Source organism: Zingiber officinale, chromosome 2A (genome assembly GCF_018446385.1).
Source record: "Zingiber officinale cultivar Zhangliang chromosome 2A, Zo_v1.1, whole genome shotgun sequence".
Classification (NCBI taxonomy): Eukaryota; Viridiplantae; Streptophyta; class Magnoliopsida; order Zingiberales; family Zingiberaceae; genus Zingiber; species Zingiber officinale.
The window spans coordinates 111,789,255-111,861,343 of NC_055988.1; the positions used below are offsets into that span (position 1 = coordinate 111,789,255).

The 72,089-nt window shown below is 37.9% G+C and overlaps 2 protein-coding genes across 4 annotated transcripts; one reads left to right on the forward strand and one right to left on the reverse strand.

The window, feature by feature from the left end:
- Positions 1-14,279: 14,279 nt before the first annotated feature.
- LOC122041941 (putative GTP diphosphokinase RSH1, chloroplastic) lies at positions 14,280-39,419 on the forward strand. Of its 3 annotated transcripts, none has more exons than XM_042601836.1 (24): positions 14,280-14,553; positions 14,649-14,845; positions 17,629-17,820; positions 19,809-19,841; positions 23,746-23,838; positions 23,965-24,096; positions 24,171-24,272; positions 24,350-24,427; positions 24,512-24,583; positions 26,149-26,256; positions 26,380-26,477; positions 29,471-29,531; positions 29,637-29,699; positions 29,779-29,835; positions 29,937-30,038; positions 30,175-30,330; positions 32,304-32,435; positions 32,519-32,605; positions 32,671-32,742; positions 37,919-38,005; positions 38,083-38,521; positions 38,708-38,769; positions 38,844-38,912; positions 38,981-39,419. In XM_042601836.1, the coding sequence occupies exons 1-24, from the start codon at positions 14,529-14,531 to the stop codon at positions 39,077-39,079; spliced, it is 2,616 nt and encodes an 871-aa protein (XP_042457770.1). In that variant the 5' UTR covers positions 14,280-14,528; the 3' UTR covers positions 39,080-39,419. The 3 variants fall into 3 exon arrangements, with proteins under 3 accessions (XP_042457770.1, XP_042457769.1, XP_042457771.1); XM_042601835.1 differs by having other exon boundaries at positions 14,281-14,553; positions 19,776-19,841; XM_042601837.1 differs by lacking the exon at positions 14,280-14,553 and having other exon boundaries at positions 14,729-14,845; positions 17,605-17,820; positions 19,776-19,841.
- A 3,600-nt stretch (positions 39,420-43,019) lies between these two features.
- LOC122043906 lies at positions 43,020-43,685 on the reverse strand. Its single transcript, XM_042604470.1, has one exon. It carries the CDS (start codon positions 43,683-43,685, stop codon positions 43,020-43,022), a length of 666 nt encoding a protein of 221 aa, XP_042460404.1.
- Between the last annotated feature and the right edge of the window lie 28,404 nt (positions 43,686-72,089).

Here is a 72,089-nt window from a genome sequence, read left to right on the forward strand (position 1 = left end):
GTTGCCCTTCTATGAGAGAAAAGAATCAAACTGAACTTGTGCTAGTGCGACACAACAACTTTTACAAGTTAATATTATTCCTTTCATTATGTATACAAACTTGGTAAGAAATTATTTAAAATATTTTTTATCTTTAATTATCTCTAATCCTAAGATATTATTAAGATATATTCTACAAGTACAAGAACTAACTGTTATACGTTGTAGCAGCTACTTCGACAGTTATTAACTGAAACATCATTTTCGATTGAATAATTTTAAGCTGCGACACATTGTAGTAGCTTATGTACATTAGTTGCACGGAAGGATTCAAGGCCCCGACGGTTGGTTATCCTTGTCATTACTATTTGTCTTATCCTTTCACAGGTTTGATGAGTTGTATTAAGTTTTTTGATGACCCATTTTTATGGTATCGAAAAGATATTAGACAGCATGACTTATCTTTATCAAGAGTTAATGTTGTTAGAACCAAATTTCCTATAAATCGTCTATCAACCCGACTCTCTCTTTCACACTGCATTTCCTTTCGTCCTCTTATACAGTGATTTTATTATAGCTCTTCAAGGATCATGTCTTGCTTTAGCAGGAAGACGAAACCCACTCTGGGTGGTGTTAAAGAATCCCCTATCAATGAGGATTCAAGCTCTACATCTTCTCCCTTTAAAAGGCCATCTCTATTAGTAAACTCATCTGCTTCTCGGTTTGTTTTATCCATTCTTCAAGCTACTATATATATAGCTTTCATTCCTTTAATTCAAGATTTTTCTAAATTAAGCTGAATAGGTATCTCAGTTTAGCCATGGATCATCATGTTGTTTGTGGCTATATTAAGATTTTCACCGAACAACAGAACCAGGCAAGGAAGGAGTTGGATGCTACCCTTTTACGAGAGAAAAAGAATCAATTTGAACTTGTGCAGCTACGACGACAACTGTCCCAAGTTAATGTAGTATTAGAGGATGTTATAAATCAAATGACTGAGTGAAATATCACTCTTTATGAAGTTCAGCCTAACATCTCCCTATCGATGCTGCCCTTTTTTATGAGATAAAAAGAATCAAACTGAACTTGTCCAAGTGTGACAACAACTATTCCAAGTTAATGTAGTATTAGAGAATGTTATAAATCAAATGATTATAGCATTAGTTTTTGTATTAACTTTTTGGCTTAAGATCTTCTTGTTTGTCCTATGTTATTATCTTTGTTTAGAATATTATTAGTATTCCCTTCATGTATATCAACCCAACTAAAGTCTCCAACTCTTTAATTTTTTACGCTCAACAAGAGGTTACTCTGCATATTCGAGCAATAATAGATCATATCAATCTCATTTTTTTTATTTAAATTAACTAAATGACCTTCTACACATTATATCAGCTAATGTATAAATTGATAGAAACTGCTACACATTATATCAGCTAGTCGTCATATGCTGCTATAACATGTAGCAGCTTCTCAAGCGTACCTACTACATGATGTGGCAGTTACTGCGGATTAGCTGCTACATGTTGTAGCAGCTATTTCAGAGACATGAGCTGTTATAACGTGTAGCAGCTACTGTAGATACAGCTAACAAACCATAATCTATATTAATAATTCAACGGTCACTTATATAAAGTGAAATTAATGAATTTATGAAGACACATCAATTAATTAATGGCGACCTAGTAAATATGGTCCATTGATCCGTGACATCCATAGAATAACCACTTATAACTGTCAGAAATCATATGACTAGTCATACCTATCATATATCATGACCCGTGAATACTGGTAAAATAAAGAGTTGGCAGAAGCCCAGCTGTGGACTCGTGAATACAATTATTACCAGATTGAATAGAATAATGCCTCTGTTTTCCTATATAACAGAGGGAGGCTCCTTTCATGGCATCCAAAGGGAAATGAAACGAGTAGCTTATTAATCGATTGGTGTCATTTTCTCAACACCACTTTCGTCATTTCTTTCATGGTATCCACTGTAAATCATGAAGTGTATCTTACTCCCAAAGCGGGAAACATAAAGTGGTCATGTTGCCCTCCACGATCTAGTGTAAGCTTCCATATTCGTAAAGGAATATCTTCAATGCAAACACCATCATCTAGCCTCGATCAATGTACGTGAATGAGGTTAGGTCGCTCATGGAGTGGTCTAAGTTTGCCCAAAATCCCGTGTGCACGATGAAGAGCCTCAAGAATACCCTAAGGAATAAGTGGATTAGGGAGAAGATGCTCGCCTCGACAAACTTCTCCTAGCCATGACCAAAGGATGTGAGGGAGATGGAAAATAATAGATATTGTTTGGTGTTCAGAATAAGATCTACGTTGAACAAGGATGATCGCTCAAAGAGAACACTGTGGACAAAGCTCAACCAATATGATATTGGCATTGTATAATATGAGAACAATGTGAGTGCTCATAGGGGTTCAGAACACTATGTTCAATATTAAACTGACAATGTAATTGAAATGTAATTTTAGTGACAATATTTTGTCAAGTTGGTATAATCGTATTATATAACTGTTGTAAAAACTGGTTAAATCCATTGTATATCATATGTAAATGTATAGTCAAGCTGGCTAATGCATGTTAATATTTTATAGTAGCTAGTCGGCACTAGCTACTACGCCTTGTTTTCTAACTCCCGAGTAGCTGCCACATCTTGTAGTAGCTACTGCCAACTAGCTGTTTTTATTATTCTGTTGTCATATCATGGTGTAGTAAATTAAAGTGGACTCATGAGTAACATCTACACAAGTTAATGTCCATGTTGTAGCAGCTAGTGTATGGTAGCTGCTACATTATTTCCAGATCAGACATTAAATATAATGGGAGGAGTCGCTAATATTTAATTTGAATAAAGTTGATGTTGTTGTAACTGCTACAACATGAACTTCATGTTGTAGCAGCTACCTATCCATAGCTGCTACAACACAGAGGGAAGCTTTATGCAATACATCTCAGATTATTAATAGAATAATCGTGTAACAATCGAAGTAGAAGGAGAAAGTCTACCAAGCTTGGTTATTTTAGGATAAAGGTGGTGGTGTAAATAAATATGAAGAGAAAGCCTTAAAAATAGAAAAGGAAAGAAAATATTTGTGATTTCTCTATTATAATAGTTTAAAATTAATGAATTTATAGTGACATGTCAATTAATTACTGACGACCTACCACATCTGGTTCATTGATTCGTGACATCCATGGAATGACCACTCATATCTATCATTTATGACAGCTATAACTAGTCATACCTGTCATAAATCATTATTCATGAAGAATTCAAAATCCTGCTTTGTCAGAAGCCCAGTTGTGGATACGTGAATACAACCATTCCCAGATTGAATAGTAAGCGCCTATGTTTTCCTATATAATAGAGGACGGGAGGCTCCTTTCATGACATCCAAAGGCAAATGAGTAGCTTATAAAGGGATTGGCGGTATTTTTCTGACACCACCTTCCTCATTTCTTTCATGGCATCTAGTGTACATCTTCAAGTATATCTTGCTCTCAAAGTGGGAATGACAAAGCGGTCATGTTGCCTTCCATGGTCTAGTATAAGCTTCCATATTCATAAAGGAATATCTTTAATGTGAACACCATCGTCTAGCCCCGATCAACATACGTGGATGAGGTTAGGCTGCTCATGGAGTGGTCTAAGCTTGCCCAAAATCTCGTGTGTTCGACGAAGAGTCTCAGGAATGCCTTGAAGAATTCTCATGGATTAGGGAGACGATACTCACCTCGATAAACTTCTCCCAGCCACGACCAAAGGACATGAGGGAGATGAAAATTAATAAAAGAACAATGTGAGCGCAGTCATGGGGGTTCAGAACACTGTGGTCACTGTGTTCAATATTACATTTACGATGTAATAGAAATGTAATATTTGATTGACAATATTACACTTACGATGTAATCTCTCTATATTGACAATAAATGTTTTTTTCCTATTTTATTTCTTAGGTATATTGTGATATCATGATGTGGTAAATTAAAGTGGACTCATGAGTCATGATCAAACTCACGAACAATGAACATGAGATCCACGTTGTAGCAGCTAGTGTGTGGTAGCTGCTACACCCTTGTAGCAACTAAAACATCATTTCCAGATAACACTTTAAATTCAATGGGAGAGGTCGATGAAATTTAATTAAAATTAAGTTAATGTTGTAGCAGTTATGGGTCGATAACTACTACAATATATGACTTAATGTTGTAGCAGCTATCTATCCGTAGTTGTTATAACACAGATGGAGGTATTATATAAGACATCTCATATTATTAATAGAATAATAGCATATAAATTGGAGTAGAATGAGAAATTCTACCTATCCTGGTTATTTTAGGAAAAATGTGATGGTTTGAATAAATCTTACCTCGTATAAAAGATCAAAAGAGGAAGCCATAAGAATATAAAAGGAATGAAAAAGTTTGTGATTTCTCTATTATAATACTTAATCTCTCATTATAGCCAAGGGAGCATATACATACGCCGCTCTACATACAAAATATCACTTTTTGGCTCTTTTTGGCTATTATCGACAGTATCACAGAACTTTGTCATATCGATCTGTAATAACCAACATGGTTGTCAAATTCATCTGTATTAACTATTAATTGCTCGTCGAGAGTTTGGTAAACCTAGTTTCATAACACAAAGGTTATGTTGCTAGAACCTGCAACAACAAAGATAATTATAAGTCAAAATTTATCAAGATCCAGTAATAAAGTCATCTGCTACAACGTGTAGCAGCTTCTCAAGAGTAGCTTCTACACTTTGTAAGTAGCAGCAGTTAGTACATATTAGCTGCTACAAATTGTAGCAGCTTCTCAAGAGTAAATGCTACAATGTGTAGCAACTTCTAAAGATTAGCTACTACACTCTATAGCAGTTAGTACGGATTAGCTGCTACACATTGTAGCAGCTACTTTAAAGATATGATCTGCTACAAAGTGTAGTAGCTACTGCTGATGCAGCTAACAAATCTTAATCTCTATTAATAATTCAATGGTCACTTATATAATTTGAAATTATTTAATTTATGGAGACCCTCAGATCCATTAATTAATTAATAGCAGAAAGAGGGATGGTGATGAAAGCAAGTTCAATGGAAAAATGAATTTGGTATAACAAAAAAGTTAGGCTTTATGTAATACATCTAAGATTATTAATAGAATAACAGCGTAAGATTCAGAGTAGAAGGAAAACTATCTGTAATAAGTAATAACTGCTCACTGAGAGTTTGGTCAACCTAACCTCATAGCTCAAAGGGAAAGTTGTTAGAACCTACAACAACACAAATAATTATAAGTCGGAATTTATCAGGATACAATGATATAGTTAATTAAAATTTTAAAAGTACCAGCTATAGATGTCAAATCTTCTTCATATGATCCATCATCGTTGGTATTATCTTTCTCTGTAGCAGTTGATCTAGCAATCGACTCGTCATCAAATTTACTATTAATGGATATAAATCATTGATTCAGGAATAAAATTATACTACAAATGCATAATTAGTGGACACATACGCTTTCTACAATAATGGACAGTTGTGCTTGTCGTGTGAGACACCTCAGTGACCACATCCATGACATAGCCTGGACTTTGAGATTGACATCTCTTTTGAAGATTTCAATCTTTTCACACACCCCTTTTCCCTTACTAAAGAAGGATCAACAATAGAAGGGACCCCATCGATGGCCTTCTTCCTTTGACTTTGATTGTCACATTTTCTGCTAATATTCATCTCTTGAATTTTACTGTATATACAATCGAATTGTTCATCCAAGAAGTGTGTCCCCTCATCAGTCAAAGATGTATAATCGATCACTACTGAAACTTTATAAGATAACCTCGAGTGTCTTGACATCAAGTTCGCATCTGGACTGCTGATGAAAGTTTGCTCACCAAAAGCATAGATTGCCCCAACCTTCACATTTCTTGTCCATCTATTGAGTATATACTTATCAAGAAGTAGAAACACTTGGTTGATATGGAAAAAAAAAACTAACATATGCCTACATGGAATGCCCTCGAACTCTATATGTTTTTCATGAGTGAAGATCCTTGGTTTTACGGATGAACCACTTTGAAAATTTATAACATGATAACCCACTAATTCACCACCTATAGATGTTTGTTGCACATAATAACCATGACTCACACTCATTTCACTTTGAAAATCCAACTATTTTTTTTATGTACACCTTAACCATTTAAGTTTTCATAGGCCAGTTTGTCTTAATCTTTAGCTACTCGATCATATCATATGGTCGACAACTAACTCATTGCATCTTTGGTGTCACAATGCCCTATTAAAATGCATGATAAAATCCATTAATGAGTTCTTATTTGAGACATACTTCTTGAAAAATGAATGTGAGCTTTCAGATTGCTAACTACTTGACATTCCAGCAGAAAAAACATGACTAAAATATAATGGGACCCACCTTTATCGTAATTCATACATCAATGATAACCAATCATTTTCTCCAAGTTAAAAAACTTGATAACTTCTTCCCATGCCTTCTCAAATTCATCAGGGGTTGAGGAGTTCACAATGGCATTTTTTATAGTTTGATAGTAGTTGTGAAAAGTCAAAGGGAGTAATTTATCTGGAAATTTATTGAGTATGTGCCACAAATAATATCGATGCACTATTTGAGGGAAAATTTGCCCAATGACCTTTGTCAAGGCTGGATTCTAATTAGTTATGATCATGGGTGGTGGATCTTTAGGCATCACTTCTATGAACTTCTTAAGCAACCAAACAAAAGACTCAGTTTTCTCATCACTTAGGAAGCCACAACTAAACACAATACTCTGACGATGATGATTAACTCCTACGAAGGGTGCAAAAATCAACACATATTTGTTGGTATTATATGTGGTATTAAATACAACTACATCACCAAAGATGCTGTATGCCCTCCATGATACATGATCCGCCCAAAAATACCTAGCGAATTTTTTAGTTGAATCAGTCTCATAATCATGGAAAAAGGTTGAATTCTTCTCTTTCTCAGTTGCAAATAACTCAATCAGTGTTTCGGTATCAATACCTTTTTGTTCATCCCTTAGCTCTTTTCTTAAAGTTTCTAATATCTCTTTTTGTGCAACCTAGATGCTCAAGCCCTCCATAATCTATCTCCAATATTCAAATTTGTTGACAAGTTGGCACATTAGCCTCCAAAAATTATTGCATTAATACTTTCTTGGCTACAGAAATACGACAATGTGAGCGTAGCAAATGCATCTTTGAAGGAGTAGAGAGTGAATGATTATGACTTTCCATGAATTTTGTGACAATCCAATTTGGCCTAGTCTGTTCTTTAACAAGTGAAAGCTTTGACCTACATCCAGTCCTTACTTCGTCACGTGCTCTTTCTTTTATATTATCAACTTGTGCTTCTTTTTTTTGTTTATCATCTGTATGTCCTTCTTTAAAGTATACAAATTATTTCCATCCAACTTCATTTGTCCTCGTATTTTTCTTGTTGTTGCCTAATCTTACACTAAATCTAGTTTCGCGTGCATATTGGTTATAGAACGAATATACCTCCTCCAATGATGCAAATTCCATCCTAATTCGTGGTTTTCGATCTTCAGCAACTTGGAGATTGTATAACTGATTAGCATCACAGTTTTCTTCTATTGCTAGAGAATGACATATTTAGCTCAAAACAAATTTAAAAATTTTAATCATACATGAAGATTAATTAGGAGAAAATATAATATAGAGGAAATATTTAAATGCTCATAGAGGTAACTACGCTATTCTAGAAGGAGATTCAAAATCATATAAACCCTTAAAGTCTAAACCATAATTCCTAGGTGAAGAATCAAATTAAAATAACTTACAACAGGGACGAAGATTCGAAGGTGAAAACTAAGTGTCGTAGTGAGGTTGATAAATGAAGCAACGGTGGCTACTCCCGAACTTAGTATGGGTTAATAGTGGTCATGGTCGTGGAAGAACTAACAAAAGGGTAATTAGTCTATCACTTTCATGTTTTAGCAATTACGGGGGGAGTAATATATACATGGTGTAGAAGCAACTGCTGATTAGCTGCTACAATGTGCAGCAGTAGCTGCTACAAGTTGTAGCAGCAACAACCAACTAGCTACTACAACATGTAGCAGTTACTACCGATAAGATGCTACACATTGTAATCCATCTTTTTTTTAGCCCTCACCCCTATATCATCTACTACCAATAAGCTGCTACATGTTGTAGCAGCTACTGTCGATTAGTTACTACAATGTGTCACAATTACTCTATAGTAGCTACTTTATGTTGTAGCTGCTATAAAGTGTAGCAGCTACTGCCGATTAACTGTTACAATATTATAGTAGCTACTATCAATTAAAAAATAATTTTAAATATTTTTTTACCAAGTTGATATATATAACAAAAATATTTTTAGGGGTAATATCTTCTAGAAAATGTAAATGTTACAAAAACAACTTACCAAGTGGCAGCTACATGTTATAACACCTACATAGACAGTTAGCTGCTACAAGGTGTAGCAGTTAACTGTTGAAGTAGCTACCACTAGCAGCTAACTGTCCAAGTGGCTATAGGTGTTTGTAGCAGCAACAACTGACTCACTACTACACCGTGCACTAACCAGCTTGATAATACATTTACAGGTGATTTATAATAGATTAATCCAACTTTTATTTATCCCTTATAGCAGCTATTGTCGATTGGTTGTTACACATTGTATCAGTTACAGCTGATTAACTGTTACAACATGTAGCAGCAACTCAATATTAGCTGCTACACCATGTAGTAGCTTGACAAGATATTTACAGTAGTATTACAAAACATTAACACCTTCTAGGCAAAATTTATAGGGTAACTTAAATTGTAATCAATTTTACAATAATTTTACACCGCCACCTTGTCAGTAATCCAATGTTTACTAGTAAAAATTTTATGACCAACATGAAAACTATAATCTCATTCCAGCTTATCCAAATTTTGTTGGTCTTTGGTACATTAAACTCTCGGCGTATCACATAACAAAAAATGCACAATCTAACCTAAAAGATAGAGTTGATTTCACACTATTAATTATCTAATTGCAACCAAGGATATGGAGATGTATAAAAAATATGGATAAACATATACTTACGATTTTACTTGTGTTGGACCCGAGATTATAGATTCGTCAAAGTCTCTAGACATTACGGAATGTAGCCCTAGATACCACATATCATAGTAAGATGAGTCCATATTTAAAAAAAAATCCACCTACATTAGGATAAAGTTTGTAACCAAAACAAATCATGTGTATTCCAATACATAATGATTTCTTCAACATGGTAGATACTTACAGAACTTTAAAACTTAGATGTGTAGAGTTCTGAGGCTTCTAGGGAGTTATAATGCATATAGTGAGCTTCTTGGAGGTCTATGATCAATAGGTGTCAGTGATCATCTGCATTATTTAATGGACAGAATATATATCTGATTGGCTTGTCATTGTCAGTGCTTGCTGATAGACTAAATGCCTCATAAGACACCATTTCAAACAAATCATGTGTATGCACACAAATATTGTTAGAGGAATATATGAAGAATAAAAAACTTGGTGGTAGAAATTGGTGTTATACTCACAACAAAATCAGCAGCACAAAATATAGATGACCAATATGGTATGCCAGAGGTTTTTGGCTTCCTCTGAAATGATTGCAAAATATACATTTATGCAATCCTCATCTGTGCTTATAGTCCAATCAAAAACACACAGGAAAGATGTCATATCCAATGAAATCATTCAATTGGACCATATTACCTTTGTCGTAGCCTTACATAAACAAAAAATTAAACATGTCCATAAATTATATTTTACAACAATAGTGCCTATTGCTGCTACAATTATAGCAGTTATGGAAATTAAATGTGTTATAACCACTTCTAAATAAGTCATGGTTAATTTTATTCAACAATATGAAATGTTTATTTGACTATACAATAAAAAGATAACTCTAATATAATTTATCCTTGTGTTCACAATAGAAGTATTCACATTATTCATGATATATTTGCATTACAGTAAGTGTATAACTCAATAAACATTTGACTCACTTTAGTTGACTCAGTTTCAACAATGTCTATATCACCATATCATCTTTATTTTTCTTAAAATATGACTTCACTTGCTGAACAAATACATAGAGACAAGTTTTCTGCGTGAGTAATTATATGTGATATAGGAATAAAAGAAAAAATATTTAACCAACCTAAATCGTACCTTCATGATTTTGGATTTTTGTTTGACAAGCACATACAAGAGTTTAGATGATGAAGATATGGCAGCTACGTCGATAGATGAGACATGTGCTTCTTGAACTTTAACAGGAAGTTCAATATTTTTCTCTCCTTCGCCCTTGGCCATCTCTGTCTCATGCTTATCTTGGAAAGTAACTTCTTTTAATTCTTTTGGCTAGGGGCACTCCCTTAATCTCTTTTATAGGTGGGGGTGTAATTCTCTTTGTAGCACTCCTCTTTGACCTTGTTATTGGCCGATTGGCAGGTAATGCCACTATATCCTTAGCAAGCAACTGACTTTGAAGATCTTTGATTTTTCTCTCTTACTCTGCTATAATTTTATCTTTTATATGTATAATTCTGTCCTTTTCATCAATTGTTTTATCCTTGAAAGCTATTAAAGTTTTTGAATCATTGGCACAAATTTTATTCTGAGCAATTAACTCATTAATTCTGGCCTTCGGTCCTTGCCCTCAACCACATACTCCACATGATCAATTTCACCCTCTCTTGCTTAACAATTTATACAAGCCTCTTTCTCCTAAATATATTCTACAGTAAATTGCTCAAGAACTTATTCAGGATTTTCCTGAGCTTCGGCTGCTTGTTCAAGAAATTGCTCAGGAACTTGTTCGGCATTTTCCTAAGTTTCGACTGCCTATTTAGGAAATTGCTCAGGAACTTGTTTATGATTTGCCTCAGAAACTAATTGTATAAACCCCTTAGTAATTTATTGATCTATATGCTCTAGAACATCTTCTAGGGATTCGTTTGAGAGCAGATGTGTCTCTAGATTTGAAGGACTTAAATCAATAATTATTTTAGCAGCAGATAATTCTGTGATCCTAGACTTTATTGTCTCTACACGGGAGTTTGATCACTTCCATCTGCATATTCTTGGAAGAGCATGTTGTCTATAAGGATCCATTATTCTAGCATGTTCACACATCTACACCTGTAATACAATAAAAATGGTTAAATATGAAATTTTCTGCACAAATTATATAAATCTATCATTAAATTGAAGAATTTACAACGAGGAGATATGCGAACCCTTTGAGCATGGGAGCTTGGTTTCCCTCAAGACCCTCTAGCTTCGGCCTTTGTGAAAGCATCACACCAATGACCGCCAACTATGGGCTTATATAGTCTTATATAGCTTTACACCAATTATATCTACCTAAATTAGCAAAATCATCTACATAATCTATTAGTGATTATACTGGTAATCTAGATATACTACTACTAGTAGTAAATAAAATATAAACACAAAGAAATACAATATTAAAAATTGGCAAAAGAGAGTATCAGTTCTAGCAGATGAAGGTTGTTTGTTGAGGTTGACCATCTTGTTCTCTAGTTCTTTTAGTGTACACTCCATATTACTGAAGTGTTGAATAAATAGTAGGGTGGTGGTTGCATGCTACTATAAATTTACTTCATCGCCTTGGTCTGGGAGTCCTAGAATCAATGAAACATCTTTCCTAGTGAAGTTAATCTCCTTATTATGAAAGATGAAACATCTGGCTTAAATGTCCCAATTGTCAAACATATTTTATATAAGGCTTCGGATATTTACAATTTCAGGCATGACTACTGCCCAAGCAAATGAAATTCCATTTATTAACTCCATCTGTCGATCATTTATGTGTAGTGGTGATAAAAAATCCTTGAAGTGAGGGTAATTACTTTTCCAATGCACTTTCTTATGATATGCATGTGAAGCAGAAGTTCTCTGGCTCGCCATTTAATTATGTCAAACAAATACATACGATCTTAGTGATGCTCAATTGGCTTCATTACAATGCAGTTAGTTTTCACCCATAATATGATACTGTTATTTTTTAACCATAATATGATACATTACAATGTCTATAATTTCTCCTAGGTAGTACAATACAATTAGTAGCTGCTACAACATAGGTACTGATCATGGTGTAGTAGTAATTAGGGTCAAGTAGCTGCTATAATAATGAGAAGCCAATCAGGACTGTAGGGTTTAAATCATTAGGGTTTAACTACGTTATAGCAGCCTATGCAACAGTAGCTGCTACAACAAAGATAAACTTTTTTTAAACTCTCTATTCGCTCAAAGTAAATTTTTAATCCAAAGACATGTAATCATTAAACACCATTGTAGCAGCTAGGAGACGAATCAAAATCCTAAAAATTCAGACCCCTAAACAAAAAGAGAAGAATCAAAACTTTAAACCCTAACACAATACTTACGATCGAGGTGAAGATTTGGATGAGAAACAAGTCGTCGCGGTGAGATTGATTAACAAAGACACCGTGGGCCACCAATCTACTATCAATGAAATTCTTTTGAAATATTTATCACACGACGAGTTTCGGAGGTAAAACTTTGGTCGATGAGGTAAAAAGGTAATTGCAAAATATATTTTTACACAATAATTGTAAAAAGATAATTGATAAGAAAAGGTTGTTTGAAGATTAGAAGTAGCTACTACACAGTGTATTAACCATTGTGGAGTAGCTGCTATAATGTGTAGCAGCCAATCTGCAGTAATTGCTACACATTCTAGTAGCTACTCTTGAGAAGCTACTACATGTTATAGCAGCTTCTAACGACTAGTTGCTACAATGCGTTGCAGTAGCTGCTACAACGTGCTACAGTAGTTGCTATAACATGTAGCAGCTTCTAACTATTTATATATTAACTAATATAACGTGTATAAGCTCATTTAATTGATTTAAATAAAAAACTAAGATTGATATGATCTATTATTGCTTGAAAATGCAGAGTAACATCTTGTTGAGAGTAAACGAAGAAAGAGCTATTACAACGTTGTAGCAGCTAACATTCCAAGTTAGCTGTTACAAGGTGTAGCAGCTACTTCCACAGTGATAGCTGCTACAACGTTGTAGCAACTATCATTCCAAATAGCTACTACAACATTATAGCATCTAATCATCGATTTAGTTACTTCCACTCTAGAACGTAATTGTTATAACGTTATAGTAGCTACTTCCACTCTGGAACGTAATTGCTACAATGTTGTAGTAGCTATCACTGTGGAAGTAGCTGCTACAATGTTGTAGCAGCTAACATTCCAAGTTAGCTGCAATAAGGTATAGCAGTTAATTGTCGAAATAGCTACTACAATGTGTAGCAGCAAAGCAAAGACGCAGCAGCAGCAAAAATAATTTTAAATAATTTTTTATCAAGTTGATATACATAACAAAAATATTTTTAGTAGTAATATCTGCTAGAAAATATAGCTACTCCAAAAACATTTTACCAAGTGGCTGCTACACGTTGTAGCACCTACATGGAAAGTTAACTGCTATAAGGTGTAGCAATTAACTATCAAAGTAACTGCTACAACTTGTAGCAGCTAATTGTCCAATGTGGCTACAGGCGTTTGTAGCAGGCGTCAGCCTTGCATGTTATAGAATAAATCCTTTCTTCCTTCTAATATTCCTTTAGGATCACGGTCGGGAGTTACAACTTACAATTAAATGAATTACCATGCATTGGTTATGAAATGTAGATGAAATTGTTGTTTGACAAGTTGCCTGCAAATTATATAAGCAAAAAACTGGTATAATAGTAGCTAGGGCTTGTGCTTGGAAAGACTTACAATCGAGAATGGAGAAAGGGGGCTTTTACACCGGCTGCAGGCCTTTGCGTTTGACGCGCAGTTTGGGGAGCTTCAGTTAGCTGCGACGAAAGACGACAGTGAAGGAAAAGGCGAGAGGGAGCGAAAGAGCGACGAGAGAAATTTTGAATTTGGGAAAATTCGCTCGCTAATGATTTAAATAGAAGGCGAAAGAAGAGAGAAAATAAATGAAATATTTTTTCAAGGGAATCGAGCTGATAATATTATGTCTGCGCGTCATTTATGGTTGCGCACAAAGTGTTGCTTACCATATCATTCTTTATATATATTTACCCTGTTTACAATGAGAATAATTAATTTAAATGGTTAAAGAACATTCAAAGGGCACCTCAATTCCCCATCCGCATAAAAGGTATCAATTAAACTAAAAATCTTGTCAAAGCTGCGGGGTTCGTGTGGCTTCCCATCCTCGTCATATCCCGTTCCTCCGCTCCTTCTCCAGTCTCAGCTTCCCTTTTTCGTCTCTCCATCGAAGAACCGGAAACTGAAAGGGATTGGTCGCTCTCTGCGATTCATCCTCCTGGCGGCTCATCTTCTACGCCATAAGTTTTAATCGCTTGAAGTCGATGAGATTTTTCCTTTTTCAAATCCATTGGCAAGATGGCTTCGCAGCCGTCGAGTTCTGGTGGGTTTCTTCGATGTTTACTAGATCTTTCTACGTTTGGAGGGTTTTTGTACAATCTTGAATTGGATCAAATCTCGGATTCTTTGATCTTGCAGTGATGGCGGAGTGTGCAAACCGCTGCAAGGTTTCTAAAGGGGAAGGAAGTGGGCGGTTTGAGTGCAGTGTTCTGTCTTGTGCGTGGAAGGCACCGAGGGTTCTTACTGGTTCTCTAGCTAGTACGACCTTGCCGCGTTGCTCGGCACACCACCGTGATGAGAAGAGGAGGATTCAAAGATCGCGTTGGCTGTGCCATGTAAGTGCGCTAGGTTATTGATTGATTTATGATTCTTTCTGGAAGTTAGGATGAATGAATTATGTGGCCTTAACTTTGCGTGATTGTCTACCCTTTTATCTCCATAAGGTTGGAAGGTGTTTGTATCTTCCTTGTTCTCTGAGTTTGGGATTGTAGCTACAAGTGAACAAGAGTACTTTATTAGCGAAGAGTATATCTTCTTTCTTTGTTATTTTTAGACACACATTTACACGGTGGAATTAATTCTTTCCTTGATGAGGATCTCTGCAAAGATCATTCCCTAGTCCAATTAAATTGTAAAGATGGGAAATATTTTATGGACGTTGCAGAAAGTTTGATAACGATGTGTGAAAGAATGTATCATTTATTTCCAGTGAGTTAGATAAAACAATTGGTGTCAATGGATATAGTGGCCAGAGCTTAACTTTTCACTGGAGCTTTATTTGTTTTGGGTTATGCTTAATAAAGTCAACTTCGACTCAGTGTTTTATTTCTTATAAACACTTGCGAGGTCCGGTAAAGCTTCTTCGGGAGAAGTAGTTTTTGGCGGTTTGATAACAAACATTTCTTTACATTTAGGTTATGAATTGTATGGTTTAAATGTCACTCATGGCAATATGAAAATCGATATTGACACATGCTTTGCCATGAAGATGATCATTCGGGATGAGAAAGGCTTTGCATTTCCAAAGAGGGATGAATTTCCACTCCCTCTTCCCAATCCTGATTGCACCACAGTTCACTATTCAGCCAATTGGGTTCTTATAGATATAGTTTATCAAAGAAACTCACTAAAGATAGTGTTCTTTTCAGATAGGTCATTCATTCACTGCCTCATGCCAAGAATATGGTTGGTTGAGACATTTTGAGGCATAGATGAAGATTCAAAATTATGACACTTTCCATTATGCAATCTGATGAAAATATTTGCCTCTTATGATATGGGGTTTTAGAGGAGATTTATGTTTCTGAGTTGAATTGATGAGAAATAAATCACATACATTTGGATCCTTGAATGACTCACTGAAGAGAAATTAATGACTTAATTCTGCCATTCAATGTTTCCTGTGATCGAAGTTTTAAATATTGTGTGCTGATTATGTCCAAAGGACTATTTCTACACATTCTTCTTAGATTGATATTGGTATCCCGTTTTTGTATGTATCGGCGCTTTTGAAAGTTTTGGGGATTGATTATAGAGTCTAGTGACCAATTTCATGGAAGAACTGAGTTAAGCATCTTGAAAGGAGGGAATAGTAAATCAAGGTTTAAAATTTCGACCTGTGCCGAGGTTTCGGTCCTTGATCAGAATGATACGGTTTCGGTACCATATCGTACCGTACCGATATAGTTTCGGTATTTTTTAAATATAAAATATATTAATTAAAAACTAAAATATTTAACATAAATATTTGAAAAATAAATAATATAAAAAATAATCTTTAAAAAAAGGAAAAGATATGAAAATAGATAAATAAATAAATAAAAATTTTATTATAATTTTTAAATTAAAATAAATGAAATATAAAATTAATTAGATAATTTTATTAGGGTTTAATAAAGTCTCTTTAGATTATCTCCATCATAACTAGGAGTTGATTAAAATAATTAACTTAAGTTTAATTAAAAAAAAATCTGAAATCTAACACCACTGGCGAGCCCGCACGACTTCGGCGCTGTGGCAGGGTTGCGTGACCAGCTATGGCCGCGGAATTGCGTGACTCCTTCAGCACAACTGCGTTGGCCGTGCGATCCCTCTGCAACGACCGCAGGTTCGCACGATGTCTCCGCGGCTGTAGCAGAAGGGTTATGCGACCCCTTCGCTGTTGTTGCAGGGTCGATCGACCCCTCCGCTATGACCACGGGGTCGTGCAACATGTCACACCTGTCGCAGGGCTAGTGCTGGGGTCGTGCTAGTGTCGGTCGCGAGTGGAACGAGATGTTTCGCCCGTTTCGACTGTCTCGGCATGACACTTTAAACCATGTAGTAAATTAACTAAAGTTCTCAAAAACTTAATTTAAGGGTATTACAGTTTCCAATTTTGAAGTTAATGATGTGACAGACTTATGACATCTGGAAGCTTCAATGAATTGATTTATTCAATTGGAGTTACTGTGCCATTTTGGTAGGAGAAGTTGCCTGTTAATCAGAACCTTCTTTCTGAAGGGGAAGAAAATTTTTGAGTCATGAGAAAACACTGAACAAGCATAAGAGTAGCTGAGAGGAAATACATAGTCTTATATTTATAGTTGTCTATTTAGTTCTTCCAAGAATTTTGTCGATGACTTATCCCCAAATGGTGTATTCCGATACCACTAATAAAGTAAAATAATTCCCTTTCAAATTTATATTTAAAATGGAAACAATTATTTTACCCCATAGCACACCTGTATAGGATGCAAATCTAACCTTCATTGAATCATGGAGAATTTTCAATCTTTCAAGCTAAACATAAAGCTTCCCAGAATTTCCTAACCAAGTATTACTATAGGAAACTGTTCTGAAGGAGCCTTCCGCACTATTTGCTTTTTCTTATCTATTTCTATTGAATAATTAAGTATTAGTTTGCCTTTTAATGTTAACGACAGATAACTACTTATCAGGATCTACAATCAGCTTTAGTATTTGCAATTGATAAGTAGCTATCATTTATTTCTGTTATTATCATTGGCAATTAAATTTGTATTTGAATTTCAGTGTCAATTGACAGCTACCTTCATTGCGCTTTAAGTTTCTATTGATAATAACTAGTTTTCAGTACATCCTTCATTTGGTTGCATAGGCTAATCAGAAATCAGAAGATCATAATGAGAAGTTGGGATGTAATGTTGTGGATTTTGGTGGATATGGGTGGTCTTTTAGATCAGATATTGCTCATCGTCCAAGCAAAGATTGGAGGTTTGCTTGGAGGACTGGTTGTGCTTCATCATACATGTACCCCTTTGATAGCATTTCTCCAGATTCATTATGGGAGGTAGAAACAAGATTTTTCATTGCTTTCTTACTTTATGTAATTAATGACCTTGATAGATGCTTATGTTTCTTTTTGTATCATGCATTCTTAGTTTTTTGTCCATTATGATAGGAACCCATGTAGTTGGTAGGATTGCCTTTGATGAGGCATTTCGACGGCACATTATATATTGTGGTTATTCAATATCATTTATTTGTCACTTCAATTTATATAAGAAAACATGATTTTTTTTCCAGTCAGTATAATCCTCATACTTAATCCAAGCCTTAATTATAGGCTGCTTCTTTTTTACTTAGTTTGAATGCATGATAATCCCCATACTTTATATAAGAATTAAATATCTGTGATGGACAATTATTGTAATCAACGTCGAGCTAAATGTTTAAAAGGGAAACTAGAACATTACTTTTGTTCTCTGGCTTGAATGTTAGTAGTCCAAATGCTCCTAAATTTTGTGTGGCTGATCATCATAATTGCTTTTATAGTTCATCTGCATTTTCGTCACTATGTTTGTAGGAGTGACTTGTCCTGCATCTTTGACTTCCTTTTGGATCTAACTCATAACGACTTAAAATAATGTTATTGCTCATCTATATTTTTGACAAGCTGATTAATATGATATTGTTTTAAAATTAGAAGTATAGTTACCAAGGGTTGAAGTGCCGAGCTATGTCAATTGGCAAGGACATAATTTAGTTTAGTATTTCGTTCACCAATTGATATCCGAAATGATATTGCCATGTGACAAAAGCAAAGAGGGAGAGTAGAGAGTATGAGGGAAGGGAGGAGAGGGGTGTAGTACCAATATGAGGTGTACAGTGGCGGCAGGCGAGAGATAATAGGTGGGCAACAATAGTTGATGGTAGTAAGTAGTGGTAGCGGGTGAGTGATGACAATAGGTGGGTGAGAAAATTTGAGGGGAGTTGAGGTGTAGGGCTGTAGGGGTGCAAACAAATCGAGCCGATTCGCTAACTTTTCCCACCCGCTCGAAAAATATTCGATTTGTATTCGAAATTATCAAATTTGAGCCGAACTCGAACATGTTTGAATATTTTTTTGAGCCGAATTCGAACCTATACTATTTGGTTCGATTATTCACGAGTTGCTCCTGAACCGTACTCGAATTGAATTCTAATTATTTTTACACAATGTTAACTTAAATATATTCAAATTAAGGTTCAAATAATTCGAATCTAAGTCATTTCGAATTATAGTTTGAATATGCTCAAATCAAGGTTTGAACAATTCGAATCAAGCTCGAGCTTGAATTTTATTTCGAATCAAGCTCGAGCCAAGATTATTTGTATTTTCGAGCTTTGAATCGAGCTTCAAATATCATATATATTTTTCGAGCTCGAACTTGAATATCAATATCTTCATATTATTCAGCTGATTTGATTCGTTTGCACCCTTAGTGATCAATGCATAGAGAGAGAAGGGTGAGGAATTAAATTCCTAATCTTTACCACTGAATTAAATATAGTTACTATTTGGTTCAATTTTAAAACTGACAAAAATAAATTAACTCAAGCTCAGTTTGAACTCACTTCATCTTAATCACCATGTCTACTCGATAGACTCTATCTAATCTTAAACTAACTTCCACTTGATCCCCAAACTCAAGAATTAGTTCAATTTAGCTTAATTAATCAACTACAAGTTTTAAAAAATAATTTAAAATGTACAAATTTAAATATGATAAAATTTGGTGAAGATGTCTAAAATTGTTCACGGGTCAAGTTATGTTACTATTATAGTTCATCTTAATGTTAGATGTACAACAAGCTAATATAAGTTCTCTTTCAGCTCAATCGCTTTCAAATAACTTATGTTTAATAGCAGTTCTGGGCCTCTTGTAAATTATTTCTCTGTGAAACTTGATGATTAGCAATTTGCAGTCTCAATAGCTGATAATGTTCATTATCTATAACAAGTTTTGGATATTTATGAAACAGGAGCTGAGACCAACTATTTCTTATCTTGCACAGGAGGAACTGAAGTTAGTAAATGATGCATTGAAGGTAACTACTTAGACTAAGCATGCACACAGTACATTACAATGATGCTTAGTATGTTTTTAGTTTTATTACTTATTTTCTTTGTTTATCTGTTTATGGTTGCTGACATGCACCAATCTCATGTTTTTCAAAAATGTCATGTGCTTGCTTTATTAAAAAAAATTAATTCAACATATTAAATTAAGTTGTTCGAGATGTACTGTAGTAATCAAAGATTTGATAGCTTGATCTACATAGCAGGCAATTGGAAGGAGCTAAAAAAAGCTATAAGATTCTGCTCATAATTAGTGTTTCTCTTCAAGCCAGGAAAAGCAGATACACTACTCTGATTATTCTATTAGACCCCTATGGAAGTAATATAAAAGAGTTGCATCATTTTGTAATGTGGTTGGGTCCTATCTTAATGTCATTTGTATTAGAATTGGCAGAAAGTGGATCTGATTTATCTGAGAAATGGATCACCTTCATGCCATCCATGCACCCTGTCGTTTATTATCTGATGGGTCCCGTTTCAAATCTCAATAAGGTTCAATGCATCTTATATTTCTTTTTTTTTTCAGAAAAAGAACATAAACAAAAATAAATAGAAATATCTATGCCCATACTTTTTAAGGGTCATGTCATGTAACGTCATGATGCAATTCTTCTGGAAGCATTCACAATTGTTAATGACAAATATATGGATCCACACATTGTGGAGTGAGACAAAGCAACAAGCCATCTCATTCCTCAAACTTCTGAAATTAGAGAACTTTTGCTGAGAATAACTTTACATCTGTTTGAACTTGTTGACTCACTCCCTTTCTTGGGAAGTAATGCCCATGGTTTGAATCTCCCACTGTGCTAGACGATGATTTTGGTTTAACATATATTTAGGTAAATCAGTGAAATCTTATACTTATTGGCTGTGCAATCTCTCTTTTGTCCATAATTTAAAATTTTATTTGGTTGGTTGATGTTGGCAAAGCATTTTGTCCCACTAGCTAACAAACATGCAAAATAGATCATGACCACGAAAGCAAAATAGATCATGACCAGGAAACTGATAGGTGCGAGTTCTCTATGAGTGACACAAGACCAAATAGCCGCATACAAGATGAAACCCATTGAGGAAACCCACCTGTGTGAATCTTCTACGAGTGGCATAAGACTCTATTAGTGCGGTGTGTGAAAACAAAGATCATCTCTAAATCTCACCTGAAATGAAAGCCCTTGTGTCAGCAAGACTGAATCTCTCCCATCACAAAACCCTTTCTCCTACTAATCTATGACTCTTATGATGTCGACACATTTTCTAGTTTTGTTGTGATGTTTTAAAACAAAGCAATAGGTACTCTTCTTCTTCCTCCTCTCCTTCCCCCTCACGTGACTATTTTGTTAGTGTCTTGGATTTTGCTTCCTTTTTGGAACTTGGATTCATCTCCTCCTTTGTGCCTTAGACATGACATGCATTTAGCATGACACTGGCACCAGTTCATTCTAATCTGGCATCAAAACCCTAGCTCAAAGGAAGGTTTCAAATCTTGTGCCAATTGAGCATATGAGTATTATGTCGTGTGGACACTTAGCATGCTTTGACACATTATGACATGTGTTTTAGATGAATTCAAGTAATGTTGATTGCATCTTTTTGTCTTGATTTCTCTAAATTTTGAATTTAGTAGGTTATTTAATTCTCAATTCGACAAATGATACAATTCGACACTTAGCTTCTTTGTCTTCTTAATTCTATGGGTGTTATGGACTTTGAGCCGATAGTGAGGGTGGCGATAAAAATGATATTCCTATGTCAAGGATTGAGGTTTTGTAATTTATCCAAACCTTATATTCATGATTCAATCTGATTTATGATTAAAAATTTCCAAAAATGATTAATGATACAAACTTCAATTCGACAACCTTGCTTTAGATACAAATAATTGCTATCATATCATAAAAACTAAGGATTAAAATCTCATTCCTACTTGAGATTTCGGTCTTTAACCTGAATGGCGTCATGCCGATATTGCCTACGCATATGCTGAAGACCCTAATAGGTGGAAGGAATTGTAGTGGAGGAGAAAAGGAAGAAGATTATTGCATAGTTGTTATAGAAGCTTATGACGTTGTTGTGCATTGTAGTGACTATCGCCAGCACAATCTTTGGTTTAGTGACTTTGTCATCTCGGATAGGGGAAGCCTCAAGCGCCTTAATCTCAGACAACAAAAGTCTCAAGCAACTTTGTCTCAAGTAGCAAAAGTCTGTCAAGCAATTTCATCTCTGATAGTGGAAGTCTTGAGTGACTGTCTCGGACAACAAAAACCTCGAGTGGACAACGAGAGCCTCGAGTGGCTTCATCAAGTCAGAAAGCTCATGGAAGCTTCATCATTGCAATCAAAAGCTTCATTGTCATAGTTGGAAGCTTCTTTATCATAGTTGGAAGCTTAAGCTTGAAGAGTTTGAGACATTGCACACTGAAAAGCAAAGAAAGATGAAGTTGGGTTTCTAGTTGCGATTTCACCATCTCGAACAAGTTTTGTGTGTCCGTTGACAGGTAAAACAAGATGCTTCTCAAATTTCGACCAACACGGAATGGTATATATGTCATTGAGAAAAACTAAAAAGCTAGAATAATGAAAACTGAAACAAAAGTTGTAAATTTTGTAATAAACAACTAAAAAGCTTTAAAAGATAACTCCTGAAAATTTGGAATTTAACAACACAATGATGAACATTAAATAATGAAAACTCCTGATTGCAATTATTAAAAGGAGTGGAAGTGAGTTGCGGTAGAAAAATTCACAATTTTTAAAATATACATAAATAGCAAAATATCTGTCACCTATGTATCTTTACATTTTGGATTGAATTAGAGTCTCTCTTAAGCTTTAACATCGTATCAGAGCTTGATCCTCACCTCTAGATATTGTTGGGTTGAAGGGGGCATGTTAAAAGATTGGAAATGAGACAAATAACCAAACTTCATCCCTTTAGTTTACATCTTAATATTATTAAAATATACGTAAATTTAAATATAGAGATCTCCCACCACCTAAGTGCCTTTGACATTTTAAACAGTTTAGGTTGAATTGAGCTATCTTTTATACTTTAATAGAATAAACATTGATCAAAATTATTCTAAGATTTTCATAAAAACAATGCTAAAAGCATTTGGCTAAGGGAGCAAAAAAATATTAAAAATATGACACTAGTATATGACAAAAAGGTGATAATGCTCACCCTGAGCATCTCGTCACTCTGGCCCCACATTGTGATAGGGTGGTAAACCACGATACCGAGCAGCCATCAAGCAGGGGGGTGCTTTGCCCTAGGAGCATGCGCTCGCCGGGATTCGACCCCAGGCTTTATGTGGCAACACCTCTATTAGGTACCAGCCCGGATAGCCCATGGGAGAGAACATATGACACAAGTAGTTCCTTATCTCGATGTTGAACAAAATCTTACAAAATATTTCAAAGATTTTTCTCTAGAAATTTAGAATTAGAAACTTGTAATCAATTTCACTTCTAAATGTTTACTTGAACATTTTTTGGAATTTTTTATTTCAATTTTTTTAGATTAAGTTAAAATTATTTGATTTAATTAAAAATAAAATCTGAAGATTTTAAATCTTTTTTGTTTAGACTTAATCTTAATTTCTATATTGTTAAAGAAGTTTCTCATATGTTTTTATCCCTATGCTTATTCCCATATGATTTTCATACATATAATGGTATTGTTAACTCATTACCTCCATATCGCTACTTAGCCACCTGTAAGTTGATTTGTTTAATACTTTTTGTGCGAAATATTCATTTAATCTATACATTCTTGAGTTTGTAGCTTGACCCCTGCAAATTTTGCACATACAAAAAACTAGCGTAAAATACAGAGTTCACATTTGATATGCTTGTCTGGTAAGTGCAGCTTGCTTTTGAGGCTCATGATGGCCAGAAACGGCGAAGTGGAGAACCTTTCATTATTCATCCAGTTGAAGTTGCAAGGATACTTGGTGAACATGTGAGTAACAGACATGATAATAGATACCTATTTCAAGTTGTAAGGGATTTTATCAAAACAATGTGTGCTGTAATACTGTTTAAAATCATCAGTTATATATCAGTTTGATATTTCATCATTTAATAGGAGTTGGATTGGGAATCAATCGCTGCTGGTCTATTGCATGATACTGTTGAAGATACAAAAGTAGTTACATTTGAGAGAATAGAGAAGGAGTTCGGTGCTACTGTGCGGCACATTGTTGAGGGAGAGACTAAGGTAGGATCATTCTAGGCATGTTAGTTGGAACATCAAACTCTTGATTTAATTTCCAGTATTATTGTCTGACCTAGGTGTCCAAGCTAGGAAAACTGACATGCAATGGTGCAGATAGTTCAGTTCAAGATGTAAAAGCTGATGATTTGAGGCAAATGTTTCTTGCAATGACAGAAGAGGTTTTCATGTTATACATTTATTCTGGTCTAGTTGTCTTTTACTATAATGTGGGTTGTATGATTAAATGCTTCTGTAGGTTCGTGTCATTATTGTCAAACTTGCTGATCGTTTACACAATATGCGCACGCTATCCCACATGCCACCACATAAGCAGGTTTTTGTATTTATCATATAATTTGTTACTTTTTTCTGCATCATTTGGTTTCCTACTAATTAGTTAGCTTCATTTTGTTATCAGGCCAGTATTGCATTAGAGACACTTCAAGTGTTTGCGCCTCTAGCAAAGCTTCTAGGGATGTACCAAATTAAGGTATGTGCAGTGAAAATGTTGTGCAAAGCTTGATAACTCTTGCTTCTTGTTTTTAGTTGTCTTTATTTTCATCCATTTGACTTCCAAATTTGTTTCAATTGCTTTCAGTTAAATACATAGGCTCCGTTTGTTAGCTAAAAAATAACTTATTTGTGAAAATATTTTCTAAGAAAAATATTTTCAGATAAAATAAATTATTTTATGTTAGTTGAATGTGACACTAAAATGTTGGAAAATATTTTCTTGTGGTTCAATTCACAAAAAGAAAACTATTTTATGCTAGTCGGATGCTAACTGGTTGTGGTTAGGCTTGGCAGGCCAAACAAGCTAGGCAGCTTGCTGGCCTGATCTAGTCTGGATCGACCGATCCACCTAGTAAGATTGGCTCCCTCGATCCGACTGAACTTCCTAGCTCCCAAATCCACCCGAACTTCTTGGCCTCCTAGCCCACCTAACTCGATTAGCCCAACCAACCCACATGACCAGCCCAATAAATCCTAACTGATGGATCAACCCTATTGGACTTCCTAGAATGACCCTACCAATTCAATCTGACCAACTTACCCATCAAATTACTCGGCCAGCTTGGTCCTCTTCAATTGGCTTGGCCTGACTAACTTGACTACCTAACTTGCTTGGCCCATCAGGTCCACTGGACAAATTGGACCAATTCAGTCGACTAGTTTGCCAGATTTGCTCAGCTAGATCACCCCAATTGAATTGATCCAATCGGCTGAACCACTTAACTTGCTTGTCTTGTTTGGACCGCTGAACCAATCAATTGATTGCGTACTTGGATGAACCAGTTAACCTGCTTGTCTTGATTGGAATGCTTAACCCGATCTACTGATCACCTACTTTGACAAGGACAAAGGTAGATAGCGAAGAGAAAGGACTTCTTAGGGAAATGACTTTTGCTCTTTTTCAAAGTAAAAAATGCCTATATTTTTTCATTGATTAAAAGAAAAAATTTCATTTACCATGATTTTCCATTGCACTAAACTCTAGAAAATTCAAAAAGAAGTTTTATTGGAAAATATTTTTCAATGAAATAAACGGAGCCTTAATTGTTTGCTTATATGGAAAGATCTATAACAATGCCAACTAGGTCCCTTTTAGCCAAGGGGCGTAAATAACTAAATAACTTTCATTAACAATTTAACTCGGCAGGTGATGTATTTTTGGTGAAAGGCTGAATACATACCTTTTGCCTAATAAAATTGGCTGAAATATTTTTTTGATTGTTCTTATTTTCAGCAAAGTATAAATCTCTTAAAATGATTACTAGCGTATCTTAAAAATAGAATCCTAATGGGAAAGTCCAGGTTTATTCAATGTGTGCTCCTGCATAGAAAAAAGATTCCACTTGAACAGCAATTGCATGATCACTGTACTGCTCTGTAGTATAGTTTAAAGAAACCATATTAGTGTTTAGTTCTTTTAGACTTTTAGATAATTTGTTATAGTCGTTCTTACTTTTGATTTTATGATTGAGGTCAAAATATTAGGTTATTATTCATTTTGTGTTTTATTAAAAATTTTGACTATCAATTTTCATTTTGCAGTCAGAATTAGAATACCTGTCTTTCATGTATACAAATCCTAATGATTTTGTGGAGCTCAAGAAAAGAGTTGAAGATCTTTATAAAGATTATGTCAAAGAACTTGACGTGGTAACATTTTCTTGGAAGTCAAATGAAAAAAAATCAAGTAGCAGTTAATGTTTGTTATTGCAAATAGCCATATTAGTCTCCTTGTATGCAGCGAGAAAAATATTTCCACACTTAATATTTCAGGCTAAGAAGATTTTGCGGCAAAAAATTGAGGAGGATCAATTTTTGGATCTTGTGACAGTTACAACAGAAGTGCGTTCTGTATGCAAGGAACTTTACAGGTTGACAAAAATCCTTAGTTCATTGTACTTCTCATATTTAATCTTTCCAATCATTTATGACTTGGTATACATAGAATGACTTGTGAAGCAAATCTTATAGAATGTTTTGAAAGTAAAATATGCTTAGAAATTTCAAGAGTAAATTATAGTATGATTAGCAAGTTGAGTTCTTGTCATACATAAAATAATTTGGAGGATTGAATTTATCTCTTTATAGTTAATTGGATAGAAAATCAAAGGGGGAAGATATTAAATGCATCCCACATGTCTCATGATCATGAAAAAGTAGCTCCTGTTTATTAAAAATTACCAATACTCGTTGAGTAATCTTCTTGTTCATCGTATTGTGTGAAGTTGGTTTTGTCAGTACATTCCAAAATGCTTAAACCTAATTAGGGTTGTAAATGAACCAAACATTCGTGAACATGCTTGGTGTTCGGCTTGGTAAGAGCTTGTTTATGTTCGTTCAATATACATAAGATTAATTAAACAAACAAGCTTGAATAGCTTGTTAAGGTAAACAAACAAGCTTGAACACATATGTGTTCAGCTCGTTAACGTTTGTGAACAACATTCGTGAACAATGTTCACGAACCATATTTATAAATAAAACTCTTTTCAATATCCTAAATAAACAATAAAATAAAATAAATAAATAAATTTAAATTATCAATCTTAATAACCAATCAAACAATTAAAAATTTCAAACAATCAAACAAGCTTGAATTGAGAGCTTGATAACATCTAAACGAACTAAGCTCGAACCAAGCTCAAGCCAAGCTCGAACCAAGCTCAAGCCAAGCTCGAACCAAGCTCAAGCCAAGCTTGAATTGAGAGCTTGATAACATTTAAATGAACCAAGCTCAAGCCAAGCTTCAAACAAGCTCAAGCTCATAAAAAATAAACCAAACCAAGCTTGAACACTCATTTCAAAAGCTTGGTTCATTTTAAGCTCGCTCAGTTATCTTATCAAACAAGCTTGAACATCCCAAAGCTCGGCTCGGCTCGGCTCGTTTACAGCCCTAAACCTAATACAGTAATCTTTTATTCAGGTTTCTCCTTTTTTTATCTTTCGTGTACTTCTTTATATTAGACGATGCCACTTGTCTATACTTGACACAAATTCCACGTTAGACGATTCCACTTGTCCTTACTTGACACAAATTCATCTTCATTCTTTCTTTGCTTCTCTTGTGGAGATATGCCCTTGATTTCCCTTTTGTATTTTCTATTTGTCCCACTTTCTATAAACTTGCCTTCTCCTTCACAGCCATATTATGCTGTGTGAGACTACCTGCATCGGATCAACTTTAGACATATTGTATTTGATGTCAACCAACTTGTTCATCCATAATCTCTTCTACAACCATATCATTTTGGGTTCTATGGTATTAATTGCCAAAGTTTGGAATCTCATTCCAAGCTGGGGTTTTGGTCCTCAGCCAGAAAAAATGTGCTGGCCACCACAGGTGTTGGTGCCAACGGTGTGCTGAACACTAAAAGAGAGAGGGGAAGATAGGATGGAGAGGAGGAAGAAGAATACCTCTTTGTTTTTGGTACGTTACAGACAAGCTGAGAGAAGAGGCATTGTTATAGAAATCTCAAAGTCAAAGAGGACAATGGCGAAGGAATGAAGCCCTCATTGTCTTGTGTTGAAGCCCACGCCACCTTGAGGAAGCTTCTTATCTCGCTTGGAGCCAATGTTGCTTGATCTCACCTGTTTTCAGGATGCCTCCATAACTGAATGTTTTCCAAACAACGATGGTTGCTTGCAAAAGACTCATGTTAGTGCCATAGTGTGTTGACAGAAGGCTTGTGGAATGTCTCCTTGGACCTTGGTATCCCACAAGAACATCTCCAGTGTGTCATGGAAGACCCATGGAAGCATGAAAGACTCACATAGGTGATTTGCATGCCCTAATATCCCACCTTGAGCTCGTGGAAGATTCCTACTTTTTGTGGTGGTTTCATTTTTCTCAGGGAGTTGTGTTTGCTGATTGGCAAGCAGGACGGAATGTTCTGCCCATACTGACAGGCATGGAGCGATACTTTAATCCATGCCGGTAACTCTTCTTTTTGGCCTTACTCATTTAAATTTTCTAAATATTTAAACAAGATTCAATGCAAGGATGAATAATTCTTTTGTTAACAAAATCCATGATCTTTCACACTAGTCATTTCTCATATATCACTAATTTTGTGCTTTTATGCTTTCTTTGCCTCCAAAACACTAAATCATCCATGCTTTGTCGGATCACTAACCTAAATGCTAACTTGTGTTTTAGTTCTGCAGCTTTTGTTTTATCTTACATAAAAAATATCTTCTGCTGAATATCTCATGCGTGATTTCTCTTTTCACACTATTATCAGCATTATCAGATAGGGAATGAACATATTAAACAGTGAGCATATTATTGAATTAAATATGATATTAGAAATATGCCTTTTTCAATTTTCTTGTGCCTTTATTAAATATGGTAATACTAAACATTATGGTTGAATAAAACATTATACTTGATTAGCATCCGAATTTTTCCAAATGCTAAACTTTGGTATTAGTACGTTCTCTGCTTTGTTGTTGAACACATTGAGTTGCTACTGTATCCCAGAGACTCAAATCATTGATTGGAGAAGCATATTGTTCTTGGTTAATGTTTTCATTCTATTTTATCCATCTTCTAGATAAGTGTTAGGCCTATAGTCTTTGTAGTTTCACAATGGGTTGGTTTGATGAATAAACACAATTATTCTAAACATTGATATGAGTAGCATTCTTTTCCTCAGTGTGTATGTTGAATAAGAGAGGCATATTTCTACTTACATTCATCTTAAGATTTGAAGGGCCTTTACAGTAACACTGATGTATCATCCCTTCTGATTAATTCTTTGTTATTTTACGTTTCAATTTTTTATTTATCATTATTGCCTTTTTCTAAGTGCTCTTGAATTTTTTTTTTTTTTGGTGATGGGCAATTTTTTGTATTGTCGAGCAGTGTGTATAAAACTGTGCTGAAATCTAAGCTGTCAATTCATGAAATCAACCAAATTGCTCAGGTTTGTCTTATAAGCTTAAGTAATTATAAAGACTATTTTGGTAGTTATTATGTGCCACATCTATTTTGATTCACCTTATGATAACTACCCCTTCTTTATGATTAGCTCCGAATTATTGTAAAACCAAAATCCTGCAATGGGGTTGGACCTTTGTGTAGTGCACAACAGGTGATGCATAACTTATCCTTATTGCATGTTGTTTCTCTGCAACCAATGCTCCGATTGAAGTTTTCTTTAATTTGTCTAGATATGCTACCATCTGCTTGGTCTTGTTCATGGAATCTGGACTCCCATTCCTAGAGCTGTGAGTTCCTTTATATGTATAGTTACTTCTCACATAGCTTGCATTTGATAAACTCAGTTCCATAAGCTTGTATTTGATAGACCCAGTTCCATACATGACAGATAAAAGACTATATTGCAACTCCTAAACCCAATGGATATCAAAGCCTCCATACCACAGTGATGCCTTTTCTTTATGAGAGCATGTTCCATCTGGAAGTTCAGGTGATCACAGGGGCACAAGCTTTTTGTGTCCGAATGAGATTTAATGCTGAAAATCTAAACAATAAACAAGACATTTTTTCCCTGTATCTTGAACTAGTTATATTGTGATTTTTCTGTTTGATTTACTGAATGACAGATAAGAACTGAAGACATGGATCTGATAGCGGAAAGAGGAATAGCTGGCCACTATAGTGGAAAAGCAGTTCCAAATATGGTTGGACAAAATACACCTGCTGGGAGAAACTCAAAAGGAAAGACAACTTGCTTGAAAAATTCTGATTTTGCTCTCAGGGTATGTAGGTTATATTACATTTCTATACGAAATCACTCAAATGAACACAGTGTGATAGTTTTTGATAATTAAGGGGGCATTTGGAGTGAAGTTATCTTGCAATATATGCTTAATAACTTTGTGACTGGAAATCTGGATTTCCATGTCTGTTGAACTTTTATGAATTTTTTTGGTGACAGTCTTTTTTCTATTATTCATTCCTAATGTTTTATGGTATGACACATTAGTTTAATACCCGTTTGCACAATTTTATGTATCCTGTATTCTTATATAAGAGAACTAAAGTACTTATCCTCTACTAATTAGATTTTTTGTTGTTTTTAATATCAGATTGAATAACATTATAAGTTATTCAATATCTTATTTCCCTAACTACCTCTATCGCAATAAATTGATCACCTAAACCTTCATTTCATCACTCTTTTATTTCTTCATCATTTAATAGTGTATCATATTGCATTTATCTTTAATACATCTTATTTCCCTTATTTTAGCTATTCTATAAATATCTCTTTCCTCTTCTTTTGCATCTAATTTTCGATATAAGCGTCCAAAAGTTCCATTCTTGACTTCATTTACTACTTTCTTGGTCTCTTTCTTAGCTACTTAATACTTTTTAAAATTTTCTCATTCTTACAAGTGTATATAATACCTTATAGACTATTCGTTTTTTCCTTCACTTTCTCTTATATTTTCTCATTCCACCATCAAGATTTTTTATTTAGTGGTGCAAATCCTTTTGATTCATTGAGTACACTCTTAACTATTATTTTCAACATTAATGTCATCTTATCCCTTATCGTATTTGAGTCACCGTGTATTTATTCTAATACTTGTACTCCTACCCTCTCCTTAAATATATTTTGCTTCCCATCCTTTAACTTCAACCACTTAATTCTAGGAGTCGTACATATTTTTTCTTCTATTAATACTATGTTTGAGGCGTATATCCAACACTACTAATCTATATTAGGTAGTTAAGTTTGATCAAGGTTTAAAATTTTGACCCGTGCCGAGGTTTCGGTCCTGAACCGGAACGATACAGTTTCGGTACCGTATCGTGTCGTGCCGATATAGTTTCGGTATTTTTTAAATATAAAATATATTAATTAAAAAATAAAATATTTAACATAAATATTTAAAAAATAAACAATATAAAAAATAATCTTTAAAAAAAGGAAAAGATATGAAAATAGATAAATAAATAAATAAAAATTTTATTTTAATTTTAAATTAAAATAAATGAAATATAAAATTAATTAGATAATTTTATTAAAGTTTAATAAAACCTCTTTAGATTATCTCCATCATAGCTAGGAGTTGATTAAAATAATTAACCTAAGTTTAATTTTAAAAAAAAAATCCGACATCACTCGCGAGCTCACACTACTTCAACGTTGCAACGGGGTTGCGCGGCCCCTCAGCCATGGCTGCAGGGATCGCATGACTCCTCCAGCGCGATCGCAGTGGTCCTGCAACCCCTTTGCAGCGGTCGCAGGGTCGCACGATGCCTCTGCGGTGGTGGCGGAAGGGTTATGCGACCCCTCCGCTGTTGTTGTGGGGTGGAGCGACCCCTCTACTGCTGCCACAGAGTCGCGCAACACATCGCAGTTGTTGTAGGTTTGGTGCCGGGGTCGTGCCGGTGCCGGTCGCCGAGTGGAACGAGATGTTTCGCCCGTTTCGACCGTCTCAGCACGAGACTTTAAACCATGAGTTTGATCTTGGGATGACCAAATAATTTTTACCTAAAAGTCAATGATGGCTAGCAACCTAACGCGCAACCCTTCACAATAGCATTTTGATGTGTATCAATCATTACAAGGTAGATTATTAGCTATTATATCAAGATAATCTATCAGGATCTACATGGTAATCCACAATGCCATACAATTTTACCTATCAAAGCATAAAATGCGACCTAATAGTACCTGGAAATATCTATATCAAGTTGAAGTTTCCTCATTACTCTCCAGATTGGTTGGCTTAAAGCAATTAGAGAATGGCAGCAAGAGTTTGTTGGTAACATGAGTTCCAGAGAATTTGTTGACACTGTCATGCGAGACCTGTTGGGTAGCCGTGTTTTTGTTTTTACACCAAAAGGAGAGGTAAAATAATCAAGGGCATGTCTTTGTTTCTGTAAAAACAAGATAGTTGCATATTTACTCTCATTTAATACCATGATCTGCAGATTAAAAACCTTCCCCAGGGTGCCACTGTAATTGATTATGCCTATATGATTCACACTGAAATTGGAAATAACATGGTTGCTGCAAAGGTACACATTTAACATCTACTGTTTCACTTTGATAAATTCATGGTATATATGTCCATCTCTTTCAGGTCAATGGTAATCTAGTTTCACCCATGCACGTCCTTGCCAATGCTGAAGTCGTCGAGATAATCACATACAATGTGAGTAACAGAGACTTGAAGATTGAAAAATATTAATTGTAATTTTCTTATGCACAGATTACGTAAAACATACACTGACTATGCTTTATCTTTCCGTTGGGTGCATTTTTGTTCCACTAGCTAAATTCTTAGAACAGTGCTTCAATCATGTAAATCTGTCAAATAGACTTGACATCGATATTGTCTATGGAGAAATTTTGCATTTGCCTTTTTTAATTAAAGATATGTTTGTAATGGTTTTTGGACAATTTTGTACTTCTCTTCCTTTTCCTTCACTATTTCTATCCTTCCCTTCTGTCTTCATTTCTTTCCTCGCAGCTGCTCATTGCTTCCTCCTTGCTACTATAGCCAAAGGCAGCAATGCTTCACAGGCAAAGGAGGTCAAGTTTGAGATCTATGTGATCTCAATTGTTTGCTACACCGTGTAATCACTGAGTACTATTTATTGCTTCAAAAAGAAATAACTTAATTCCCTATTCATTGACTTCGCTAACCCACTCACATTTGCTTTGATTGGTGATGGTAATCCATTCTTTCTATGGTGCTCCTCTTATGCACCATCCTTGGCCTCCTTTGGCTCCAAGTGTTGCTACCCTACTAAAAATAGCAACAAGCAGACAGTGTGAGTAGGAAGTAAGAGAAGCTGAAGAGATGGAGGGAATGAGAAAAAGAATAGGAAATTTTGTGAAAAAATAATAAAATACCTGTTTTATCAAGTATTGCTTCTAGGAAATTGTTTTTTCTTGTCATGATATTGTATTGTTAAGTCTTTTTTATGGAGTTATTTGATTATTGGACTTACGTAATGTTCCTGATGGGAACAAAAAAAAAGGTATCTGACGAAGTGAAATATATGCATGATGATTTAGGTAATTTGCTTGTCCTAATAGCTGCATCAATTGTATATCTACTGTCATCATGTCTTTTGACTTAAATATTTAGATAGCATTAAAGATGTAATGTAATTGGGAGGTTTATGCTTTGTAACAAGTAGACACTCTTTAGGTTAAGCAAATAGATCCTTATATTTTGTGTTTAAAATACTTGAGACTTTTGTCTTGGTTTTCAAATAAGTTTCCATTCCATTATAATCTTTGATACTTGATCTCTTCATCTATTCCCTTCGTACCAATGTCGGATTTCAACACTCAGATGACACACCTAGTCAACATTGATGTCCCTAAGGTGCAAAATCTTTTAAAAATAGTTAGAGCCACAACATTTGGATACTTGTATTTGAGCCCGAGTGCATTGATTATAATTGATTTACGTCATTTATTTGTTGCTCCTATGGTTTCCCCTTTAGTAAATTTTAACATGCCTTCTTAAGATTATTATCTCATTTTATCCTTGGTTGGAGACCAGATCGAATCCTCTCTCCCCAAAATCCCCCGTCCTCGTGTCCCACTCGTCGCCCCAGCCCGCCAGCGACAATCTTTGGCAGCTGACCCGATCAGAACTATACCTTAGGGGGAAGGTGAACCCAGGGGGATCGTTGTTGCGCGATCGGCGCTGGAATCCAACCGGATCTGAGCAAGATTTCCTTTGTCGTCGATCTAAGCTCCTTCTCAGATCCGGCTGGATTCCGGGGTCGATCACGTCGGCTGCGATCCCCCTGGGTTCACCTTCCTCCTAAAGTATAGTTCTGGTCGGGCCGACGGTCGGAAGTCGGCGGCGGTGGGCTAGGGGCGATGAGTGTGCACGGGGACAGGGAAAATTCGGAACATAGGATCCGATCTCATTGGAGACTTGGAGCGCACTTGGTTTCTAAGAGTATGCAATAATTTTTCTTCATTTTTATTATAATTCCATGCAACACCAGGATCTCATCTACTAACACTATTTTACAAGTGTTAGCAACATAATGTAATAAAAGTCAAAGCATGGATGTAACCATTTTTTTTCAAAAAAGATTAGCCAAATATACATTATAATGGAGAAAATAAATCAAAGAGAATATTTAAATTTAGAATTTTTGATTAAGTTATTTAGTAATTAGTCTATTTTAGTTTATTATCTTTCAATTTGGGTAGATAATTATGAAGAATAATTGGATTTTTATTTGTCTATTCTTACCTAGTTTTAATTAGGATTGAGTTTATAAAAAATCATTCTTTTCCATGTAACTCTATTAATTTTTTATCAATAAATTTTCCACTTTCAATTCTTTTTTTTATGCTATGCTAGAATTGTCAACTAGGTTAATCTCTTGTGACCCTACCTAGTGTAGGTTGTGTCCAACATGCTCTGATAGGGGCTAGGTTGTGTCAGGCTCAGCTTAGAGTTGTTCGTAAGTCAGGCTAGGTAGAAGTGGTTTAACTCACTATCAAGCACCGCCTAATAACAGGTTAAATTGATTACGACATAAATTAGGTTTAGTTATGGCACAAACTTATTGAGTATGACCTATGTATTGAGTTGAGCAATAAAAATTAAAAAGTATAAACATTTAAAAAATAGTAAAATTTTAAAATTAAAATAAAATAAAAAATAATTTAAAAACTATTTTTGATTTTTTTTAATATTCTTTATTTTTTCCCTTTTCAATTTTTTTAAAAATTGTTTTATTAAGAAAAAAATCAGACAAGCCTAGGCCAATTGAGACCTATGCCAGGTAACCAACTATGACCTCAGAGTTTTACTCAACATGACCCATGATACTAGTTTGGTCTCAATATAAAATTTTATTCTTCTTGCATCCTATGCTTTGCTATTGAGAAACCTAAAGTTATCTCCTCCATTTGCTTCTAATGTCCATGCCCTATCTCTCTAGTGTTGTTGATGTCTCCCTGATTAATGTTGGTTCTTATGCAAATCTTCGATTGGAATGAACCAAGGCACCCAACAATCTCTTCCTTATGCATGAGAGTTGTACTCTTATGCACTAACTCGACTAGCCGCTGATGCTCTAGGCTAGCTTAATCTCTATCAACTCTGCACCCATGAACAATGTCCTCATGCTACTCCTCTGCATCCTAGCTCTGCGTTCCTAACACACCGACCTCATGTTTTAGTGTTATCAACAACTGAATGACCAAGTTCTATCTTTATGACTTTTTAATTCATATATACTCCAATTAGATCAAAAAAAAAAAAAAATCTATTACAGTAACCTAAAAAAAGGAAAAGCATGAAAGTTAGCTAAGCTAATAGTAAAATAAACCCTCTTCCTTTTTTAGTCTCACTCGACGAGTGGATTTTACAATGAGAATAGGTTTATTTGAGAACTTCATGACACACTTAAATTTGCAATAGAAAGGCGAACCTTGAGCTTATTATTGTTAGGACTCTCGTCTCCCTTTGCATTTAGACAACAAAGCGTTTGGATGAGATTGGTATTTATCTAATATGTGTCTAAGTTGTGGAGGGTCTACTAGGTATATAGGTTGACTTGACGTGGACAAGAGTTGTGATGGTTTGATGATTGGAGGTCCTTGAGATTGGAGGAGGATGGTGCATTAGAGTGACTGCAGGACAAGGAGTATCGGATCATGACAAGTTGAGGAGGAGATCTGCATAAACAAAAGCATGAAGGATGACTAAGAAAAAACCGCAGGCTTAGAACATCCGAGGAATGCGATTTGACGGAAAAAGACCTAAAGACTTGGAGAAATTCCACGAGAGATGTGAGTGGAGGGACATCATGCATTAGTCATGGGTAGATGGCAAACTTAGGTAGGCTCAACCTTAGATGTGATTGAAGTCAGGGGATGCGATGGTTGATTGGTCGTTCAAATAACTAATTGGGACCCGACTGGTGTTGGGATTTAGTTGACTGGTGGTCCAAATACCTCAAGTCAGGTCTATTTGGGGTATTCTGGCTGGATCAGTCAACTGATGAGTCAGTATTTGTCAACTGATTGTTCAAACATTGACAAATGAATAGAAACTTTTCTAGCTGATTAGATGAGTCGACTGAGGTTCGTTTGAAGCAATCAAAATGTTTAGGAGTCAACTCGTGTAAATTCTGTTTGAAGTGCACAGAAAGTTCTAGAGTAGACTAACACAATCTACTGAGCACTAATCAGTTGATTGTTATAAGTTCTATTGACTAACACTACAACGACTAATTCAAATAGCGACGAAAATGAAGTTTTAATAGTATGATTTGGATAATATTTGAAGGATTGATCGACTGCAGTCAACTGATCAGTAATGACAAGATTCAAAGTGAAGGTTATGAAAGAAGTCCAAGGGGATATGAGAGAGCAAGTAACACCTATATTCTGCTCCACCAAACCTTGACTGTTTTTTCTATTCTTGTTGTATTCTTCCATACTGACTGTTGTAAGAGGTTTTTTTCACCTCTAGTGCTCAACTTAAGAGAAGAAAGTGGATTTCGCGTGCATAGGTCGTGGACGTATCGATTCTGGAGAATCATGAACCACATAAAAATGCTGGCGTCCACTTTGGTTTGCATTTCTCGTGTTCTTTATTTCTGCTGCACATATACATATATATATTTGTAGAACAATAACTACACAAATAACAAATTGTTATTCACCCCTCTCTACCACAACGACACTGATCTCAACAATTATGGGGTTGGGTAATTTTTGTGCATTTTTCTCACACATCTCATCATTTCTTGCTCATTCAATACATAACAACTGGATGTCTAAGTTTTACCATGGGTGTGAATATACCTTTCATTGTTCTGTTAGCTACGTAGGACATATTGTGGCAATTGGTAGATTTTATGTGGCTGATGACTTCTACTGCTTAGTATTTGGATTCAATTGGTTAAGATAATTTCTTATAATGAATTATTACTAGTATTTAAATCTTTCCTTTTGACAAGATAATTATGTTAAGAACTATTGCCCTAACTAAAAACTAAGTGGATTATATTTGCTTAGAATCTTTAGTCAGTGTTCTTTAGCTCATTGCACGGTTCAAATCGCGGAAACAGTCATGCAAAATGCAAGGTAAGACTAAAATAAACCCAAAGTGATCCGACCTTTCTCCAGAACCCTGCACTGATAGGAGCTTCGTGCACCGGCTTGTCCTTTTTTTAAAATCCTTTACTCAGTGTTCTTTAGCTCATTTCACTGATAGTACCATGCCATTTCCTAGTAGAGTCCAAGTGGTGTAGTTACCTGATCCTTTCACGAAGTGTTGCATTTCCTAACTGCCTTTTATTTTTTTTAATTAATTATAATTGGCTGTTTGCTAGGCTTTATCAAACAAGTCAGCTTTCCAGAGGCATCAGCAATGGCTGCAGCATGCAAAGACTCGCAGTGCTAGACATAAGATAATGAAAGTAGGAGCTCTTATTTATCACGCCTATTTCATGACTATTGGATCACTTGTCTCATTAACTTTATATTTTTTTATCAGTTTCTGAGAGAGCAAGCTGCACTTGCAGCAACTGAAATAACTGCAGATGCAGTAGATGATTTTGTTGCGGATATCAAGGACGGGAGTGAAAATGAGCAGGCATCGCTCAGTGAAAGGAAATCCATATGGGAAAAGATTCTTGCGATCGTGGAAGAATCAGCAAAGACAAAGCCTGGCCTCGTGCCAGTTCAGAATAATGTTGGGTTGCGTAAAATCAATGGAAAGTCCAACAAGAGTGCACAAAAAATGAGTGTGAAGATCAATGGTGATCCAATGCTTGGGGAGCATGCTCTTACAGAGTTCTTTTTTGGAAAGATTCCTACATATAAAGAAGTGTTACCTGGTTTAGAAAGCTGGAAAGCAGGCAAAATCGCATTGTGGCATAATCTGGAAGGGCATTCTATTAAATGGTTTCACATTGCATGTATTGATCGCAAAGGTAATGATTGTTTCTATTCTCCAATCATTTAATAATATTAAGGCCGGGTTTACTTGGGCGTATGATATTGAAGATGGGCATCCATCCAGTTCTATGTTGCCTAATATTATGAAATTTGAACAATGGCAACCTTCTTCGTATTCTAGCTATGAATCCATTCTCCTAATCTGTGCACTCCCTTGGCAGGCATGATGGCTGAAGTTACATCAGCATTGGCAGCTGTCGGAATTAGGATATGTTCTTGTGTGGTTAGTGATAATCAAACATGAGTTATATGTGCCATATGTTGCATATCGACCTGACCTTCGTTGTTGTGAAACAGGCTGAGATTGACAGAAAAAGGGGTATTGGTGTTATGGTGTTTCATTATGAAGGAACATATGACAACCTAGTATGGCTCATCCATAAGTAATTTTCCTTTTCTTGTTTGTCTCGTCTTATATATGGATGTAACTGTAGGTGAATGCTTGTGGGAGCGTGGATGTCATCCTTGGTGTTTTGGGATGGTCCGCTGGCTGTAGCTGGTCCAGTCCTGCCGATGATCTCGATTTTCTATAAATGTGGATAGTTGAACTTGATCTACTAAACCAAAGTAAAACAAGAAAGTATCAGTTGGTATTCAGAGTGGCAAGAGCATTTCACATACTATTTTTGTAATTCGAGGGAGTTAGTGTATTTAAGAGTTTCAGGGATCTTTCCAGTTTATGTTTTTGAAATTCATATTCACAAATAAGAAGGGCTAACTGAACTAGCCTGTTAGCAGAGGAAATGTAAATAGGTAAAGGGGGGCATCCGGTGGTGTTTGAGCCTTTAACCGTGTTCATAAAGGCTTTTTAATGCACACAAAGAATAAACTGTTTTTAAAGTTGAATTATAGATTACAGCATTTTTCCGGTTATTGGTGTTATCTTTGATTCAAGCTTATGTGGAATGTTTCGAGTTATTGATGTTGAAGCCTATGGCCCGAGAAATCCTCGGAGAGGGTTCACCCTCGGGAATCCTATGGAGAGGGCCTATAAAAACCACTATCAAAACTTCTCTTTTGGAGAATTACTTAATACAAGAAGATGAAGAAAGATAATAATAATAACTTGCTGTTTTTTTTCATATAATACAAGTAAACACTAAGAAAAGAATGGAAATTTTAAATTTTAAAATATTAATAGAAGCCTTTTGAGTTCTAATAGTCGTTATATTAGAAGGCCTTAGGGAATGGATGAGTGTATACAAAAAAAAAAAAAAATAGAATATCAAAACAACCTAGTTATACTTATACTAGACCACTTGAGAGCATCATTGTGTCAACATTCTCCGCCTTATCACTTTGGAGTTTTGTTGCACTAAAATTTGTTTCAATAAGCTACCTCATATGCTAGCACTTATTTACTTTGGGTCAGAGCTTACCGTAATGTTTCGCTAGGCTATCCCACAATCTTGTTATCTACTCTGGATTGGAGCTTATCATTGTTCCTACATTTTACATACACCTTAGAACCCAAATCCTCGGGTAAGAGAAGCTAGGTTTTTGACCCTTGCATATCTCATGTGGGGTATGCTCCATAGACTTTAAGGTAAATCTTGTTGAGAACGTATGCAACAGTCTCTAATACATATCCCACATACTGAGTAGGTTTTTATGACTCATCATGAACAAAAAATTAAATGACGAAGGTTAATTATTAGTCATCAATTCTGATTTTCTATGGTTGGATTTGTCTCTATATGAATGTTGGCGGGACTGGTTAACTGGGGTATTTTTAGTGACATACGATACTCATTCAACCAGACATATTGTGCCCTTAGTAATAAAGGACATCGATATTACCCCACTTTCTGGTGACTTTGATATAAGGACCAACCCTTTGCTAGAGAGGCTAACTTAGATTTTAGGAGTTTTTTCTAAATCAATATTAGGAAGTGACTTGTGTAATTTAGATATTATATGATCGGGGTCCCTGTGACAAAAGATATTCCTTTAATCGAACCTTCTAGGTTATTTTTTCTACGTAATATCATTAATCTATTGTTAGGAAGTACATTAGATAACTCTAGCAATTGTATGACTGAGAGTCTTAGGATAGATATCCTTATAATCGGACTTTCTAGAGTTACTTCTTTATTTAATGATGTTAGAAATGGTCTTAACTCTATGGTGTGACCTGTGCGGGGTTGTATCGGACTTTAGCTAAAATCCCTACACAAGTGTAAGCATGGAGTCAGATAGATGAATAATTCATAGAAATATTAACTAGCATCATAATGAAATCGAAAACATAGAATCACCCCCAAAACAACCTTCACCTTCGCTCACTTACATTCCCTCTCTCTTTACTCTCTCTTTCCTTCTCTCTCTCTTCTCTCACTCTCTCTCGAGCGTTCGTGAATCACCTTTTGATTATCTAGATAATTCGTCATACAAAATCAATTAGCGCTTAATCAACAGTCCTTGTCGATCAATATCTTTTTATTATTTAACGACATAACTATAACTTATGGATACACATCACTTGTTACCTCCAAATGTTCATTGAGTTAAGTATATGCTCCTTTCATGGCATATATATCTTGTACAAGGATCACAAATTGGTTTATCTCATTGTCTTTTTTATCAATCCAATAATGCTTCTTCTCATGACTCATATTTTCACAAGGGGCACATATCTTCTTTTCCTCTCTCCAACCATACCATATATAGGAATCTAGATAAGGGCATTCCCTTGGGAGAAATGTTATTTTTTTTATCGATTAACATTATTATTATCATCATCATTAGGAATGGAAATTTCACTCGAATTCGATGGATAATCCGACATCCGACCCAAATGGAGAAGGATATGGAGGGAATTTTTATACCCGATTATAGTAAATGGATATTCGGATATGGGTATTTCAGGTATGGGTATGGAGGCAGATGTGGTAAAATCCTATCCATACCCTACCTGATACCCGATATATTTATTTATTTATTTATAAGTCTTATTTTTTATTGGGAAAGAAAAAACTTTAGCCGGTTTTCCGTCTTAGAAAAAAAAAACTTAGTTTGTCTCTTTATCCTGTTATCAACACACATCTCATTTTCTTTTCCATGGAAAATGTTCACCTGATCGAAGGAGAGCGAGACGAGGAAGAGCTGACAAGTACATTATATATTTTTTTTAAATGAGAATGGTAGGGAATAATAGAATGATGGGTAGGATATGGGTACCCGAAACTTCGACGGGTATGAGGATGGGTATGAAAGTTAAATACCTGATGTGTATGGGGATGGATATGGGTATAGATATAATAAATAAGGATAGATACGGAGGATATGAAATCCTATCCAAATCTTACCATTACCATCCCTAATCAACATAGATAATACTCCCTTGGAATCTCTTGTCTATTCTCCATGAAGTTGAACATCTATGCAATCACCAAAGCCTTACATGAAAGACAAGCCATTTATCGCCTTGAATAGCATTTCATTTAGATGAGGATCAAATATGATAATCATACCCCAAAGAGGAACCACAAAATTATACCAATTAATTCAAGGGTTCTAGGAATGAGAAGCCATGGGAAGAAGGAAAGAGTCTTATTTTCATTGTCATGGTCCATTATATATATCTTATCTCTCTCATAGCTTAAGACTCTCATATATACCATGATGGTGATTTTAGAGAGAAAAGAACAAGGAAGAAACTTTGAGGGAAGAACTTAGCATCATCATCAAAATATAATATTATACAATTAAAATTAATTGAATATAAATGTATTAGATGAAATAATAAATTTTTATTCATTTACATTGATTATTCATCGGCTATTTGTCACCCTAATGTTTATTTGTTCTTTTAGGGTGGCTATGACTATGGTATTAGCCATCTCAACATCATTAATTAGGGTGTACAAGTGGACTATCTTAATGTTTACTTGTTTGTATAGATGGCCATAAAGAATATAATTGTCAGCAACCTAATTAATGCTAAATCCAAATAATAACCTTCATATCATTTATATCATAGAGATTCATTTGACCATATCTTTTATCCTCACAATTAAAATTCAAAATCTGAAGCCATATGAGAGTCTCAATATTTGACCAAAATGATATTATTTAGTATCACATATAGATTGAAAGTTGAAGAAGGGAAGAAATAAAATAGAGGATTGAGATACTGTTTGTATCGAAATTATATGTTTTGACCATTTTATATGGCATGGTACAAGATCTCAAAATTATGCTCCCAATTCAAAAGAAATTGTAGGATCATTGCGAGAATTCATTATTTGGTTTGGTTGGCCAAATTAATGTTTAGAAAGTTAGTCGTGTATGATCTTGATGACTAAAGGTGAATACGCTCATCCCCAGCGACCCTGTCAATCCGTTCTAAGTACAACACGGAGGGTAAATCACAGACGGATATTAATTTTTGGAATAGTTACTAACACATAAGTGAGAAATTTACCTCGATTTTACCCAGATTCGAACCCTAAACCTCATGATAATAACATCTCATGTGCTAACCACTAGATTATGTATAACCTTGCTCATTAATAATCTTGTACATGATCGCCTACCCTTGTGCATGCTCTCCGTAATTGTCTCCAGCGTCGGCGACCAGTGCCGGCATTTCAATCCCACCAGCTGCTCGTAGTGCTTCCTCAGCTCCGGCGTGCTGCATAAACTACTTCCACCACCACCGTCGCCGACCCTGTTCCTCCGACCTCCGTTTTCCTCCTGCGTGGACCCGATGACCTTAGCTATGAACTCAGGCCGCACCTTGATGACTTGCCTCCCGTCGTCGCCCTTCGCGTACGAGAAAGGACTCTGCTCCTCGAGCGACACCTTCGCCGCAGGCGGAGACAGCGACGCTAGGGACGCCGTCGTCAGAGTCTTGCTGCAGCCGAAGCGGTCGGCCGGGAGGAGGAAATAGGTCTCCCCCGCGAGGAGCTCGGCGGCGGCTGCGAGGACCGGGAGCGGGTGGCCGATGTAGAAGGAGTTGGCGTGGCAGACGATGCGGTCCGGGAACTCGGACATCAGCTCGCCGGCGAGGAGCTGCTTCTTCGCGGCAAGTAAAGACGTGGGGCCATCCCAAGAGACGAGCTTCACCAAACGGCGGCGGCTGCGATTAGGGAAGGTGATGGTGAAGCAGGAGTAAGATGCTGCTGCCTTCCGCATCGCGCGTGCGGACGAGTGGAATTGAGGAGAAGAGATGGGAGTCTGGTGGTGGAGAGTAGTACGTTCTTAAAGGGTGGCAGGCCGTGGTTGACTTGGACCAGTCAAAGTCTAGGTTCCACTTGGCCTTGTAGTCAGCGGCGACCAAGAACACGTGCTAAATTTTGCAATTTGTCAACGCTCATCCGTGCTGGTGCAACTTGGTAGCGTCGTCAACGCCCGCATCGCGGCGTTCATTAATCTCACTGTTGTGGCGTTCAAAGCCTGTTTCTCAACGCCGACGATTCTGTCGACGCCGCTACGGCAGAGTCCTCCAAACAGTTGCGTCTGATTTTTATTTTTTAATTTTATTTTTATTTTTATTGAACGAACAGGAACATGCAGATAAATAAAATGATAAAGAGTTGTGAAACAGGCAAAATAGCAAATAACTAATTATTAATGAAAGTCTGAAACTAGCAGTCTCTCTGCTAACCTTTTAAAAGGCATAAGTTTCGCTTTCAAGAAAAATCCAAAATTTGCTTGTATTCAATAAAATCGATGCTTTGGCTGAAAGACATGCATCTAAATCTTGAGAAACACCATAGACTCTATGTTAGATATCGCTATCATGTTGACACCTATTATGAACTTGTCATATTAGAAATATCATACGAGACATTGTAAAAAAAAAAATCTCCTATCTTAACAACACCTTAATGTCGGTCCCATGGAAATATAAAGAAATAAATATAGGTACATAAACGTTAGACGTATGGTGGAATTACGCTAGAGATATAATGTGCCTACCAACTACGCTGCACCTTGAGTGTTCCGACCTTTAGTCAATCAGTCATCATTGCCTTGGTAGCTCTGGAGAAATAGATTCAGCAACCGCTTGGAGGTGTTCATCTCGCGGCGGTATAGCCAGGTCTTCACTCTGTGCCAAAGAGCTCTGATGGCACACTCAAAGGTGTGGTCTAGCGTTTCATCGATAATTAAGTTCACAGAGTGGCCAGATTTTGCATGGCTCATACGGTATTCTATCCTTCATGCATAGGCAGCCTTGTGCAAGGAGTCACAACATGAACTAGTGCTTCGGTATAAAGTAGGGCTTCCATACAGCCTTCGCTCAAGCTTTGGGCTTACTCTGTGGCTTGAAAAACTGATAACAGTAATGAACCAATTGGCTAGTGTAGTAGTGTAGTCTGTCCCATAAACATGTTGGAGGTACTGATCATGAATCCAAAGAGAGTCCTTCCATTGCACATTCCATAAGGCTTTTAGCCGTGAACTCCGTATCTAGTTCCTCCTTTGCTAAACTTTTAGCATGGTGGCCCAAGAAATTGACAGATGTTTGGAGGTCCAAATTGTAGGAAATGGGAACGTAGGCATGCCCACGTTGCCCACTTTCTTTGAAATAAAATGTCCCTTTTACCCCTATGATAATTTTCATTATAAAGGGTGCGTCTAACGATGAATCAAGAGGAGAGGGTTAAGAACGTGAGATTCATTTCTCATCATAGAAAGAACATCTAAGAGTAGAGGGATTTGATTTGTGAAATTATGGAAAACTTTCTGATTCTATGATACCTCTTCCGACAACGAGCAAATAAGAAATTCGTTCTTCGTCTTCAAGAGACCGCTTCATTTTGGGAAATCATTGTAAGTTTTTATAGATTAAGAATTAATTGGTATTCTTATTTCCATGCTTTAGTTCTAATATTGGTATCATAACATAAGTTGTAAAATCATGAAAATAATCTGTATTACTTCGCCTGGAAATTACGACTTCGTGTCGTCAATTTTCCTCCTGAATGGCTCGCAAATGATCACCACAAATGAAATTTCAGCAATAAATATTAAGAGTAAGCATACAAATGAAATTAATATTGCTAAACATAAAAGCATGCATAATAAGAAATTTTTTACCAATTTAGACTAAACAAGATTTGGGGACCCAAAATAAATTTTTACCTATTGAGTTAATAAGAAATTTCTTGGGTACATATTTTTGTGATACTTTTCTAATTTGGCCTTATGGTATTTAAGATACCAATCTAGGCTTCTATATTTTTTTCAGGTATTTTGATTAACACATGCAGAGTTTCTTGATTTTTCAATTTGGTCCTTCAATTTTTTATTTTTATCTTTTAATTTATCATACATTTCTAAGGAACATGTATTTGATAAAATTATTTTCAATTCTAATATTTTATTTTTCAAATTATTATTTTTAGATTTAAGTTTATATAAAGATCTACTCATTGACTTAATACCTGAATATAATTGATCAGAAAGTAGTAAATATACCTCACTTGCCAGATCTGCTCTGAAACTTGTTTCTGCCTCCTCGCTGCAGCTTTCTTCTGAGGAGCTTCCCCCTTCGTCTATGCTCTCCTCCTGGTGACTTGCCATCAATACAAGTCTAGCGTACTCCTCCAAGTCAGATTCTGATGATGATTCATCCCAAGTCGCATTCAGGGTTTTATACTTTGTTGTTGTACTTGGTCTTTTCTTGATGTCCTTCTTCATCTTTGGGCAGTCCTCCTTGATGTGCCCCTCTTCATTATAGTTATAGCATATTATCTTCCTTGTTCTTCTTTTCTTTGTATGCACTTGATTAAACTTATTAGTTCTAAAAAACTTCTTAAATTTCCTTACTATATATGTTGTTGCATCATCATCGAGGGAAGCGTCAATGTCTAATTCATCCTTCTTAGCTTTTAGAGCAATATTGCTTGACTTTTCTAATTCCTGAGAATCTACACATCGAGACTCGTGAAGTTCAAAAGTTAAAAATAAGTTTTCAAGAGTACTTGCCACGAGATCATTAGAGATATAGTAAGCATCTACTAAGGCCAATCACTCTTGAGTTCTTGGAAAAGCGTTAAATGTGTACCTTAAAGAGTCACAATTTGTTACCTTTTCTTCAAAGTTGTTGAGCTGGGTGATCAATCTTTGATCCTTGTATGGAGTTGGGCTACCTTCTCTTCCTTGTTCACCCAGAGGTTCATGAGTTGGCTTCAGAGAATGCCCCGCTTTACTAGTTTGGATTCCGACGTTCCTTCGTGAAGCTCCAAGAATTTCTCCTAGAGATCTTTGATGAAGTCATAGCTTCCGATCCGACTGAGCTCCTGGGGCGAATGAACACTAAGCAGATGGAACTCTGCTTTTCCATTAGCCTCGAAGTCGGTCTACTCCTTCTTCATCCACATATACTCTTCTTTCTTGGCTCCATGCTGATCTGTGGGTGCTACAAAATATTATTTTATAATTAATAATATTTTAAAATCGATCTTGAAGAATACCTCCATGTGCTTTTTCCACATCGCGAAATCTCCCTCAAATTTCGATAGGTAGATGTTGGATCCGACCATTTCTTTTGCTTCAGATGGCAATTAGTCTTTCTGAAGTGAGTCTGGTTCTGATATCACTTGTTAGTGTAGGACTAGAAAGACGCTAGAGGGGGGTGAATAGCGATCGTTGAAAAATTGCAAATTAAAAATAAGTACGCGGTGGAAAGGGAAACAAAAGACAATGCTAACACAAGTCAAGTTTTACTTGGTTCGAAGCCTTCGACAACTCCTATTCCAAGGCCTGCGATCGTCGATCGCTTTCATTGAGCAATCACTATCAGTTTGAATAAGGTGTTACACGTTTTGAGTACAAGAACAGAAATTGTTACCGACAAACAGAAAGGAAATAAGGATCTCTCGTTCTTCAACCTTCGGAGCAGTCTTTCGGTGTCGTCGGAGCTTTTTCGGAGTAGCACGCAAGAGAGAAACTTATAGTAGTTGTTGTTCTAAAGCTCCTGGTCGAAGGCCTTTATATAGGCTCATTCCGAATGCTTGAAACCCCTTCGGGCGCTTGGACCATGTGGCTCGGCCAATCGACGGTCTCCACATCAACTTTTAGATGAATTTTTAGGTTTGGGCACCCAGACCGACTCCGAACACCTAGACTGCCCGGGTGCCCGCGGCACTCGCCCGAGCAAGCCTGGTCCGGGCGCCTAGACTCTCCTTTTCTTCAATAGCTTCTTCCCTGCAAAAAGATTAGTTCAGACAATAGAAAATATATTTACCCTGCAAAACAGAGTTAGCACAATATAATAAAATAGTAGTAGTAATTAGATCATGTCTTCTTGAGACTAGGATCTAGTCAATGTCTCAACTTAGGTTTCCCAAATTGACCTAAGATAAATTGACGCCTACAGTTCCCTCAACGGGGAAAGCGTTCTCACTGGATCTCTCCTCAGTTGCTTCCCTCCTCTTACCGGCTGCAGTCACTTGATTTCCCTTTGACCCACCAGGTCTTCTCGCCAGTTGTTAGATCCGCAGACCCAACTGGAGTTCGGTAGATTGTCAAGTCCTGTGGACCCAATCGGAATTTCCGTCAGATATCGGGCCCCGCGGACCTACCTGGGCTTTCCACTAGCTATCAGGTCCCGTGGACCTAGCTTGATTTCAGTCTGATGTCAGGTCCTTCAGACCAATCAACTCCTGCACTGGATAGAAGGGTTAGACAAAATAATACATCTAACTTTATCCTATTTGTCATATATTAAAACCAGATTATTAGTGCAATCTGCACCAACAATCTCCCCCTTTTTGATGTAATGACAACCTAGGTTAAAGTTAGAAAAAAATTACAATTAAGCAAGCATTGAGTAAAGTGAGCTAATATAGTTTGATTTTTCTAACCTAATCCACTATCCTCCCCCTTTGGCATACATAAAAAAAAAATAATGTAAGAAGCAGAAATAAAAGGTTTAGCAAAAAGGATTTTGCATGTTTTCAAACAATTATGCCAAGTACTTCAAATAATTTTGAAAACAAGTCTTTGAAAACTAACTATTTTTTAAAAAAATTTACAAGTAATGTTTTCAAATAAAAACTTGACAAAGGTAAAATCTCAAGTTCATTTAAGGAAGGAGTAAATATTTTCAGGAAAATTTTGCAAGTTTTCAAACATTTCAAAAGTAATTTTTAAACAAAATAACTATTTAAAATATTTTAAAGCTATTTTTTAAAAATAATTTCTAAAATGTTTTTACAGAATATTTTCAAGGAAACTTCCAAAGAAGTTTTTAAAGTAATTTTTAAAATAAATTTTGAAATACGATTTTGAAAACACCCCTTAAGTTAACACTCCCCCATAAGTTAACACTCCTCCTTAATTTAGCACTAGAGTTTGAGTATGTTAACATGTGCAACATATGTTTAAGATCCTTTCTTATTCTAGCACCTTCTGGTTGTCTTTGTTAGCAATGAGAAGTTTTACCTAAGTGTTTAGGGGAATTAGTGTTGGGAATATTAAAAAAAACATATTATTTCAAGAACTATATATATATATATATATATATATATATATATATATTATTTTTTATTAATCCCCTATTAAGTTGGTTAACCATTAATTATTTAAAATTAATCATTTAATCAATTATTAACTTTAGATTAACTTAAGAACTAATTTGTTACTATCTCAATAATAGTTAATCATTATTAATAGTTTATTGATTAACTTTTACTTAACTCAATTTAATAATTTAATATTTATTTGATTAAAACAACTTAAATTTCGCATTAATTGATTGGGCTAATTGATTAATGAAAGCATTAGTTATAATTTATTTTTTTTTTATTTACTTCATCTTTAAGTTTTGATTAGATTTAACTTAAGTTAGGATTAACTAAGTTTAAAGTCAGTATTAATTCTGAGTTCAATTTATTAAAGTTATTAAACAAAGTTAAGTAAAGTTAAGGTTCAATTTGAATCAATCTTTAATTAAGATAAATTATAATTTAATTAAAGTAAAATTAAGATTTTGATTAATGTTGAAATTAAGGTTGATTAAGTTAAATAAAGGTTAAGTTTAATTAACTTTTTAAAGTAAAGTCAAGTTTGATTTAAAATGAATTAGAGTAAAGTTAGGTTTTAATTAAGGTACTAATCAAGTTGATTTAAATATTTAGTCAAATTAAGTTTTTAATTAATATTGAAATAAGTTCTTAATTAAAGTTAGTTTAAAGTTAAGTTTCTAATTTTTTTTTTAAAAAAAAAATTAAGGATATTTTTAAAGATTAATTCAAAATATTTTTAAAATAATTTTTAAAGGATTTTTTAAAATATTTTTAAAATAACTTTTAAAGGATTTTTAAAAGATTTTTAAAAAAATTAAAAATATTTTTAAAACAATTTTTTAAAAGATTTTTAAAATAATTTTTAAAAGATTTTAAAGTAATTTTTAAAATATTTTTAAAATAATTTTTATATAATACGTTAATTAATATATGTTTAATTCAATTTTGATTTTGGGGTTTGATTAAATTAATATTTATATTTATTTTAATTTAATCAAATTTAATTTAATTTAACTCAATTTAATTTTAATTTAATTTTAATTTAATTTATTTTAAATTTAATTTTTATTTAAACCTTATTCATCTAGGGATGTAAACGAGCCGAACCGAGCTGAATAGTATTAAGCTCAAGATTGGTTCATTTAAGTTATATTCATGCTCAAGCTCGGCTTGAGCTCAAATCAAACTTTTATCACAAGGCTCGAGCTTGGCTTATTTTAGAATTACTAATCTCGCGAACAATTCATGCTCGGCTCGTTATTAGCTCGATTATTATAGTTAACGAGCCTAACTCATTAAGCGAGCTCGAGCTCATTTTCGGCCTCGTTTTAGAGCTCATTTTTTGGCTCATTTTAAGGCTCGTTTTGCAGGCTTGTTAAGCGAGATCGAAAACTCATTTGAATAAATATTCAACAAACCTAACAGCTAAAATAATATAAACTCAACACATCATGGAACATCCCAAACTACTACATTAAACTTCCAAATTCAACGCACCATTAAACATGTTCGCGAGCCCTTTAATAGAGCCAAGCTCGAGTTAATGAGCTTATAAACAAACATGTTCTCAAGCTCTTTAAACAAGCCGAGCTCGAGCCCGAGTTCACTAGCCTATAAACGAACATGTTCTCGAGCCCTTTAAATGAGCCGAGCTCAAGCCCTTTAAATGAGCCGAGCTCGAGCCCGAGTTCGTGAGCCTATAAGCGAACATATTCATGAGCTCACGAACCGAATATCCTTAAGCTTGAGCTTGGCTTGATAAAACTATCGAGCTCGAAATTGAACTCGAGCTCAGCTCGATAAGTTAAACGAACAAACTTAAACGAGATTTTTACCAAATAGAGCTCCGAATAGCTCGCAAACCGTTTGGTTCATTTACATCCCTATATTCATCTCACCCAGTTTAAGTGTTAAGACAAAGGGATCCTATGATTTTATGAGATGAGTTAAATTAAATTTCAGGATTTGGTTTAACTTGCTTTAGATTCAAGTTTAGTTTTGGGTTCAACAAACATACATTCTTTGGATAAACTTCTAAGTTGTGGTGAGTCACCATAATATCATTAGAGTAACAACACCTTTAAAAATTTTTAAATAGTCATATCCACTGAACTTAATAACATAACAGTTAGGATTGGTAAGGGGTAGCTTCAGTTAATTCCACTAAGTCAAATGCACCAGATCAAAGTTATATCTTCCTAGACATGAATAAATAGAATTTCCATAACATATTATTATCTAAAACTTCTCCAGTGCTATTTGTTAAGTTAAACTTTTGTCCCTTTTTAATCTAATCTTAATTACCATGTCAGGTAAACTATTATCTTAGAGGTGCCAACTAGTTTAGTGCTTCCTCCTAAATTATTGAACTTTTATTTTATGTAATTAAGGTTAATCAAATTTTTAGTTAAGATTTAATTAATGTTTAATTAATTGTAATGTAAGTTCAAGTTTTTAATTTTGAATTAATTAAGTTGGTTAAATTGTCCTTCTTTAAATGAGTATATTTAAGTTTAAAGTTTTCTTTTAATTTTGAATTTATTAAATTACTATCTTTGTTTAAAAGATTGTATAAGTTTTTATTAATTCTTAATTTTGAATTGGTTAAGTTTTTTGAATTATCTTTTTTTGAAGGTTTATCTTTAATATTTAATTTCGAATTTGTTATACTTAGTTTTGATTTTACCAAAGTGTTTGATTTTATCCTTATATTTTTTTTATTGTTTAAGTTTATATTATTAGTTAAATTTATTAGGTTAGTTTAATTATTATCTTTAAGATTTAAATTTCTATTTAATAAATTATTTTTATTTTGGATAGAAATTTCTAGATTGACATTATCTTGATTGCCAAATATTTTATTAAGATATTTATTAATTTTATCTAGATATATTTCTTCATTTTTAAGTTTTGAGTTTATCTTAATGTTTGAATTAATTAAGTTATTTGAATTGATTTGGTCATTGTTCTGTTTGACCAAGTCAAGGTTAATGTCGATTTGATCAAAATCTTTATTGACTTGATCAGAATCTAAATTATTTTGTAGTTATGAATTTAAACCATGTAAATCTAGATTATCATGCACCATACTTGAGATAATTTCATATTTATCTAAAGTATCATGTAAATTATTTAAACTACAACTGATAGGGATATTTTGGCAAATTATACTAACTTTAAGCGCATCTCCTAATTCAGTAAGCTTCTCCATTGAGTTGGACTCGAGACTGGATTCACTTTTAACTTGATCCTCTAGCTCCATCGGCTCCTCGTGAAGTTTGGTCAGACGAGTCCAAAACTCATGGGCATCTCGGTGTTCTCCAATTCTCCAAACCGTAAGGCGATTGCCTTAGGGCATCCCTCAAATTCTAACACTCCCACTTGGTCTAAAGTTAATCGTCACGGTGTCATAAACCGTAAGCACAGACATGACTCTCAAACTTTCTTTGTGGTAGAGCCTTTGTTAAAAGATCTGCTAGATTCCTTTCAGTGAGAATTTTCTCGAGTTGTATTTCTTTCCTACTAACGATCTCCCTGATCAGATGATAATGGCGAAGCACATGTTTTGATCGCTGATGAGACCTCGGTTCCTTTGCTTGTGCAATGGCTCTAATGTTGTCGTAGTAAACAAGTAATGCTTCAACAATGAATGGAACCACTCTAAGTTCAATAACGAACTTCTTGATCCAAACCGCTTCCTTTGCTACTTCTGAAACTGCAATGTATTCCGCCTCACAGGTAGAATCTGCAACAGTATCTTGCTTGGAACTTTTCCAACTAACTACGGCTCCATTTAATATGAATATGAATCCAGACTAGGACTTGGAGTCATCTTTGTCCGTTTGGAAACTAGCATTTGTATATCCACGTATGGTTATATTACAATCTCCATAAACTAAGAACATATCCTTAGTTTTTATTAAGTACTTAAGGATCATCTTGACAACCACCCAATCATCCATTCTTGGAATAGACTGGTATCTACTCGTAACACTCACAGCATATGATACATCGGGTCTTGTACATAATAAAATATGCATGATAGATCCTATTGCAGGCGCATAAGGTATCTTATCCATGCAAGTCCTCTCATCTTCTATTCATGCGCACATAGACTTCAAAAGTTGAATTCCATGCCTCATAGGTATGAAACCTTCTTGGATTCAGACATGGTAAATTGTTTTAGCACTCTATCTATATATGTCGACTGTGAAAGACCAAGCAACCTTTTCAATCTATCTATATAGATTTTCATCCTAAGGATGTAGGTTGCTTCTCCCATATCTTTCATGGAGAATGTATTGAGCAACCAAACTTTAACTGACTGTAGAACTAGCACATCATTTCATATAAGCAATATGTCATCAATATATAATATTAGGAATATGACTACACTCCCACTAACCTTTTGATACACACTAGGTTCGTCTGGATTTTGTGATAAAATAAACTGTTTGATCACCTCATCAAAATGGATATTCCAACTCCTGAATGCTTGCTTTAGTCTATAAATGGGTCGATGATGCTTGCATACTTTATTCTTGTTGACAGATATGAAGCCTTCGGGTTATGTCATATATACATCCTTGAGTATATTTCCATCAAGGAAAGCTATTTTCACATCCATCTGTCATATCTCATAATCATGATGAGTTGATATGGCTAGGAGTATCTGAATGAATTTAAGCATGGCCACAAGTGAGAAAGTTTCATCATAGTCAATGTCTTACCTTTGATGATAGTTTTTCACCACCAACCTTGCCTTATAGGTAATAATATTACCATCCATGTCGGTTTTCTTCTTGAAAACTCATTTGCACCCTATAGGTGTAATGCCTTCAGGTGGGTCCACCAAGTTCCAAACTTGGTTTTCGTACATGGAATCCATTTTCAACTTCATGGTTGTAAGTCACTTGTCCTTTTCTGAACTATTCAGAGCCCCTTCGTAATCAGTAGGTTCCTCATCCTCAATGAGTAATACATTATTTGATTCTTTTACAAGAAATCCATATATCTAAGGAATATTGCGTGTCCTACTTGATCTACGAGGAGGTTGTGTCATAATCGGTTGTGGTTCTTGACTAGGCATCTCATTAGTGTTTATTAGAGTCTCTTGAACTTCATCAAGTTCAACCATACTCCCACTTGCTTCCTGTAAGAGAAATTCTTTCTCTAGGAAGGTAGCATGCCTTGAAACAAACACTTTTTGTTCCAAGGGGGTGATAGAATTGGTAACTCTTAGTTTCCTTAGGGTATCCAATAAGTAAATACTTATCAGACTTGGCATCCAACTTGTTTGATATATTCCTATTCACATAAGCAGGACATCTCTATATCTTCAAATAAGATATGAGGAGTTTCTTACTAGTCCATATCTCATATGGAGTAGTTGAGATTACCTTCGTCGGGACTCTGTTTAGCAAGTAAACAACTATCATAAGTTCATAACCCCAAAAAGTCTTGGGAAGATCTACACGATCCATTATTGATCCAACCATGTCTAACAAGGTTTGATTACGCCTTTCCGATATACCATTATGTTGTGGCGTATAAGACGGAGTCCATTGAGACAATATATCATTATCTCTTAGATAATCTAGAAACTCTTGGCTTAAATATTCACCACCTCGATCGGATCAAAGTATCTTAATATTTTTACCAAGTTGTTTCTCTACTTCACTTCTGAATTCTCTAAACTTTTCAAAGGCTTCAGACTTGTGTTTCATTAGATACACATACTCATAACGAGAGTGATCATCAATGAAAGTAATGAAGTAGCTATAACCTCCTAATACATGAGTTGTCATTGGTCCACATACATCGATATGTACAAGCCCAAGTAACTCATTTACTCGTTCACCCTTTCGAGAAAAAGGTAACTTTGTTATCTTTCCTTTTAAATATAAATCACATGTATCAAATGTATCTAATTCAAATGATTCGAGAATTGCAATCTTTTGTAATTCGGACATTCATTTCTTGCTTATATGGCCAAGGTGACAATGTCACGAGTAAGAGGTTAATTGATTATCTATTCGGGCACATTTATTGCTCTTTTTGATGTTGAGTACGTCACTAAATATATCTAACGCGTAGATGTCATTGCATAATGTTCTAGTGTCATAAAGAACGTCATTTAATGTTATATAACAACAATTATTACTAAAAGTTAAATGGAAATTTTTTATATTTAAGAAAGAAATAGAAATAATGTTCTTTATTAATACTGGAACAAAATAATAATTATCTAATTTTAAGATAAGTACACTAGGAAGCTTTAACAAATCTATTCCGATGGCAACTGCAGCAACCTTTGCTCCATTTCCAACTCGCAGACTTATTTCTCCCTTGACGAGTCTTCTGCTATTCCTTAGCCCCTGTATGTCATTTCATATATGTGAGCTACACCCAGTATCCAATATATAAGTGTATGAGAAAATAGCATGACAATCAATAACAAAAATACCTGAAAAGGATGGAGCATCGGATGCCTTATTCTTCTTCACAGACTCAAGATAGATCTTGCAATTTCTTCACTAGTGTTCCGTCTTGCCACAAAAATGGCATGGGACCTTTTGTGCCAGTTCTACTATCTTGGCCTTTTTTCTCTTCCTTTTAGCCTGATGTTTTGGCTTCCTCTTAGAACCTTTCTTGGAGGAGTCTATTAACATCACATCTTTCTATTCACCCTTAACAGAAAGCTTCACAGTCTTGAGCATATTTATCATCTCAGGGATGGTCGATTTCAAATTATCCATCCGATAGTTTATCACAAATTGTGAATGACTTTTCAATAAACTATGTAGAATTAAGTCAATACTTAACTCATAATTTATCGTAAAATCAAGTGACGTTAAATGCTCTATGTAACCATTCATCTTTAATATGTATTGTACTACAGATAAACCCTCTTGCATCTTTGAGGAAAAGAGAAGCTTGGAGACCTTGAACCTTTCGGATCTAGCTTGCTCATCAAATAGCTTATGAAGATGATAGATAATATCATAAGCATCCAAATGCTCATGCTATTTCTATAATTCAGGAGTCATAGCGGCTAGCATGATGCAACTAGCAAGTACAAAATCATCCTTATATTTTTGAAGGGCCAACAGTTGGTCCGCAGTTGCATCGGAATCAAGACTGGTAGGAAGAGGCTGGTCAGGGGCATAAGCTAGTTTCTCATCTTTGAGAATAATTCTCAAATTTTAAAACCAGTCCAAGAAGTTCGACCTAGTCAGTTTGTTCGAGTCCAAAATCAAACACAGATTAACAGAAGTTATAATTAAATGATTAACCTAGAAATACAAAAATGAGAATGTGTAAGAGACATGATTTGATTTATATAAACAATTTATATAAAAGCTCACTTATTTATCAAATTCAAATACCCTTATTTTGAATTCAGAAGATGGTAGGTTTTCTCCAAGTGGGTTGATATCCACCAAGATAAGAATAACCTTGACTTTGGCCAACAAGTCATTCATAGCTATAGTGGTAGATAACATATTTACTGATTGCATATCACTCATATGCAACTATCACATTATGCTAGCAACTAATTGATCTTCGCATAAACATCGGGTTGTTAACACATTAACAAGCATACATCAAATGCACATCACCCAACTTCACCTCTATCCACATTAATCATAGCTTTGGCACAACAAATCAATGCTTCAAGTTTAAAACCAACCCGTTAATCATAAGATTGCATCTCTATAGTTTGAACATGTTTAATTTAAAGTTGAGCTTAACTTTGGCCAACAACTCAAAAAAGAACTCAAACTATGGTTCTTACCATATTAACGGAAGGTGTAGATTTTAATATTAAGGGATTTAGGTCTCATTTACATCATGCAAAATTCTATCTGCATGACATTACACATATGACATAAATTATGACATGACATGTTGCACTCATGGCATAAATGATGACATGACACATCATACGCATGGCATAGCATGACACATCATACATATGATAAGATCTAATCACATCACAGGCATGACATTATCTAATCATGTTATAATTAATACATCTACATGGCATACAATATGGTATATTTATGGCATAAATTTACATATGTTATAATTCTATTTTGGAAATAAAAATATCTTATAAATCTGATTTTAATAAATCAAGATTTATCTAATCAAATTAGGAAATCAATTTTCAAATTTAATTAACATAGGTGGTTATGTGCGTCCACCAAATACTAGACACTTGGTAGTTGGTGGAAAGTCCTAGTATGGTACCAGGCAATGTTAGTTGATCCGGCAGTAAGAGTGGGCCCCCCCCCCTTTTTCTTGCAAAGTCAACGCCAAGGGGAAGTCACCGGAACAGCCGCCCACCCAGAGGGGAGGGGGGGCCGACCGGACGGAGGGCCGTAGGCGGCCGGCCCGACTGGAATCGAGTATCCGGAGAGGTCCGGCCGGCTCGCACTTATAGTTGGGAGGCACCCTGTCAAATCGGGGTTCCGACGCTCAGTTAAAAAGGTCATGGACCGAGCTGACCTTTTGACCGACCGCAGTCATAAAGCACCCCTGTTTGTTAGTCTCCACAAAGCACAAGTAAACCACTGCGGATGTCCGGTCGGATGTTTAGGTATCTTTCCGCTCGGACTACAAGTTTGGAGCAAAGGAAAAGGCCAGAGGATTTCTTTCTTTGACAACCTGTAGGTTTCACGTGTGTGCCATGCTCCAAATCTTGTGACAGGGGATTCTGCTGTCCCATCGAGGGCATGCTTTGACTGTAGCGATATGGGTCAGGTAAACTTTCTGACATCCGCGTACCTAGGAAAGGACAGGTAAGCTTTCTGACAGCCGCATACCTAGGATAGGACAGAGGACACTTATGCACCTGGGTACGCGTGCCCAAACCTTTCATAGCTCTATATAAAGAACCTCAGGTTTCATCGACGGAGGATTCTGGGTACGTACTCTGAGACTTTGGGAGCCACCTTGTTCATCGTAATTTACCTGACTTGAGCGTCGGAGGGTCGTCGCCGGGAACCCCCTTCCCGGCCCGACTTCTGTGCAGGTTAGCCGGAGTATCGCGCCACCAGTCGGATATCTACATCAGCGAGCCAGGGAGCGCCACGTGCCCAGCGTCTGTTGATTTCTGGTTCGAACAGGATCAAATTGGCGCCGTCTGTGGGAACGCACCTGCATTCGAACAAGAGCAATGGACGAGGCTGGACGACAACACACGGTGGCGCTTTCAACAGAAGAACTCGAAGCTCTGGTCGAGATGAGGGCTGCCAAACTAGTGGAGCAAAGACAAAAAACATCAGCCGAACGGCCAGAGCAACAAGCAACATCTGCGTCTGGTGGCCGAGCGGAAGCACCTCCAGCCACCGTTGCATTCCATCGGGCCTTATTTCGCACCCCTGAAGCCGCACCAGCTCGAAGAGATAGAGACTCTTCTTCAGACGAAATTCCAAGGCGGGATGACAGAAAAGGAAAAGCTCCCCGGGCGGACTCATCTCCCGAGCGGATCAATCGCCAATTCTCGGAGGCTATTCTACGAGACCCTCTACCCAAGCACTACGTGCCTCCGACGATCGGCGAGTACAATGGAACGACGGACCCGGATGATCATCTGGGTAAGTTTGATAACACAGCCACGCTCCATCAATACACCGATGGAGTGAAGTGCCGAGTCTTTCTTACCACTCTCTCGGGATCTGCTCAACGGTGGTTCCGGAGGTTGCCGGACGGATCCATCACTAGCTTCAAGGAATTCCGAACGGCCTTCCTCCACCACTTCGCCAGTAGTCGGCGTTATCAAAAGACAAGTGTCAGCTTATTCGCCATCAAGCAAGAGCCGAGAGAATCGCTTCGAGGTTATATTCAGCGATTCAACCAAGTGGCGATGGATATCCCCACGGCCACATCGGAGACGATGATGAATGCCTTCACGCAAGGCCTTGTGGATGGGGACTTCTTCCGGTCGCTCATCCGAAAGCCGCCCCGAGATTATGATCACATGCTACATCGGGCCAACGAATATATAAACGTGGAAGAAGCACAAGCCGCCCGGAAAAAGGAAACTCCAGCCGAGCGCGCACCCCGCTCGGCAGCCACCCAGAGGACCGAGGGCCGAAGCAATTCGATCCCCTCACGCCAGATCGCACGTACAAGAAGTGGCTGCCGCTCGGCCAAAGCCAAAGAAGAGGTGGACCCCTATGTTCTGCACCTTCCACCAGACGGATACGCACAACACGAGGGATTGCCGAAGTCTTCCCTTTGTGTCCAATCCTGTTCTCCTGAAAGGCGACACGGGCACCATCGGTGCCGAATGGCGAGAGGAAGTAAGGAGACCATCGCAGTAGCCACATCGAAGAAGCATCAAGCCATATCAAGCCGCACGCGAGCGAAGCAGACCGTCCGCTCGGGAGGAGGAAAATAGGAGCAACGTACTTCGAGGCGAGATCAACGTTATTGCTGGCAAACCGACCAGAGGAGATTCCAACCGAGCCCGAAAATCATACGCTCGGCGGCTGCAGATCCGCATCATTGGCTGCAGTAGGGAGAATGCGAGTGGGACCGAAATCAGCTTCGGACCTAGGGACTTAGAGGGAGTAGAAGTGCCGCACGACAACGCTCTCATTATCCAAGCGGTAATAGAAAATTACACCATTCACCATGTATTTGTTGACACAGGTAGCTCGGTCAACATCATATTCAAGAAGGCGTTTGATCAACCGCAAATTGATCGAGCCGAGTGCTGCCTATGACGACCCCGCTCTACGGGTTTACCGGCAATGAAGTTCAGCCGGTCGGACAGATCCGGCTGGCTACCTCGCTGGGAGAGGAGCCGCTCAGGAGGACCAGGACAATAAACTTCGTGGTGGTCGACTCTCCATCATCCTACAACGTCATTTTGGGACGACCAGCGCTCGGCGAATTCCGAGCGGTTGTCTCAACCTTCCACCAAAAGATAAAGTTCCCCGTGGAGGACAAAGTAGGAGAAGTACGTGGAGATCAGCTAGCGGCTCGGCGGTGCTATATAGAGATGATCCGGCGAAGCTTGTTCCGCTCGGAAGGCGCCCCGAATTGAGGTACACGCCATAACCGAGAAACCTCCTGCTTTAATTTATGATGAAAAGGAGGAAGTTCAGATCCATCCGACCCGATCGGAGGCCACGACTTTTATCGCCTCGGATCCGGAGGAAGAACAGAAGGAGAAGCTGATCCAATGCCTCCAACGAAATCATGATGTCTTCGCCTGGATGACACATGAGTTGCCGAATTTCACCGAGCCTAACGCAGCATGAGTTGCATGTCCACCGCACGCCGGTGAAGCGAGGAAAAGAGATTTCAGCCGAATGCTATCATCCGTGGAAGTAGAGAAACTTCGGAGGCCGCCACATACGCGAGGTGCGGTTCCGAGCTGGCCAACGTGGTATTGGTCTCCAAGCCGCAAGTGGAGAGTTTGCATCGACTTTGGACTTAAACAAAGCATGCCCCAAAGATTTTTATCCTTTGCCCGGATAGATCAGTTGGTGGACTCTACGGCGCTGTGAATTAATTTGCATGCTCGACGCCTACCGGCTATCACCAAGTACCGCCGCCTGAAGATCGGGAAAGGTTAGTTTGCGGATCGCCGCATATTGCTACAATGTGATGCCGTTCGGATTGAAGAATGTCGGGGCCACCTATCAACGCTTGATGAACAAAGTGTTGGGAGGATCTGGAAGTTTATGTGGACGACATTCTTATCAAATCCTTCCGAGCGGCCGATCTCTTCAAGGACATGGAAGAAACCTTTCAAACGCTACGCAGATATGGAGTCAAGCTAAATCCCCAGAAATGCTTGTTCGGAGCAAAAGGGGGGCGTTTCTTGGGATATATAGTGACCGAGCGGGGAATTGAAGCCAATCCTAGCAAGGTGAAAGCTCTGCAAGACATGCCGCCTCCCAGAAATACAAGGGAAGTGCAACGGTTAACCGGTCGGATAACTGCTTTGTCCAGATTCATCTCCAAAACCGCCGACCGGAGCCTACCATTCTTCAAGATCCTGCGCAAGGCTACCAGGTTCCAGTGGGATGAGGAATGTGACCGAGCGTTCGGAGAATTGAAAACATATCTGAATTCTCTGCCTATACTTGCCAAGCCGATCGGGGGTGAGTCACTTTATCTGTATCTGTCGTCAACTGAGCATGCTGTAGGCTCGGCACTTGTGAGGGCGAGCGGCGAAGAGCAGCCGGTGTATTTTCTAAGCCACATTTTAAAAGATGCTGAATCTCGTTACACCGGGCTCGAGAAGTTGGCCTTTGCTTTGATTCTAGCCGCTCGGCGCCTTCGACCATATTTCTTGGCTCACACCATCATTGTCCGGACAAACAGTCCACTAGGAAGAGTGCTGTTAAATCCAGAAGCGTCCGGACGGCTCATCAAGTGGACGGCGAACTAAGTGAATTTGACATCCAATACCAGCCCCGACGGCAATCAAAGCGCAATCCTTGGCTAATTTTGTGACAGAGGTCAGAGGCAGAGCCGATCTGTGGAGGATATATGTGGATGGGTCTTCCACTCGACTCGGAAGTGGGATTGGAATATTACTGATCTCACCTCAAGAAGAAAAGATGCACCTATCCAGTCGGCTGGACTACAAAGCCACCAACAATGAAGCAGTATGAGGCCCTCATAGTCGGATTACAGGCAGCGTGGGAGCCGGTCGGGTGACTCTCTATTCGATTCACAGCCGTCGCCAACTTTCTCGTACCTTTGAAATCAAAGTGTTCTTAAGCTCTACTGAAGCCTTTGAAAACTCAAAGCTACTTTCCGAGAGGTCCTTATTCAAAGATTCCCCGAGCGGAGAACCAGCAACTGATGAGTTAGCCAAACTAGCAAGTTCTATAACGCCGATCGCCATTCGAGAACCAATTGAATAGTGGCGCACGCCGACCGGATGGAAGGCCTCACATTTCCAAGCGTGAGGACACCCATCGAGTTCCTCCGCCGGAGCCACACCGCCGGTCGGGATGAAGCCACCGTCAGAGGAGGGCGCGTTCACCCTCATCGGCGATCAGCTCTACAAGAAGGCTTTCTCTCGCCCGTTTTGAAGTGTGTGAGCTCGGAAGACTAAGCACATCCTCCAAGAGGTACATCAAGGATCGTGCGGAGGACATCCGGGCGGAAGATCACTAGCCAAGAAGATTTTGCTAGCTGGATACTTTTGGCCGACCTTACAAATAGACGTCGCCCGGACAGTATCTACTTGCCTTTCATGCCAGAAGTATCACAACGTCTCCCACCGATCGGCAGAAGAGATGAAGGCATCAACCGTCTCATGTCCGTTCGATCAATGGGGAATGGATATTGTGGGTCCGTTTCCTATGGCGACCGGGCAGAGGAAATTTTTGCTAGTGGCGGTCGATTATTTCTCCAAGTGGGTGGAGGCCGAGCCACTAGCCAGAATCACCGAGCAGATGGTCAAGAAATTCATCTGGCAACATATCATCTGTAGGTTCGGTATCCCTCGCCGATTGGTTTCCGACAACGGGCGGCAATTCACAGGGAAGGTGCTGGAAGATTGGTGCAAAAGCTACGGCATCGAGCAACACTTCACGTCTGTGGCCTACCCCCAAAGCAACGGTCAAGCCGAAGTAGCCAACCGGGAAATTCTCCGTATTCTGCGCGCTCGGCTCGACCACGTGGGAGGAAGTTGGCCGGATGAAGTGCCGGGCGTTTTATGGGCCATCCGAACGACGCCAAAAGAAGCGACAGGAGTCACGCCGCTCCATTTGGTATACGGCGGTGAGGCCGTCATTCCGGTCGAAGTCGGCGTCGAGTCCGCGCGGATCCAGTGTTATGATGAAGGCAACGCCGAGCGGAGAAACATGGAGCTGGATTTGGTCGACGAAGAGCGTGCCAAGGCATCCGTTCGGCTGATGGCCTATCGTCAACGAATGAAGCAAAATTACAACCGACGCGTCATTCCCAGATCATTCCAGGTAGGCGACCTGGTCTGGAAGAAAGTCAAGCCGGTCGGCGACGTCGGCAAGCTTGAAGCTCCGTGGGCAGGTCCCTTCAAAATCATCGAAAAGCTCCGCTCGGGCGCGTATTATTTGGAGGATGAGGACGGTAGGGAGCTAGATAGGCCGTGGAGCGCGAACCACCTCCAGCCTTACCGGGCGGGGTGAAAGGTGTGCCTATGTAAATCATCCTGTGTACATTTTTCGATTGATTACTGGAAATGCAGAAATGAAAAGTCAGAAGAGCGAATATAAGGCATTATCATCGAAGAACGAAGGCCCCGCGCCACTCGGCCGGAGGTAAATGGATCAAGCCAAGCGCTCGAGGAACGAAGGCCCCGTGCCGTTCGGACGGAGGCAACTTATTCGAGCCAAAATGCCCGATGAAGTAGACCCTGAGCCGTTCGGCCATGAATACGTTCTCCAAGTTGGGTGAAAGGTGCGCTAAATATAAACTTATATACTTTTGGGTCGCCTATGTACTTGCGATGTAGGAAGTAGAAAGATGAAAGCACAGGGTATCCTCTGCTGAAAGGAAGGCCAAGGTCGCTCGACCTGGTAAGGAGTTAGCCTTGAAGGTCGTCTAGCCCAGACGTTAAACCGTAGAGCCGCGCCGTTCGGCTATAAATATCCGTGCCGACGAGCTCCGTCGTTAAAGATCGAGAGCCGCGCCGTCCGGCTATAAATATCCGCGCCGACGAGCTCCGTCGTTAAAGATCGAGAGCCGCGCCGTCCGGCTATAAATATCCGCGCCGACGAGCTCCGTCGTTAAAGATCGAGAGCCGCGCCGGCGTCCTTTAATAATCCGAGCGGACGCGCGCCGGCGTAAAAGGTCGAGCGCCGCGCCGTCCGGCTATAAATATCCGCCGACGAGCTCCGCTGTTAAAAATCGAGAGGGCGCCTATAAATAATCCGAGCGGATTAAAGCTCTAAAGTCGAGAGCCGCCGTCCGCTATAAATATCCGCCAACACGAGCTCCGCTGTAAAATCGAGAGACGAGCCGGCGTCTATAAATAATCCGAGCGGACGAACCGACGAGCTCCGTCGTTAAAGATCGAGAGCCGCGCCGTCCGGCTATAAATATCCGCGCCGACGAGCTCCGTCGTTAAAAATCGAGAGACGAGCCGGCGTCTATAAATAATCCGAGCGGACGAACCGACGAGCTCCGTCGTTAAAAATCGAGAGACGAGCCGGCGTCTATAAATAATCCGAGCGGTATATCGTCGACACTGCAATTATCCGTATTCTCCGCCGAGTCAGACCGACGCTAATTTCCGCTCGGACTCGAGGTATAAAAGGTTCGGATCGGCTTATAACAAGCGATTCTGGCTAGCAACACAGAATGATATTCGGCCGAACGGAAGAGCTGGGGAAAACACTTGCAAGAATGCACCTCGAATGCCCAAGGTATGATGTGATAGAAGACGAGCGGACAGTACAAGTGTTAGCAAGGGAACAGTGCAAAAAGATAGAGTACACGAAAGGAAAGCATTTCATTAAAATTAAAACCTTAGGCCGAGTGGCCTAAGTACAAAAAGGTTCATGTTCAGCCGAGCGGCGAAATTACAAGAATTACTCGATGTAGTCGTAGAGGTCCCTCGGAATGTTGCTCAGGAGCTCCACCTGATCGCCGGCCGGAATATTGGTGGACTCCGGAAGAAGGCCCTTCGACTTCAGATAGGTCATAGTGGCCGTAATGGCCAAGTCGAAAGCCGAGTACATCCGCTCGCAAATTTTCTCCGAGAACTCGGGCGATCGGATGTGGCTTTGTCGGAGAGGGCGACTCGGCTCCAGATCTGGTATTCTTTTGAAGCTTGGAGCTTGTGAGGGCCTCATTCAGACGTTCAATCTTCTCCGATCGGCCGAGCGGCCTGCCTTCTCGATCGAGTATCCCGCTCGCCTTTATCTACCTCAGTCTCCTTCACGTTTTTCTTCTCCGGATCGGAGATGGCCGTGTTCTTCCGAGTGGTGGCGAGTTATCTTTGTGTCAAGCGACTTGACCTGTCGCTCGGACTCGGCTAGGCGTGGGCCCAGTCATTGTTTTCTTCTGCTCGGCCCAGCAGAGTTTGAGTTTTCTTCACTCTTTTGCTCGGAGTAGGAAGGGCCTTGGGAGCCGCTCGGACCGCTTGCCCGCAGTTGTCTTATCTCCTCGTCCGCCATAGCCAGGCTGGAAACTACTATCTCTTCCACCCATCTCTGAAGCAAGAAGGCCGGTTGTTAAAAGCCGAGCTGAAATATTTAGGCAAAACTTGAAAAACAACAAACTTACCCCCATAGCCGCTTGCATGTGGCATTGGCTAAGTTCGAGGATCAACGCCATTGCGCGCCGCGGCCCACATCTCGGCGAGGGCCCTTCAAAGTAATGGTGTGCTCGGGCACGGGCGGCGGTCGGCCACAGTAGCAACTCTTGATCGGAAGATGAAGAGTAACCAGACAGTGTCTTGGACGTGATCGCCCGGATCAGTGGCGCAGAAGACCGCGAATGGATGGTCGAACGTTGGACTGAACGGCGGCGGGGAAGTGTCGGCCGGGTGGCTTCAACCGAGCAGCAGCTCGTCCCGTAAGGCGTCGGTCCGGACGAAATGGTCTCGAGCACAAGCTCCTTTCCTTTAGTAGCCACGGCGGCCCGATCGGATGGTTGGACCGCGGAGGTAGCCGATCTCACGGGCGCCTCTTTTGCGGTGGCTGTTCCTCCTCCCGAGCGGACCCTTCCTCGGGGCGTTGGTTCCCTGGAGGGTAGCTCCATTGGTCACTGTTGTTGAGAGGCCTGGCGGCCGATTCAGCCTGAGTGCCGCTCTCTCCTTTGTGAGAACCGGGGTGAATACCCGAGCGCATGTTTCCTTGCCGCATGGCCTCAGTAGCTGCTTCCTCTTGAGCCGGCCATCACGAGGTCCATGGCGATGTCGGTGCATGAAGAAGAAGAAATCGGTTAGCAATTAAAGCAAATGCCCAAGCAAAATTCTTACAGCCGGTCGGAAGTGGAGTCCGTATGGGACTCAGAAAATGTACATCACTCCCTCGTGAAGAAGTTTGTTGATGTCGAGCCAGAGACCGGCTAGTACATTTCGTGAAGATAATCCGGTGGTCTTGAATTTCTTCAACTCGGGAGTAGGAGGTAGGTGACTTGCCAGGGTCAGAAAGTTTGTTGGGCATGCGGATATAGAAATAATAGTCCTTCCAATGTTTATTGGAAGTGGGTAATTTATTGAAGAACAAACCGGGCCGAGCTTGGAACATAAAGGTGCCGGCTGCTTGCTTAGGATAATAGAAATAAAGAAGACCTCCGGTCGGAGGGAATGTTGTGAATCTTAAACAAAACGACAACACCGCAGAGGAGACGGAAGGTGTTTGGTACTAAACTTCCGAGCGGCACGCCAAAATAATTGCAGACGTCTGCTATAAAAGGATGGACGGGGAACCGCAGACCGGCGGTAAATTGGTCGCGAAAGACACAGAAACCACCGCGCGGCGGTCTGTGTGGCCGAGCGGCAGGACCAGCTAGGCGAACTTCGATATCCTCGGGGATTTCGAAATTGTCAGCCAAAATATCAAAATCCCGTTGTTCGAAACGAGATCGCATGGTAGTATACCATGGGCCTAAGGATTGTTCTTCGGGATGAGAAGAACTGGCCATGATCGGGGCAGAAGAAATCAAAAAGGAAGTTCCAAAGACGAAGGAATGGAATTTCAAAGACTCGAGCTAGGGGAAGAAATACGGATTAGATACCGGAAAGGAAGGAGGAGAGATCTAAAACCTTACTGAGGGGAGATGAATCGAGGAAAGGCGCCGGAGAGCGTCAGAAGGCAGCAACAAGATCGTCGGAGCTCCACAGCGCAGAGTAGAGGCGTGTGAAGGCAAGAAGGAAGCGAAGAATTTATAGGGTGAGGGCCGGTCGGCCTCCACTGTCGGATCCAGTCACGGGAATCAATGCATACATCTAGCCATTTATTTCGAATTGCTTCGGTCACATCCAAATATCATGCAACCGCCTCCGTACTTTGACGGCATTGCTCCACGTGGCAGTCAATCATTCGGAGCATTTAATGAAGGTATGATCGACATTGATGTCGAAGATTGGCGCAGAACGCGAGGAGATCCGGCGAAAGCCATCATTGATTCATTCAAGGATATCTCTGCCGCTGGCCGGGCGGAGAGTATTAGCATGGAAGAGCCGTTCGGCTAGACTCGATCGTCCGGTCGGTCGCCTTCGACTAGACTTGAAGGAAGGCAAGTGATCCGCGATGAAGTGGGCCCCCACTTGCAAAGTCAGCCAGGAAGTCAAGGAACGGCCGCCACCGGAGAGAGTGTGGTCGGCCGGACGGACGACCGTAGGCGGCGAGTCGATTGGCTGCGGCGGCGATGGAATCGAGTGCAGGAGGTCGGCCGACTTGCACTTATAGTTAGAGGCACCACTGTCAAATCGGGGTTCGGCCTTTCGATTAAAGGTCATGGACCGGTGACCTTTGACGAGCCAGGATCGTAAAGCACCCTGTTTGTTAGTCTCCACAAAGCACAAGTAAACCACTGCGGATGTCCGGTCGTATGTTTAGGTATCTTTCCGCTCGGACTACAAGTTTGGAGCAAAGGAAAAGGCCGGAGGATTTCTTTCTTTGGCAACCTGTAGGTTTCACGTGTGTGCCATGCTCCAAATCTTGTGACGGGGATTTTGTCCCATCGAGGGCATGCTTTGGTGTGCGATATGGGTCAGTAAACTTTTCGACATCCGGCGTACCTAGGAGACGGTAAGCTTCGACGGAGCATACCTAGGATAGAGACGAGGACACTTATGCACAGGTGCAGCGTGCCCAAACCTTTCTGACTCTATATAAAGAACCTCGGGTTTCATCGGCGGAGGATTACGTGCGTGCTACGAGACTTTGGGAGCCACCTTGTTCATCGTAATTTACGACTTGAGCGTCGGAGGTCGTCGCGGGAACCCCTTCCCGGCCTGTCTTGCAGGTTAGCCGGAGTATCGCGCCACCAGTCGGAGATCTACATCAGCGAGCCAGGGAGCGCCACGTGCCCAGCGTCTGTTGATTTCTGGTTCGAGCAGGATCATTAGTAAAAGTCCTAGTGGATACTAGGCGGTCCGATGTGTTAGCTGGGAGCTAAACACTATGAGTGGAAGTCCTAGTGGATATTAGGTCATGAAAGTTCTGATGGGTCATTGGGAGCAGAACTAGTGGTGGAAGTCTTGGTGGATCAGTTGGGAGATGAACACTTAGTGTAATATCCGCATACCAATGGTTAATTAAGAGGGTTCGTTTAATTGAATTAAGAATTTTAATTAATATATATTTAAAAATAATTATGGTATATAATTATAATTATATATATATATATATATATATATATATATATATATATATATATATATATATATATATATATATATATATATATATATATATATATATATATATATATATATATATATATATATATATATATATATATATATATATATATATATATATATATATATATATATATATATATATATCTCTATTGATGATAAAATACAACGAAAAACTGACCTGTCGTCAACAATGGATCGACTCAATTCCTCGACTCCCGAATACCCGTGGAGTGAGGAGAATATGATATACTCATCGAAACCAATCAAGGTCATGAATATGGCAGCATTTTCCAGCGTCGTCCATCTTCACGTTCCGGATCAGGTGTGTTCCTACAGATGGCGCCAATTATGTTCCTGTCAGGAATCTGAGAAGATGGAATTGTCGGTGTGACGTGTTTGGAATGTTGACCGCATCTCCATGACCCGGATGATGAGCTGTCTTTTGTGTTGACCAAGTCGCTGGAAGACCTCCGGTCAATGCTACCTGCACCGGCACCAGGTTGCCCTCGATATCTAGTACCTCGATGCTCGAGGCGGTCTCCCAAATATATAAGCAATGAATAATAGGGCGCCTCGGATGGAACCTGCTCGAGCTGTCGAGACCCGAAAGAGTAATGACTCTGATCAGGTCGAAGAGCTGGATTCAACGACGCGGAGCCGGACGCGATGACACAAGACTGGATGTAACCTTGGCACGCAGGCCAGGATCTAATATCGATGCACAGATCGAGACAAAGTAGCAGCGCGTGGATCGAATAATATCAATAACTCACAAGCATAATAACGGTGCGAATAACGAAACACAACGGCTCGATGGCGGAACCACATCGGCTTGCCGATCGAACACCATCTCGACTCGGAGGCGGCGTAGACAAATAGTCTAGCGCGCTGGCCGCCGGAGGTGGCGCCAGCTGTTGGAGGCGGTGGCGGCGGTAGCCGCAGGAGGCGGCGGCGATGGCTGCAAGAGGTTGAGGTGACGCCCAGGGGCGGCGGCGGCGCCAGCTGGAGGAGGCAGCGACACTCACTGGAGGAGGCATCGACATCCATTGGGGCGATGGCGCGCGCGCGAAGCCCCCGGGTCGTGGAACGTGGAGGTGTGAGGGAGCGACATGCTCCGAGAGTGGCGTCGGCGGTTGGAGGCGGCATCCACAGCCGGAGGCAACGGTGGCGGTGGGGGTGCCGACGGCTCGCTGGAGGCGGCGGCGGTGCTACTGGCGACGGAGGTGGCGCTACTGGAGGCGGAAGTAGCACTCCTTGACGACGCCAACGTCGGAGAGAGATGTCGGCAGCAGAGAGGGAAAGCAGAGGAGGGGGTGGCGGCTCGCTGGCGATGAATGAGTAGGCGATGCCGGCGGTTGGGTCGCGGTGGCGTGGAGCAAGGGATCGATGACGGCGGAGCCGCGAGCCAAAAATGAACCTCCCCCTTTTGTGGATGAACAGTGCCACCTTTAATATACAAAACTCTCAAAAGGTGAAATGACCAAAATGCCCTTCTCCTCCTCCTTAATTACTCCTAAGCCCTAGGCTATATCCATATACATATTATTACCAATTATCCATTTTGATATAGTCATTTTTTTATTATTTTGAAATATTGAAGATTCTTTTTTGTTGGAAAAAAACAATGTGAATGGAAATTAGTAAGGTAGAAAGGAAGGAAATTAACTCCATTGTGCTAGGATATTCACATTAGAAGTTTCATAACAATAGATTTGGTTTATAATACATTACAGGTATTGAAGTTATGAATATATGGATGGGCAGAGGATTATTTGATAAGGTAACAGAGTCAAGTTAGCCGAATCTAAAATAAACTAAGTATTTAAAATGATTGTTCAAGCTTGGCTTGATTTTTTTTATGAGCTTGGTTCAAGTTGGACTTGAGCTTGATTTGTTTAAATGTTATTGAGCTCTCAATTCAAGTTTGGCTTGAGCTTAATTCGTTTAGATGTTATCGAATTCTTAATTTAAACTTGTTGGATAGTTTAAAACTGTTGTTTGTTTGATTGATTATTGAGTTTGATAATTTAAGCTTGTTTATTCATTTTAAAAGTTTATTTATTTATTTAGCATGTTGATAAGAGTTTTATTAATGAATATGATTCATAAATATTGTTCATGAACATTATTCATGAATATTAACAAGCTGAACACATGTGTTCAAGTTTGTTTGTTTAGTTTAACGAGTTGTTCAAGTTTGCTTATTTAACTGATCTTGTGTATATTAAACGAACATAAACAAATTCTTACTGAGCCTAATACTAAGTTTGTTCACAAACATTCGGTTTATTTACAACCCTACAAGAGGATGTAAATTCAAGACCTAGATTACATTAAACTAAGTTGACTTGTGTGAAATTATTATCTAAAACTTCTCGAGTGCTATTTGTTAAGTTAAACTTTTGTCCCTTTTTAATCTAATCTTAATTACCATGTCAGGTAAACTATTATCTTAGAGGTGCCAACTAGTTTAGTGCTTCCTCCTAAATTATTGAACTTTTATTTTATGTAATTAAGGTTAATCAAATTTTTAGTTAAGATTTAATTAATGTTTAATTAATTGTAATGTAAGTTCAAGTTTTTAATTTTGAATTAATTAAGTTGGTTAAATTGTCCTTCTTTAAATGAGTATATTTAAGTTTAAAGTTTTCTTTTAATTTTGAATTTATTAAATTACTATCTTTGTTTAAAAGATTGTATAAGTTTTTATTAATTCTTAATTTTGAATTGGTTAAGTTTTTTGAATTATCTTTTTTTGAAGGTTTATCTTTAATATTTAATTTCGAATTTGTTATACTTAGTTTTGATTTTACCAAAGTGTTTGATTTTATCCTTATATTTTTTTTATTGTTTAAGTTTATATTATTAGTTAAATTTATTAGGTTAGTTTAATTATTATCTTTAAGATTTAAATTTCTATTTAATAAATTATTTTTATTTTGGATAGAAATTTCTAGATTGACATTATCTTGATTGCCAAATATTTTATTAAGATATTTATTAATTTTATCTAGATATATTTCTTCATTTTTAAGTTTTGAGTTTATCTTAATGTTTGAATTAATTAAGTTATTTGAATTGATTTGGTCATTGTTCTGTTTGACCAAGTCAAGGTTAATGTCGATTTGATCAAAATCTTTATTGACTTGATCAGAATCTAAATTATTTTGTAGTTATGAATTTAAACCATGTAAATCTAGATTATCATGCACCATACTTGAGATAATTTCATATTTATCTAAAGTATCATGTAAATTATTTAAACTACAACTGATAGGGATATTTTGGCAAATTATACTAACTTTAAGCGCATCTCCTAATTCAGTAAGCTTCTCCATTGAGTTGGACTCGAGACTGGATTCACTTTTAACTTGATCCTCTAGCTCCATCGGCTCCTCGTGAAGTTTGGTCAGACGAGTCCAAAACTCATGGGCATCTCGGTGTTCTCCAATTCTCCAAACCGTAAGGCGATTGCCTTAGGGCATCCCTCAAATTCTAACACTCCCACTTGGTCTAAAGTTAATCGTCACGGTGTCATAAACCGTAAGCACAGACATGACTCTCAAACTTTCTTCGTGGTAGAGCCTTTGTTAAAAGATCCGCTAGATTCCTTTCAATGGAATTTTCTCGAATTGTATTTCTTTCCCACTAACGATCTCCCTGATCAGATGATAACGGCGAAGCACATGTTTTGATCGCTGATGAGACCTCGGTTCCTGT

Excerpts from the sequence above, each read along its gene's own strand:
- LOC122041941 (XM_042601835.1), top strand. The coding sequence starts at position 14,529 with ATGGCTTCGCAGCCGTCGAGTTCTG. Across the intron at positions 24,428-24,511 it reads ACATGCCACCACATAAGCAG|GCCAGTATTGCATTAGAGAC; the intron begins GTTTTTGTATTT and ends TTTTGTTATCAG. Across the intron at positions 30,331-32,303 it reads ATTCTGATTTTGCTCTCAGG|ATTGGTTGGCTTAAAGCAAT; the intron begins GTATGTAGGTTA and ends ATTACTCTCCAG.
- LOC122043906 (XM_042604470.1), bottom strand. The coding sequence starts at position 43,685 with ATGCGGAAGGCAGCAGCATCTTACTCCTGCTTCACCATCACCTTCCCT.